Raw genomic sequence first — 72,089 nt, forward strand, 5'->3', positions numbered from 1 at the left:
CCTCGGCATATAATTTCCAAATCCAAAAAACGTGCCAGATTTTACAATAGGGAAGCACTATTAACACCCAACACTCTGTCTCCAGACCCTAACACCAGAACAACGTGTGTGATCACACATGGTACGCACTCACAGAAAATACGTAAATTGATTTCCAAATACTGGCCACTTACCCACCTCTGTCTGCAAGATGAGCCAATCCCAAGGTTTGCGTACAAACATGGCAAAAGTCTATGGGACCACCTTGTTCACTCAAGGTTTATAAAACCAGCACCTAGGGTAGGTCTCTGGAATTTGAGGAGTGCTACGGAACATTTCCCATGTGGCAACTGTACAGCCTGCAAATTCACTAGGAGAACCAAAGACTTCCTGGTCAATGGCAGACCATGGACCCTCCAGAATCTTACCAACTGTAAGAGTAAACAAGTGGTGTATGTGATTGAGTGCCCATGTGGCCTCAGATATGTGGGCCAGACAATGCGTCCAGCCCATATTAGGATTTGTGAACATCGTTCGAGAATCCGCTGCAAGAACATGGGTGCCCCCCTAGTAAGTCACTTCACAGAAGCTCGTCATTCCGTTGATGACATCTCTTGGTGGATCATTGACATAGTTATCCACTCTACCAATGCACTGGCAAGCCTTTTATCCAAAGAAGCGCGCTGGATTCATCGGTTGGACTCTTTTCATAACGGTCTCAACGAGGAATTCATACCTCTAAGATGACCATTTGTTGTCCTGGTTACCCATTTTTCTGCATCCACATACCACACCCCTTTCTTTGCAGTATCCAGATCCCCACAACGTTGAGCCATCCGCAGCAGTGCTCTCAGCTGCCTGCCGCACTTGTGGGGCACCTCCTTTGTGCCTTCGGGGGCTCCCGCCCCACCCCCCTGTCAACTTGGACCTCTACCCCCTCCCCCCCTTTTTCCCCTCCCCCTGTACCCACACTCCATTCACGTGTGGGTGCCTTCCCAGCGGTGATCACAGAGGTCTCCCGCTCTTTAGGGTGCCTTCGTTGCACCTGATGCAGTCCCCACTTACGCAAAATAATCCCCAACCCCCCCTTCCCCATGCACCTACACCTTACCCATGTGTGGTTGTCATCTGTTTTGTGCACTTCACAGATGCACATGTAGCTCTACCCACTCCCCCGTGCAAAGCCGCGAATTCATGGCCAACACGGCTTTGACTTTATCTCACTTTACTTTCGTTTTCATGTTGGAAGCAGCCGTGCCCCACCTCCTGCACCATTGGCTGCACGTTAAGTGACAGGCATCCACCAGGAGCCAATGACAGGGTTTGGCGCCTGCCACACCTTCGTCCAGGTTGTCTGACGGCTGGTTGCTATAACAACCACTGTCCCAACACACGAGTTAACGGCGTTCACTTGCAGCTGCTTCACGGACGCAGACGTCCTGCTGCGAGTCGCCCTCATGAAACGGCATTGCTCGCGCTCTGCCTTTCTTTTCCAATCTGCATCTCTGCTTTCTACGCCCCTGCAAAAACGCGTAAGGTGAGCCTTTTCGGCTAGGTTCAGCAGCGAGTTGGCTTAGCTAGGTTTTAGAAATTGATTTTGTTTTTCCAATGCTCCAGTTCCCTCGCCACGATTTTCCCATTTGATTTATACGTGTGGTCACGCATTATTGATTTATTCTCCTTTAGATATGCACACGATGTCTTGCGTTGCTCTTATCACCAGGTCAACCGTGACCACCATTATAACTGCCCTTTGGGACGGCCCCCTTTTTTCCTTCTCTTTGTCTCAGCTACAATTGTGCTGCCACATCATTTTGACGCCACATCAGTCCTTCTGAAACTGACCTGCGGCGTACCTGTTTCCTGTCTCCTACTGAGCACCGACTGTTACCGTGCTCCTAGGTAGGTCGCTTATCTGCCTTTCTGGGGTTCTTTACATACTTATGCCAGTTTCACACTTGGAACCCACTTCTGGTGGGTCACGCATCTGCCAGTTTGGTGTCTGTTTTTCACCTACACCAACCTCACACTTGGAACCTACCGTTGGTGTCTGTCATCCTGTAGTTTTCCCTGCTTTTCTCTTCTTTGCTTTATTCAGCACCCTCCTCGCTCTCTTTACAGACTATGGCCATCCGTGCACCCACAACTGCTTTTCCTCTGGATGGTCATGGACACATGATTTACACATAGCTGTCTAATTTAACACATCATTATCTTTTTCTTTCTCTTTTACCTTTGATACTCGCAACTGTGCACAACTAAACAGACTTCACGGTCCACTCCCACCTTTCTGTGACACAGCACTTTATTGTGTTTACTTCCGTAGTGTTTGACTGACAGAGCAAGCAGAAGCTCAGCAACCTACATCAGCAGTACCAGAGTCCCGGCACCCCGGGACAGCAGCCGCACAACATTCCCCTGTCCTTTATACATTCATAGGGTGAGTGCTCCGTGTTTTTCTGTCAACAGTATCCTTGAACCCGACACTCCTCTGAAACAAATGTCTCCTTTTGAGTACAACCCCTACCTACAATGTGTTCATTTTGTCTGCCCCCTCTAGGGATTCACTTCTAGACTACATCAACTCTGCCCTGAGGAAGGCTTCTACCACACCAACCTATTTAGGCCCGCCGAAACGTGTTTTTCCCGTTGCTGGGTTCCGCTCCCTCCTGGAAGCACCCCCGGGAACTACTCCATGATTTCTCATACACGTTGGCAGTCAATGATATGGCAAAATAACTACATGTCATTAGTTGATTATGAATAATTAAATTCTGTACTAACCAGGGTAATTTTTTACACACCCTAGTTAAAACCCAACAGGCATAACTGCCTTTTTGTGGTTTTCTCTGTTCTTTTTACTAATTGTCTCATTGCATTATTTTCTATTCCAATTATTTGTTGAAATCATAAGGTACATATGCTTTGTTGTATGTCTCCTTTTCATCTTTTGTTATGTTGGTTTTTTTTAAAACTTGTAAAAAACATTTTTGAAATACGTTAAAGAATATGTTTCTTTGTATAATAAATCTATTTTCATGTACTCCTTAGGTTTTTTTCTTTGGCTCTGTTGTTCCTGTAACTTTCCTTGAAAGCATATGCCTTATAAAGAAGATGGAGATTCAACCATAAAATCATTGACAGAATTTAGGACTGTCTTGTGCGTGGGTTCCTTTCTGAGGTTCCTTGTATTTAATGTTTATATTGCCCTACCCACGCCTGCACACTGGGGCACACCTATTGTTTGTATACATATGGATCTGGATGTGGCATTTCTATGTTTCACGACTTGCGGCCCTTGCTTGGTTGGAAGGTTTGAGGAAGTTCTGTTATTGAGTGTGACACTTGCAGGCAAGCATGAAGTAGAGCAACTGCTTCAGTTGTCTCAAAGGTAAACAGTAAAGCGTGAATGCTTCTCAAATGTTTCTCAGTCAGCAATGGGTATGTGGCCTTCACGCTATCAGATCTTCCTTAAATCTGTTATGATTACCAAGTTAATTAATGTGATGTCCTCCTTGCAGGGACATAGCTCGTCAACCGCGGCTTGATATTGGTACAGTACAATATTCTCAACTTGCTGCAAACTATAGTTAACAAACAGTACTTGCCCCCTCCCACCAATGGCATTGGAGTGGAAGAGACCTACTTTTTGCCCCAGTAGAAAATGGATTGTTAAGGGTTACATTGTTCTGTTGGCCATTGTTTATGGCCCTGAAAGATTTGGCCTTGAAGATGTGTTCTATCCTTTTTGATGATGCAAAAACATTGTATAGGTTTCCATAGCAAAACAAGGGGGGCTCTGGGAGTCCCTCTACCAGCACGAACGCAGCCCATTGACCTGTTCTTGGGTGGATGGCCCCTGGGAGAGACTCTACCAAGTCTTAAGCTCATTGTCCCTTTCACAGAGGAGAAATGTCCCCGCATATCAGTCTTTGTCCTGCCCAGGGGCAGTCCAGCAACAAAATGCTAGGCAATTCTCCTCTGAACAAGAGTACCAACAGCAACCCCAGACATCAGGGAGGTGGAGCTGTTCCTCTCTAAGAACAGTGAAGTTTCCATAGCAGACTGTGCGAGCTGCAGGCTGCATGCCTCAGCTGCCGATGTTAAATATTAGACGTATATAATGGGCGAGCGGAGGCTAATACCACACATAATAATACCCACGTAATGACTGGCCCCTAAGAAAGCATGCTCTTTGAGCTGGACTGGTTCGTTATGGGCCAATAAATCATTGCTTTGAATGTAGAATGCAATGAATAGCTATAAACATCGAAACTATTGGATTTGCCCATACTTGTTTAACGTAGTGGTGGGTCAAGGGCAGACATATGAGTACTTTTTGGCAGAGTTAGGTGTGCATGTCATGGGCAGCAGAGCACATACCTGAGCTGTGGGCACAAACACACACACACTCACACATGTGAGCTCACACAAACCCTGCCTAGGTTGGAAGCACATATAGATATACACAGACACCACTTAGTACACACATACCCTCACGAACACACCATCTGATACCTGTGCATTCACAGCGGCACAATCATTTGAGCATACACACACCACCTGAGACCCTCAAATCCAAACACACACACACACGTGTGCGTTCATCTGGCCTCTTTGGCCATTTCACCACATATGTTTTTTGTATGGGGGCAAGCTCCCTCATACCCATCTTCAATCACCCCCTCACCACCCAAGCCACAAACTCCCTTTTACACTACTCCCTGACACCTGCCCCCTAAAATACAGAAGTAAATTCAGTAAAATGGCCTTTCTCCAAATGCGGTGAAACGGATGGGGCCACATGGGTGGATACCTCACACTGACACTTACCACCGTAACCGGGTCACACACGCACCTGTAGGCCCGTTAAGCATGGCAAGCAAACACACACACACACACCCAAGTAGAGCCATGGTAAAAATCAAACCTAGATCAACCATGGCCAACCACGGATAACCATAGTTTGTCAATAATCACAAAAAGCAGAACAAAACCTTTGCTCGGTAAGCACACATATATCTCACAGAATGTCATTAGCCCAAACTAAAGCAACAAATCAGCACAGGATTCCAAAATGAGCACAGCTAGGGCACAGAAGGAGAATGATCTGCTGAGGAGGAACTGTGGGAGCTCTGCACTGGACGAGCGGATGAGAGCCAAACGTGAAACCGAGAATGGAGGAAAAGGAGAACCCGAACCTGATCCATGCTGGAAGGGCCACTCGTGCTGCTGCTGAAACGAACCTCGGCACCCCAGGCCTCGGTGAAGCGCCAGCGAGGAGCATCGTGCAGCCGGACAGAGTCAGACCTCTGCAGAGCCGCTGCATGCAGACCCTGCTGCTCACCTGAACGCTACCAGAGCCTTGAGAAGCAACGCAGCTGCTCGGTAAGCGCTGGTACCTAGAACAAAGGAGTTAACAGGTACATGGGTTACTCAAGAGTTGTTGGAGGTCCGGGAAAGCAAGGGGATGAAAAGAGAAGTTGGAGCAAGAGGGTCTGAGACCCTGAGAAGGGACTGCAAGTCTGGGACCCGCACCTGTATGGAAGTAAAAGTATGCGTGAGTTTGGGACCCTGAAGAATAACCAAGAGAGAGGAATCATATGTTTGGCAGGAGAGTGAACTGAACAGATACCACAGCAAAGTGTGAGTCTTGGACCGGCACCCAGATGAGAAACCAAGAATAAGAGGGTCTGGGACCCTAATTGAAGAAGGAGCAAACAAGGAGGAGTTGTATGCTTGGCAGGGGAATAAACCACGCAAGTACAACCCTACATTGTGAATCTGGGACCCGCACCCACGTGAAAGGCAAAGGCCTGAAGGAGCGTGGAACAAGAGGGTCTGGGACCCTGTAAGAGAAAGAGAGATAGTCAAAGGGGTCAAGGACCCTGGAAGTGAAAAGGACTTAATCGTCTACTTGGCAGGGAAGTGTGACAAGTTCATGGGATAAAAGAACTGTGAAGCTGAGAAGAATATCTTTAGAAATTACCCAGTGACATTTACCTAAAAGGATACAGGGGCAAGAAGCCCAAAAGCAATAAAAGTACAAGAAGTGTAGGGAAAGGGAACACAAGCATGGCCTTGGAACCTTATACTTATGAACATTATTTCATCACTTTTTGATTGCCCGAGAGACTGGGAACTTTTCTGTTCATTGGAACTACCATGAACACTTTACTTTGGGAAGGGAGCATCCTTACAGTTGGTTTAAGTTGTTAGTGTTAGGGACAGAGGTAGGCGTTGAGAGACGACAGTGACAGACTTTTACTTTTGGGCATCCTGACAATTTCACTAGTTTTCTTTGAGGCAGGGAAACCCCTCTTAGCTTTAGGGATAGGGAGGCCTTTTTACAACCCTTTCTTGATTAATAGAGGTCTGTACCCAAAAAGATGCCACCATTTTGTCCGAGCCTTACTTCTGCACCCTTACAACACACACACACACCTATGAGCCAGCGGTGCCAATTTGCATTCCACATACACTATGTACACATATACATGCACCCATATCAGTGAGAGTTATATATACACACGCACTGACACACACCAATTTGGGCGCACATGCACACTGCCTGAACCAGAAACTCACACACAGAAACTATCTCAGATGGTTAATTGCATGCATACATATGCACACAACCTTATCAGGTGCGCATACATACAAACACACACACACACACACACACACTCAAGCACACATATAAACACACACACGTGCATACCACCAGAGTCCAGCACAAACCGATACAAACACAAATTAGACCTTGCATTCATATACACAGCCCCGTTTCTTGGCACGGGCGGAGCTGGCGACGGCCCGGGGCGCAAAGCTAAATAGCTCAGGAGGGGGGCGGAGTAAGGGACCCACCCAGAAAGCTGACTAGATTAAGTAGCCTGTTGTCCCGGTGGGTGCTCCTCTGAGATGTTCGACTGACTGCTGTCTGCCGATACGTCCGGAATATGCAAACAAAGGAATGCATATTCCAAACACAGCGTGTGAGATGCTCTGGAGTCACAAACCCTGTGCCCCTCATTCTTTGTGTTGACAGCCTTGCAAGTGGGGCAATTTACAAGTGATGGCCCATTTAACAAGCCAATGCTTTTACACAGTATGTGCTTAAGCTTTAACACTTGTGTTAAGAACTAAACTTGGGGCATTTGTATTCACCAGGCCAGCAGAAGTATCAGTTAGCTGACCAAACATATGCATTCTTCAAAGAGAATTAAAAGGACACACAATAAAAGTTTTCAACAATTTTTTTCATTTTCTTGTCTCTTTATTTGACACACCCAAAAAAAATGTTGTATTACTTTTTAGTTACATATGGCGCATCCCTGGGAAGGTTAACTGTCATTTTCATGCTTAAGTATTCTAGTGGCTGCTTTTGGACATGGACGAAATGAATCCGCTTAGCATCAAAGGTCTTTTAATTTTCTAAACAAGCCAGCCACTGCCTCGCGCGCACACCAAATCGCTCCTCAATGTGACTTGTCACCTTGATTAGGAAAGTAGAGTTCATTGTGTGTCACCATGCAGACAGTAATCCATGGCAAATCAATGCAGTGATACGTGTGCAGCTTTGTTTTGTGCGCTGCACAAGCCACCACCCTTTTGGTTAATGGCGTCTATGTGGCACTCCCATATGTAACAGCATATATGCCTGTTTTTGTCTGATGTGTCCAATGTCCATACAATAGCATACTGGAACTTTTTGTGTATGTGGCTCTGACGAGCATGCCATACTGTGTCCACACTTAAACGCATAAAGCAAAGAAGTTGCCTCAAATTGTACATCCACTAGGCCAAACACCCTTTCTACACTGCCACACCAAGATTTTCACTAGCTGCAGGCCAGCATTAACAAGAGATGCTAATGCCAGATCTGGTAGATAAAGCATGGGCCTGCTTGTTTATGCAGAAATAACCCCTGGGGCCTGCGTAATAGTGAGGAGGTAGTGGTTGAGAAACTGTGGACTCTACCATGCATTGGAAGCTAGTTTTGTTTAAAATGCTTCATCAGCCTATTACTGGTCAGGCTCAAGTTTGTAAGAGGTGTAGCCTTTATGTGCATTGTTTATTGGGTCTCTCTTCTACGGTATCCTGTCCCGTCTATAGATATAATTCCCGAAATATGTTTCTGTATTGGGGGTTGGGCATTCTCACACTGACACCCAGCACTTCCTCATCTAAAATTCTTTAGAAACAATAAGCAAAAGAGCCCTTGTACCCCATTTGAGTGGCTGATGTTGCAGCCATTTTATACTCGCATCCAAAATCTTGAGCTGTCCAAATGAGTATGTATGTTTATGGTTACAAACATTTTTATGTTAGGGTGAGTGTTGTGAACAGTGATGTGAGCACCACGCCATGCATCTGTCATGCATTTAGAGATTCACACACACAATCCTTTTAACACAGGCTTGTTTATCCAATATAGAGATCTCTGATCACTGTTATAGTCCTGAAATGCTCTGTGATTTAACGCAAAGCATACAGGAACCCTTACTGGTGCTGTTTGTCCCCTTTCCCATTCTCATAGAGGTATTTTGAAAGAGTACAATAAGAGCGTACCAGACTGTCCATCTTGGAATGATAACCTTCCATCAGAAAATAATTCATATGGTTAGTCTAGTTTGTTTGTTTTTTTGTTTTATTATTTGTAATGCGCACCAGACCCGGGTGTATCAGAGCGCAATAGGCATCAAGAAGTTAGTTAAGCTTAAGCTACAGGACAGGAACAGGCAGTTATACAGAATTATACACAGGAGTTCAGCTTGGGTTACATTACTGTATGACAGGTACAAGCAGTGATAAATAAAAGCAAAATGTATTGCATATGTAGAAGGTGAGATGAGGTTATTGGTCATTATCCTTAAGCCAATGGATGAGGTTGGACCTGAAGCGAGGGTGGGGAAGGTCTTCCCTCAGAGGCGGGGGGAGGGAGTTCCAATATTGGGCAGCTTTAACCAGGAAGCTGTTTCCACCCGTCTTAGTTCGTTTGAATCTAGGCACTGATAGTAGGTTGGCATGCGCAGTTCTTGTGGGGCGGTTGGAGGAGTGTCTTGTGAACCTAGCAGTAAGGTATGGTGGGGTGGCTTTGTGGATGCATTTGTGGGTCAGAGAGGCTACTTTTAGAAGGATTTTATCTTTCGTGGTAAGCCAATTGTTGTTTCTTTGGATGTCAGAAATGTGTGCCTTCTTGGGGCTACACAGGGCTGCTCTAAGAGCGTTATTTTGTAGAATTTGGATTTTATTGGTAATATATTTATTGCTTCCTAAATATATGGCATTGCAATAGTCCAGTTTCGACATAAGGGCTCTTGCTAGGGTGATGCAGTTGTTGGTGGAAAGAAAAGGCTTAGCTGCTCTGATAAGCTTACAGGTATAAGCGGTGGAGGAGGCCATGGAGTTAACTTGTTTTTTAAAGGTGAGGCTTGTGGCGAAGTAGAATCTAAGGGTTTTGACTTCCTTGGCGACTTTAATGTTGTTACCATCAATTATAAAGTTGGGGTAATTGTGGCCTAGTTTGTTTAGGTTGGCAGTGGTGCCGAGGATTAGGAGTTCCGTTTTGTCATCATTCAGTCATAGACCGTGAGAGGCCATCCATGCCTGGATGATGAGGTACACCCTATTCACCAAGGCCAAATCCTTGTTGTAGTCTCCCGTTAACAGGATGAGGATCTGGGTATCATCGGCATAGTTTGTGTAGGTGATACTGAGACAAAAAGGGGCTTCGTAAATATGTTGCACAGGGTAGGGGTCACGCAGGATCCCTGAGGCACTCCGCAGGAGAGGGGTGTGAGGTCAGCGGATGCTGCTAGTGAGAATACACGCATTGTCCTATTGTCAAGGAATGATTGGATCCTGCCTATTGCTTCTTGTGAGAAGTGGGCAGCGGAATCCAAATGGTTGCACAGGATTTTGTGATCGACTAAATCGAACACCGCTGATAGGTCCAGCAGGAGCAGTAGAGTATTGCCCCTTGCGAAATGCAAGTGAGGTGGTACAAGCAGAACACCTGCAACACAGGGCCAGTGGCCAGTGGGCTCGCGGTGGCCCAGCATGGACAGTTTGAAACTGCATTCAGGTAAAATGCCTTCCCTAAGAGCAAGTGACAGAAAAAAACATTTACTTGGACAGCAACGGCTGTGTTTTCACAATAGAACAACTCTTCTGTAAAGTACTTGCATTGCAATGTAATGTAATGAAACCAGCTTCATTTATATAGCAATTATTCATTCATATTGAGGAGGGGTTTTGTCGCACGACACAGAGGTTTCGTTTGGGGGTGACGTGTGCCAGTTGGGGTAGGGGGGCAGGGCGCATTCTGGTGTGTCGCCCTGGGCATCAAGTTGGCCAGAAATTGACCTGCATACACACAAATGCAACCCATCTGATCTGGGTGCGCACACAGACACACACAACAACACACAGTACCTGAAATTAGAACACATACACGCATACCATAAGTGGGCGAAACACACATAGCTAGCACGTGTGAAGGGCACACCATGCTCAAACACCTGTAAGGAGAGCAACGGGACACATCTTAACTGCAGTCTGTACTGGTACTTTGGGCTATGTAGAATGGCCTCTGACCGTAAACTGGTTAATGTTTGCAAATGTTTGAATATTCACGCAGCTTACCTTTTTTCTGATTACTTCGCTGTTAAAATGTTCTCTGCAGAAATAGGTCAATGACGAAGATCAGCAGAACTTTTCTTTTCTCATTCCTAAATGATCTTGTAAGGAGTACTACCTTCGCAGCTGGTGTTCGTTTTAATAGTAATTGCTATGATGCTGCTGAGTTCCCAATGGTTTCCTAGAGCGGGCGCATTAACCCACTGGGCTATGATTAGGATTGCAACCTGTGATGAGCTAGGGGGTCACACACCTGGGATGGAACTCATGACTTACAGGTTAGTTCCATAGCGATCTCGGTTGTAGGTGCATTGTCGCCCAGGCTATCTTACTGGGATCGTTGATCTACTAGTTATACACTGATCTTTGCAGCTAACATTGCAACTCGCTTACACAATTTGTCAACTAAGACAGTACATTTCGAAGAACAGTTCTGGAAAGCACCTGAGTGCGGGGAAAGCCCGGAGGAAGCGGGTGTGAGGTGATGGAGCAGTACCTGGTCACGTGACAGCTCAGGGCACTCCCACTGCACGCGGTGCATATGAAGTGTTTTCCTGCGCGCCTGCTGTCATACCAGGGAGAACTAGAAGCACGAGCGCCTGCAGCGCCAGAAGACAGCATGGGGGAGTGCCTCAGCTCAGCGGTGCTAGGTAAGTGCCCGGATGAGTGCTTCGAAGCCCTTTCCGGCTGCGGTTGGAAGGTGTGTGCGTGCGTGTGTGCGTGTTACTGGCACCTGTAGTCACGGCTGACTGGGCATAACGCGCGATCACCCCCTTTTAGCGTATAATCTCCCCCATTTGCCCCACTGAGCAGGCACAGTACACTGTTGGGAAGTTGAGTAAGCTGCCTACCAGCACTTAGGCGCAGGCTGATTGCCTGGGAGTCTAGGCGCTTGTCAGCTGCTCTGCTGCACCATTCACGTGACGTTACTGGCACTTTCAAGCAGGGCTGTTGCATTCCAAAAGGGAAAGTGCTCAGCTGCTTTACTCCGACAGTAGTGACACATCTGAGCTCGGATGAGAAAAGTGACTATGACCAATGCTCCAGATAAGTCAGAGTATTTTACTCCCTATTTTTTAAAGTTGGGAGTAAAAATGATTTTTTAGAGAGTAAAAGCGTAGGTCGCATTCCCAGTGTGAGTATTTCAAAAGCAAGTAAAATATTTGTATAAGTAAGTAAAAGTATGTTTCATGTGGAACACGGAAATGTGTTTGTATTCAATATCAGGCAGTAATAATAGTTGCTTCTTGTGGCACTAAGTGTACTACTGGTGCTCACATATTTACAGAACTTTGTGGGTGAAAGCCGGGGCACAAGGTCCTATGTGCTGATTTCCTATTTTCTGTTGGTAGTATTTTTACTCCCTATTTTTATTTTTTGGGAGTATTTACATATTTTTAGGGAGTAAAAGTGTCTGATACACCCCTTATCTGTAGGACTGACTAGGGCCTCATTACAAACCTGGCGGTCTGGAAATAAGGGTGCCGGTAGCAACACACCCTTTCTGGATCGTCAGACTACGAGAATGCCAGCAGGGGTCGGTGCTCCCAGTAGGTCTGACCTGCTGGGAGCACCTGCCCCTGCAAGTATGGTTTACAAGGAACCCCGGCACCGTGCTTCCATGTCCCCATTCTTCCACAGTTTCCCCCGCCTGACGTCCGGGGCCGCCGGGACTTGTATGTCGCGGTGGCACCGGGATCTCAGGTGGCAGAACAGTGTTACAAGGTCGGCGGCAACCACCGACCTTGTAATGAAACCCACTGACAGTGTTTGTAATTACTTATTTCTTTTATTTTTAATATATATTTTATTGGAATTTGATAATGGGCCAGCTTACAACTTAGATTTTTTCACGGCACAAGGCATGTCCCTTGTGCACGGGTGCCCACCAAGTTGTGGGTAAGGGATAGGTGACGGGTGCAGGGTAGTACAATCAAACAATCAAAGTGCAAATCAAGTAGGTGCGACCCCATTGGAGCAGGATAGGTAACAGAAAAAGACAATTAACATAGGTTAAAAAGTGTACCAAAGTTAAGTGGACGGGATGCCTCCGAGGGGCAAGGAGCGTTAGGGGCACAATAGAACGCAGCTGTTAAATCAAGTAGCAGGTACGCAGGGTCGTCAAGGGACTGTGCCTCTGGTTTGAATCCTGGCCTCTTAAGGTCCTGCGAACGCCATGCAGAAAAGTTTTTTTTTAAGTTCCTTTTGAATGTGTGGTCATTTGTTTCAGCATTTATGGGCCATGGCGGCATTAGATTTGCTTCCTGCCCTCTGCGTTTTAAATGTAGGAAGCTTCAGGGTCAAGGATGGCTCTTTGCTTCCCTTATTATTTACACTACCCTTTGTCAAGCATAGGATTTTTAACCAATGCTGAGCCTGAAGGGGAGTCAGTGTAGAGTCTCGAGGGGAGGTAATGCAGGATCTCTTGTGCAGAGACCAAGGATCTGTCTGGAGCCAGTGTAGAGCCTTAAGGACAGGTGATGTGGGATCTCTTCTGCTGAGTCCAAGGATCTATCTGGAGTCAGTGTAGAGCCTTGAGGGCAGGTGATGCAGGATCTCTTGTGCTGAGTCCAAGGATCTTTCTGGAGTCAGTGTAGAGCCTTAAGGGCTGGTGATGTAGGATCTCTTGTTCAGAGACCAAGGATCCATCTGCAGTCAATGTAGAGCCTTGAGGGCAGGTGATGAGAGATCTCTTGTGCTGAGTCCAAGGATCTATCTGGAGTCAGTGTAGAGCCTTGAGGGCAGGTGATGCAGGATCTCTTGTGCTGAGTCCAAGGATCTATCTGGAGTCAGTGTAGAGCCTTAATGGCTGGTGATGTAGGATCTCTTGTTCAGAAACCAAGGATCCATCTGCAGTCAGTGTAGAGCCTTGAGGGCAGGTGATGAGAGATCTCTCGTGCTGAGCCCACGGATCTGTTTGAAGAACGTGAAGAGCCTTAAGGGCTGGCGATGTGGGATCTCTCATGCGGAGCCCAAGGATCCGTCTGGCGGCACGATTCTGTAAAAGTCTGAGTTGGTGGTTTTGCAATTTCGTCAGGCCAAGTAGACAGAATTGCAACGGTCAGGGTTGGATAAAACCAGTTTGCTAATCATCTCAACCTTTTGAGCAATCTCAGGATAGGGCATGATCTTGCGAAGAAGATGGAGTTTGAAGCAGGATTTCTGGGTGTCCTTCTGTAACTGGGGTGCAAGCAACGAATGCTTGTCCAGAATAATTCCCAGGTGTGTTAGCAAATCCACATGCATTGGTGGGTTCCCTAGAGAATCCGGCCCAGTAAATGGGAGAGTGTAAGGTTTGGGGATACCAAACCTTAAGACCTCTGTTTTTGAGGATCTCAGGCAGAGGTTGTTAACCATTCGGGGAATGCACTCAAGCATTAAGCAACAGTGGCTTGGTGATTGTCCTTATTGTCTAGGTTAAACACAATCTGAACATCATCAGCATACAGTTGGAATCTGGGAGAGTATTGGCTAAGGAGGGTAGCCAGTGGTTTATTGTATGCATTAAACAACCAGTGAGAGAGGATAGACCCCTGGGGGACCACTGCCAAGAGGGTGGCAATATCAGATTGGAAGTCTCCTACTCTAACCTGGGTTGTGCCGCCTGAGAGGAAGTTACTCAGCCATTTGGGAATGGGGAAGGGGGTGTTTATGGATGGCCATAGTGGAATTAAGTCTAGTTTTGATTGCACAGTGTTGTAATCTAGCAGGATGAGTATCAATGATGTGTTGGTGCCCAAGATATTGGGGGCCTCTCCCCTCTTGAAGACAAGGACCATGTCTAGTCTTCTGTAGGGTCTAAACCATGATTGATTATGGTGGACAAGCTCTGACGATCCGCCGTATTCAGTTAGTTGTGTGGTGAAGATTTCTGTCTGGATTCTGGTCAAGAATGGAGTGTTGCAGGTTGGGCGGTATTTGTTATGGTCGTGGAAGTGAAGTGGAGCCCCAGTGGCCCTATGAAAGGAGGTTTTTTTTTGGTGACGCGAAGCAGATGTTACGAACTAGTATGGTATGGTAATGTTTATTTGTAAGCGCCTATACACAAGGCAAGTATTTCAAAGAGCTCAAGGAGGGAGGGAGGGAACACAGAGAGATACAACAGTCGTTCAGAGCCCTTGAAATTCTGAAACGGTAATAGTCTGCACAGGCAGAGTACGTGCATATAATACAATTAGCAGTGGAGATAACAGCAAATAGGCCTGACGACGATTATGCGGTTTTCCCAAGTGTGTTAAGGCGCCACCATGCAGGGAGTGAAGACAAGGGGAACATACAGACGATCTTCAGGCATGGTCATTCGGATCGCGTAAGTGCACAGACGGTCACAGGGGAGGGAGAGGGTGGGGGGACAATTCCTGGGGGAGAAGAGGAGGGTTCCAAGTGCACCCAGTCGGTGGGGCCTGGGGTAAGTGCAGAGAGATGTCCCTCTCTTGGGTCATTGCTTAAGTGCAGTGAGGGTGAGGCGAGTGCAGGGCCCGGTGGTGAGTGCGAGAGGACTGGTGGGGGAGTCTCTGAGGTAGTGAAAGTCTCAGGGAGGCTGGACTACTTGGAGTGGGGCTGTGCCAGACTGGCCAGCAGGGTTTCTTTGCTTTTAGTGACACAGTACTGGCACTTCTTACTGGGTCTAACCTATGTTTGAGTAGACAGTGCTTGCATTTCTCATACATGGGAACATATGTTCATCTCAGCTGGGATGCTATATTTTCAATGCGAGTCTCAATAGTTCTCAGCAGGGGGGCAGCAATTCTCAGCAGGGCTTCTGCTTTTTCAGTGCGACAGTACCGGCACTTCCCATGCAGGAGTCCATATTTCCCGCAGGAATGCTGCCTGAACTTCTCAGCACGACTGCTATACTTGTAACCGAACAGTGCTGCCACTTCCCCGCAGCACGGCTGATGTACTTTTAATGGGACGGATCCCGTTCGAATTTGTTTTATCGATATTGTTTCCAAACAGGCCAATTTTGCTAAAAACCCCGCTTCCTGGGTCCGTCTCTGTTGCTGTGGTGAAACACTCTTTGTGGGCTTATTCTGGGCCGCACCCTTCTGTTATGGAGGGGCAGTCCACAACCCCGTAGGTGTCTCGACCGCTTTTCCTCAGCCAACTCCCTTGTCTCACGCAGAGTACATTCCTGGGACCCGTGGCCATGTTCCATAGCGTCCCGTGGCTCTGCAACCTGCGTCCCCTTACCTCTGACTCCCCTCAACCTCCCCCACCCCCACCCACCACCAACCATCCCATACTGCCGGCTCGCTCCTAACCTCGATTGTCCTGCTTCGGGCCTGCAGACCCATTTATGCGAATTCACGCATGCGCTACTTCGCGACAGACCGCCGTTTGGGAGTGGCGGCCTATCAGGAAAATAATTGTGCTGCAAGTGGGTGAAACCATAATGGAATATTGTAAGAGCTACACGGTAGTGCTGTTATTTTATTCTTTAAATAAGAAAATATCAGCACATCTCCGAATGCACTTCAGTACGCCAGGTCTTGCCATTTCTTACAAATTTCAGTAGCCCTACACGTCTAGTTAGTTACTTTACCTACTCCCCCACAAAAAATGCCCTCGGCCCTTCATAAAGGTAAAAACAAATGACAGTTTTTATTGTTAAGGGGTGCATTTCACCGGTACACCCCTTTTTGGCGCCGCCGATTTGGCGCTGGTCGGTTTGGCGCGACCTTTTGGCGCAGCGGCCAGTTCGGCGTGCCCATTTCGACGTAGAAGCCTTTCTGGCGCCGCCGATTTGGCGCGAGGGACGTTTGGGCGTGGCTGACATTGCAGCCACGTCCAAACTCCCTCACGCCAAATTTAAAAGTATAATTATTTTCAAATGCAGCACGTTGACAGGAACTGTGCCTGACAACTTGTTGTATTTGAAAATAATTTGGGGTCAAGGGTCTCCTGCTCCGTCAGAAGCTGCATCTAAAATTAAAATCGGGGCAGACAGGGGAAAGAGTGTATAGAATAACCCGCATTTGAGTTTTGAATTTTCGCTTGTCCTAAAAGCCCTGGCCTGGGTCATCCCCGATTGTCAACGGAATAATATTTGCTGCTTCCAAAAGAGATGCATATTTGTTTGTTTTATTTGTATGGCGCTCCAAACCCAGAGGTAGAAGGGCGCTTAAGAATTTGGTTACAGCGTTGAGAAGTATCTTTGTGTTGCATACTTCGTACAAGTTTATAATATATACATATATATACAGTGATCAATAAACAGAGCATATGCAGTACGTACAATATACAATTTTCAGTATAAATACAGTGTCTAAGCCAGTTACCGCACGGGTCTGGTGTTAATGGCGTTATTCTTTGTTTAGCAGCCAGCTGATGACCTGCTTCCTAAAGATCTGGAAGGATTCGACAGTTTTGATGTTAAGCGGTAGGGAGTTCCAGAGTTGGGGGGCAAGCACTGTGAAGCTTACCCCTCCAGCTCTTTTTAGATGGAACCTGGGCACTAATAAGCAAAGAGTGTTGGAGGATCTGGTGGCAGGTTTCAGGGTGAATTTATTGGCTAGATATGGTGGTGCTAGGTGATTGAGGGATTTGTACGTGAGGCAGATGGTTTTAGATACATTTTTTGGCATATGGATAGCCATTTGCAGGCTTTCCTAGTAGCGGAGATATGCTCTTGTTTGGGAATGTTGAGGGCTGCGCGCAAGGCATTATTTTGTATTACCTGCAGCTTGTTGAGTACGGATTGATTAGCACCTAGGTACAGGCTGTTACAGTAATCCAGTTTGGATTGTATTAGGGCCCTGGCAAGGGTGAGGCAGCTGTTGGGTGATAGGAAAGGTCTTCTGACCCTAATGAGCTTGCCGGTATAGGCAGCGGCAGAGGCGGTCATATTGGTGTGTTTGCTAAGGTTGGTGTTGGCATCTAGATAGAAACCAAGGGTTTTTACGCTTTTGGCTATGGGGATGGCATGGCCATCGATGGTGATGTTGTTATAGCTAGGGTCAAGTTTAGTTAGAGTGTTGGGGGAGCCGACGATTAGGAGCTCTGTCTTCTCATCATTCAGGCAAAGACCATGGGAGGCCATCCATGCCTGAATGATGGAAAATATTTTGTTGATCCGGGCAGAGTCTGCTTGGTAATTCACTGGCCAAAAGGCCTTCGAACCCGTGCCAGTATCTTCCAATTCCAAAGGGGTATCTGGCACGGGTTCGAAGGCCTTTTGCACTGACACAGAGGATTTGAGCTATGTGAGTGCCATGAGTGCTATGGGGTGGGGGGGCTGAGGGCTGTAACGGGCAGATGGGGTCGAAGTGTCAGATTGACTGGTACAAATGAGGAATACGGCCCAGTACCGGTGGAACTGGCCTGAGGGTCATCAAGGTCAGGCACCGACTGAAAGCCCGGAGGAGACGCGGGGGGGAGGGGGCAGAACTGATCTGACAGAGAGTAACTGAGGATCAAACCTGTCCGAGAAGTGCTTATGCCTGGCACTGGCATTGGGGCACCGAGACCCAGATACTGTCAGAGGGTATCCGGGGAATGGCTCTGTGCCCAGCCGAGCAATGCCCCCCTGCCAAGAGCACCACAATGTGTTAATGTCAAAGGCAGTAGGAGCGCCTGACAAGCATGGCGTTCCCAAGGGTCAAGGGTTTCTTTTGTGCATTCAGTGCAAACAAGTAGAATGATTTTTTCGGCACCTACTTGAGGTGATAAGAGAACTGTCACCGCGTCCCACTTTCCGGTACTTTAAGTTTACCTTTGAATATCGTGGTGAAGGAACCCAACACTACAACTCCCACAATGTAGCATTATGAGGAAATCTGTGCTTAGCAATGCGTGCATTTTGGGGCATGCAGTTCACTAGCGACATCGGTAGTGTGTGAGGCAGAGGGCATTCATCGAAATGTGGTCCTTTGGGTACTGCTTAACTGAATGGTGCAATGTCATCCCTTGACACACAGTGAAGATTTGGGAGGGTGGGACCGTGGGGGGATCTTAACTAAGGGAAGCGATCCTCTTGAGTCATCTGCATGGAGGGAGGCTATTTGATTGATTGGGGGGGTTATGGAATTATGGAGGCATATTTAATAAGTGAGATAGACTGCATTTCGGTCAAGTAGACCCATGAGCTTTTCTGCAATGCGCGAACCATTGTTCGCAGAGGACAGCTAAGCAGAGGGCACTCTGACTGCATTTCACTTTTATGCGGGCGCTGTTGTAGCCCAGTGGTTGTGACACCAGTAAGAAGTGGGGTATAATGCATTCTGTGACATTTAGTCCTGTCTTGGCATACCTACTGAGTGAAGCAGAGTGCCTTCTTCAACAGTATGTCATGTTTTTGGATAACTACGCCTAAACTGACATACCTTGGCATGTGAGAGGAGTATCTGGGCATGGAGGGCTGTATCTAACATATAAGGCTGTATTTGCACCTGACGGCTTCAAATGGTACACAAGCCTGAATAGGCTGAATGCAGATTAGTGAATTTGGCAGCACCTGGGAAAGCGATGCTGCACCTGTTGCACGATAGCAGTACCTCCCCATCCGAGTCTGCACCTAGCCCATGATGGTAACACTTGAATATATGCGGCTAGGGACTAGGCACACTGTTGCTCCATTTAGGCAAAGAAGACCGCACGTGATATCAAATAAAGCCAGTTGTGTCGGTTGTTGTTTACTTTGACTGCTACAGAAACAGCTGACACGGCCATATAAAGCAAGCAGCTGGATTTGAACAGGAGAACAACTGAACGCCATCAGGATTGCACAGACACCAACCAAGTGCCACCAGCCACGTGACGCGTACCCCAGAGTGGGAGACTGACTCTGTGGAAGTTTTTGGATGGAATCCTAGATTGTGTTTTTCATGGACAGTACACTTCATTCATGCACGGGCAGGAATGCAAGGTGAACCTGCCAAAGGCTGGGCCTCAGTCCGTACTAAATGCGGCATCTGTGGCGCCAAAAGATCCTTGCAGTGAAACGTCCCAGTGCCGAACTGGGCGCGCCAAAATGGGCGCGCCCAAATGTCCCCTGCGCCGAAGTTGTCACGGCGAATCGGCCCGCGCCGAACTGGCCGCGCCAAATCGTCCTGCTCCGCATTTCACCATTGATAAATGCCATATTTGGTGCAATGCTGCCACCCAGAGGTCAACTGTGCAACGTGAAACACGGATTTGCTACTAGCTGGTGTTGCCCGGGCTACAAAGTAATCAAACTTTTTAGTATGGTTTTCCACTGCTGTCCATTCTACCTCTTTATGCTGAGTATCAGACGACTATTGATATTGATATTTTATTTGTATCACGCTTATACACATGTGTTTCAGAGCGTGAATCCAAAAGCGGATTGTCTCTTGAGTGGCATGATGATTGGATTAGAGCTTTTTTGTCACTGGTGTTGTGTACTTCTTGAGTGTCCATAAGACTGACTTCCCAGAGCCTCTTGTTTCAATTTTCCCAGATTACTCGTACTCAGGTTTGGTGCATTTGTAGCTTTTATTCTGGATGTGTTAAGCACGTTTTTAGCTTTTGTTATGATATTTCGTTAAGCAAAATAGCTAGGGTCGTTTGTTCAGCAACGCAAGCATCAGTTCTAATTTCATCCAGCAGGGGCGCTACTTAAGCAACTTTCAACCACACCATTAGATTCCTTGTGAAAGGTTACCCCTGTTAGGCCCTTTTGGAGTCCTTTAGACCGTTCCCCCTCCATTTCTGTAGCAGACAAACAGACAGACACATGTTTAAAAATATATAAGATTTACTGCAAGGAACGTTTGTTTGCAGTGTATCGCAAATGAACGTTTTCTACATCCCAATACTGGCTATGAAGGGTGAGGACCATGCAAATGGTCCTCTTCTTTAATAAAATCTCCTCGCTTGTGTGAGTGGCGAGTAGCTTTTGACAGCTCTGGACAGCCTTCTGGTGATCATCCTAACACCCGTGACAGTAACACGAGCCCTACATGCTGCAGCACGGCTCATGAAAGAACTCCACAGATCCGACCACATTACCGCGACCTTCGTGGAACTGCACTGGCTACTGCTGCACGCCCTTATCACCTTCAAATCCTGCAGCCTCATCTACAAGGCCATCACGCTCAAGTCCACAAGCCACCTCGCTGACAAACTCAGCATCTACGGAAGCCTATGATCCACCACAAGTAAGGACAGGTGCAGACTTCAACTCTGCTGGTGCTAGAAGGAAAGAACACGAAGACAGGCCTTCACTGTGTTTGCCCACAGTCCCTAGAACCTTCTCCCTGTCAACGTGAGACTCGTCCTCTCGCTTCTACATTCCCGGAAGGAGCTCAAAACCCTCTTCTTCAAGGAAGGGCTCCTCCCCAACACCTAGGTCCACACACACTCCCCACCCAACCTGAGACCGGGTGATCCTCAGCCCCAGTTTCCTCCCTTAGTTGCTTGTAGAGCCCTTGTTACTGATATGCCAGGCCTCTGCCTGCCCCGTTTTTTAGGTCTCCACTTGGGGGTGGATAGCTCATGGGCAGCACGCTTGTCTTGGAAGCAAAACAACACAGAGCAACACAGGTTTGAATCCTGTTCCCACGCATAGGGACTGGTCTCCAGTATTAAGTTTGTTATAAAAGATTAAACATTAATTCATGTATCTCTGCTTCCCTCACTTTGTCCTTCCTCCTATCACTTGTAAAGCACTCCATTGATCATGAAGCTAAGTCCACGCTCAATAAATAACCAGACAATAATAATATATTTAGACCACCAGAACTTCAGGACTACAAAGATTCGAAAGCTGCCTTCTGGACAGGGAACCTTACTTATTTTATGGTGAAGGAGGTCACAAAGGTTGCTTGATGTTGTATCGTCTGAAGGTAAAGAAGTCCTGCTGCCGAGGAAAGAGGGTCAGGAGATGTAAAGCAGCTGCCAGGGGGCTAGCGAAGACCTTTCTTCAAGAAGGCTTGGGAGCACGCCATCGCTAGCCTTCTGCTCCACTCCATCACAGGAGAGGTCTCCCGGCACTGCTATAGGAATGCTGCTTGAGTATCCGTGTGATGAGATCTCTTGGCAATGGATGATAGGAGCAACACGTTTGTAGTCATGGTGTTTTTGCCCTGACCTGGCGGCCCTTATGCACCTGCTGCCAGGCCAGAAAGGGATCAATGTAACCCCTCCCCCACCCACCATACCAGATGGAGAGGAAGAGGGCATTTGAAGAACTGCGAGAAGCAAGATGTTAACATGACATACAGGGGATGGACTACCACCTGATTTCCTATACCACACTGATTACACCTCTCAATGACCACAGGACACCCGGTTATGCTTACAACTCTATTAACAGAACCAATAACGTACTGCCTGTTGTCCTTCATGCACATCCTAAACCTTACCGCTTTAAGGCCTCCTTGCCGAGAGGATTAGGTGAATGCTGGGCTTGAGCGATCCTCCTGGCTACCAAATGGAAGTTCTAGAATGAGCGCAGCCATCAAATGAGCCCAGACATCGTGACTTGTCGCATGTCATGTGATAGTCCATCCAGCCCTGCCTCGTTCCTTGCATTTTGGTTCCTTTAGCTCTGCATGTATAATGGGAAAACATGCCAACGCAAAGTGTCACAGGTTCGAATTCCAGTCCGGTGCTTAGAGTATAAAGCGCAGCCAGGCCCAGGGGCATACGGGCGCATAAGTTAGATCTGGTTACAGTTACAATTGAAAGCAGTCAATATGGGTTACGTTACGTTGCAGAAACAGGTGGGTACAAACATAGTCAAGCAAATGCATATATACATGGTCACGTATAAGTACATTAATTACAAAATGTGCCAGTGACAGTCACTCATGCTAGTATCAGGCGGTTAGGATGTCATAGCGTCCATGTTGAGAAGCCAACACTTCGTGTTGTGTTTAAATAGGTTAAATGAAGGTTCTGCTCGCAAAGACGCAGGGATTGTGTTCCATAATTTAGAGGCTTGTACGGGGAAGCTAGCACCACCCGAGTTATGGAGTTTAAATCTCGGTATGGACATAGTGTTAGCTTGTGCTGCTCTAAGGGGTCTTGAAGAAGTGTGAGGTGTAAGTTGGTTGGTGAGGTAGGCTGGTGCAAGGTTGGCCCTGGCTTTATGTGTAAGGGCCAGAGTTTTAAGGAATATTCTGTGCTTGACTGGGAGCCAACGTAGTTTGCGTCTGGTCTCCGAGATGTGCATCTTTTTGGGGATGTTGAGGGCAGCCCTGATGGCATTATTTTGAATTACTTGCAGTTTATTGATATTTTATAGCTAGTGCCTAAGTAAAGGGCATTACAATAGTCTATCTTGGATAGGACTAATGCTCTAGCAAGAGTAATGCAATTGGGTGAGGAGATGAACGGTCTACATGCAGTGATCAGCTTACAGGTGTAAGCGGCTGATGATGCTACTGCGTTAGTTTGTTTGGAAAGGGATAGTGTGGCATCGATGTAGACACCAAGGGTTTTGGTGTTATTAGACACGGGGATGAGATTGCCGTCTATGGTGAAGGATTTAAATGCGGGATTGAGATTTTTGAGTTTGGCGTGAGTGCCAAGGATGATCAACTCGTTTTTTTCGTCATTGAGACAAAGTCCATGATGTGCCATCCATGCTTGAATTACTGAGTAGATTTCATTCAGGGTTTTGCTGTCTGTTTCATAGTGCCCCGAGATAGGAATGAGTATCTGGGTGTCGTCCGCGTAATTGGTATACGTGACACCCAGATAGTCAAGGATATCAAAGAGGGGCTTTGTGAATACATTATAGAGTGTCGGGGACACGCAAGAGCCTTGCGGTACTCCACAGGGTACTGGTGAGGGTTCAGCTGAATCAGTGGGAGAGAAGACCCTCATGGTTCTATTCGCCAAGAAGGAGCTGATCCAAGCCGTGGCAGCGTCTGAGAAGTGTGCTGCGGTTTTCAAATGGTGACAGAGTGTTTGATGGTTGACCAAGTCAAAAGCTGCTGACAGGTCAAGCAATAAGAGGAGTGCACGTTTGCCATTGTCTTTCAGGATTTGGATATGGGTAGTGAGATCTATTAGTGCAGTTTCCGTACCATGTCTTGGTCGGAAACCTGACTGCCTAAGTCCAAGGAGATTGTTTGATTCTAAGTAGGCCTGTATTTGTAAATAGGCAGCTCTGTCTAGTATTTTTAATAGGAAAGGTACAGTTGTTATCGGTCTATAGTTGGATGGGTTGACTGGATCGAGAGTAGGTTTTTTAAGGAGTGGGATGACCCACGCGTCTTTTAGGTTATCAGGTACTACTCCAGTTTTGAAGGAAGCATTGATGAGGTTGGTTATGAATGGTGCCAGATCGTGATATAAAAGCTCAGTTCAAATACCAGAATACAAAGAAAACAAATCACTATTTTGTCGCTAAAGCATAGGACTCTACGATTAAGAGTTCTCCAATCCACTGACATTGACTTGGTATACCCGTTGCATAGATACATTGGGAGTACATTCAGTGCCTTTGGAAGAATTCACATCTGATCTTTCAGTGTCTATGATTCTTCAATAGAAAAATCCGTTGAGCAAACTGGTTATGACGTGTTCCTATCCCAGACAGAAAGCTGCGGGTTAGCGAGCATGGGGGATGAAGGTCTGGAGCTGTCCCTGGGATGCAAGGGCGAGTGAGGGAACAGACCTCATGTCTGGTTTAGCTGTGGGGTTTCTAAAACACATCCTCGGCCCGGTGGGCTGTTGTTGAGCTTGCAACGGCCAATAACAAGGTTCAGGAATTTAGATAGGGATTGACATGATCCTCAGGCTGATCGCATACAAAACTGCTGGCTGGTCCATGAGGGTGTGGATCCACCCAGGGCATGAAAGGGAACTCCTGCAATATTGGTGGACTCGCGATGAACCGAGACAATGAGGTGCTTAACATTTTTGGGTACATCAATGTTCTGGGACACCTGGGCCGAGAGGGATTGTCTGATTGACAGATTTCAAATATTTCATTCTGCTGCATCAAGAACCGGAGGGTGCCTTGAAAAGGCTCTAATCCTTGTAATAGTGGACAGGTTCGGAATCCATGATGCCAGGGCTGCTCTTGGTATGTCTGATATTTAGTCAGTAAGACTTAAATTGCCTCTGCTTCCTTATTATGGAAGCAGTTCGTGGAATATTAGTATCTGTTCCATTGCTACGTTTCAAAATGGCTGCTTTTTGGAATGAGCTGAGAGGCCAATTGGTGAATCTGGGGGAGAAAAATCCAACCAATGTTAGGAGGAGACCACGATGCCTACTGCCTGGATGTGTACCTGTTTGTTTTATTGTGGGGCAATACCCCTATAAATCCAGCCAAAGAAAAAAAGCAATACTTGTGGTTAGGAAGAGGTCACACGTACGAATGCATTTAACATGTCTCTGGTGCACAGCAGGTAATGGATGATCGATTTTCGGGGGATATTGGAGTTTCCGTAGTTTGGCTCGTCAGGACGCGGGGCTCCCTTTGTCACTGAGGTACTTATTCAGGTAGAGACACAGCAAATTGGACAACCGCGTCTCTAACAAAGCATTTTCCACTAATGATGCCGTAATTCATTTGGATGCGTCATTGGTGGTGAATATGGAAGGGGGTGGTGCGGGGGGAGCAATGGAACGCTGTGGCGGGAAGCAGGGCATGGTTGGCGTCCATAAACAAGGACAGTAAGTGGGCAACAGAGGGTCCAGATACACAGACCGCAAAGGGGAGCAAATGGGGAGGGACCTGGGGCACAGATGAGGGGGAGAGGGGACACCAAGCATGAGGTAGGTGTGGGGCAGAGGATTGCCTGTGCCCGACAGGTTGTAGGGTAGGGAGGATGAAGGATAGTGCAGTAAGGAAAAGGGTCACAAAGGTCTCACATGTGTTTCATTTTCACACAGCAGTCGGGGGCCAAGGTTCAAGGCTCCCAGTTTGGAAGCATTGGGTTGGGCCTCTCCGAAATGATCCCAAACCAATTATCATTCTCTTGTGTTCATCTGTATGCGTGTAGGGTATGGTATTCTATGTTTATTTTATGTTACTCACTTAAACATTTAACCCCTTAACTGCTGGGATATTATGCGTTCCTTTGTATATAGGATGAACATACGCACCCTTAGCACAGGTCTTTCGCTGTTATCACTTAATATAATTCGGTGCATTCACAGCTGATAAGATAGCTCAGCGGGTTGAATGCTCACTGCTGCGATCTGTGTGTGATCTGCAGGTTGCAGGTTTGAATCCCGGCAAGGCTGACTCAGCCTTTCATCCTTCCGAGGTTGATAAATAAGTACCAACTCCAGTTGGGTGATATTGTATGTATGTATGTTCTATATAAATAACAAATCATTGTCATTTCACTGAAGTACGGAAAGGGGCCGTGTTTAAGAAAGGTATCTCACGGCACAGAGTGTAATTTGTTCTCTCATCGCCCTTAGCTGGTGGTTTATGTAACACCAATAACTGTCCAGATCTTTCGTAAGCAGGGAGGGGCCAATTGACATTGGCGGGTGCTTTCCATTCATAGGTCTGCTAGCGGGGCCTTGGCTATTTTTCATGTTACGTCATCTTGCATTTGTATAGCAGCTCCAGTTTATGGCTTTGAAGCGCTTTGCCTGTCAGAGAGGCAAAGGAGGAGTATGATAGAACATTCAGTAGTGGTAAAGACAAGCAACGTCAGGCAGATAGTTGGGATGAGGGCGAGGGATAGATAAGATGCACAGGGAGGCATGAGAAGGACATGTTAAAGGAGCTATGTGTACAACTAGACCAAATGTATTGTGGGATTCGACCGTATTCTATGGGGTGCATCGCCAAGAGAAGAGATAGCTGGAGAGGAGGTGTTCTCAGCACAAAGGGAGGGGGGGCATGTCTGGAAATGACTTGCTGCATGGTGAACCTGGGCATGTTGAAGCCATGCCCAAGAAAATACATGCAGCAAAGCTCTAACACTTACTTCCTTAGGACCCCAACAACATTTGGCAGGGGCTGTATGTCAGAAATTGGAATTCACCAAGTTTGCAAAGGCTCAGTGAAAAGCGAGCCAAAAAAACATCACATTTTCCTCATTTATGTCATTGTTACCAAAACCCTAGGCATGTGCGCAAAGTGCTTATGGCTAGACTTTGAGCCTCCCACAGTGTCATGGTGAGCCAATGAATGTACAAAACTATGCCCAGGAAAACACAGCATGCAAAGCCCCTCTTCTTACGCCCCTAGGCATCAAACACCCCCGAATGACCATATTCTATATATGGGAAAGCTGGAAGGAAAATATGAGTACATTAAACTGAGGACTGGATTTCGACCATGGCTTCCTTCGGAGCAGAAGCCCATTCCTGCCTTCCTGGAGGTTCCTGAGTCCGGCTAGGGCCTTTAAGGTAATGGTCAGTGCCGATCCCAGGCCCCCACTGCCCTGTGTAAGATTTTTGGCTGCGCCCCCACACCCTTCTCTCCTGCATGCGCACAGTAGGCACAGAATAAAATGCCATGCCACATGGTGTGTGGAAAAACAGCCCTATTCCCACAACTGTGACCCTGGCCCCTGTCCCTCGGTCCTCCCCCTTCTACCTCTTTCTCATTCAAAAACCTTGGCTGCACAATGGACTCTAACCTAACCCTGATCCACCACATTAACAATGTATCCATAGCCTGCCACTTCCACCTCAAGCTACTGAGACGCATCTTCCCTTATCTCACCTACCCCCATAGACTGACAGCAATTATGTCCATTGTCATCGACTTGACTATGCAAACTCCCTATACCTGGGGTGCACCTGCCTACTGACTGAACAAACACCTACCCCCATAGACTGACAGCAATTATGTCCATTGTCATCGACTTGACTATGCAAACTCCCTATACCTGGGGTGCACCTGCCTACTGACTGAACAAACTCCTACCCCCATAGACTGACAGCAATTATGTCCATTGTCATCGACTTGACTATGCAAACTCCCTATACCTGGGGTGCACCTGCCTACTGACTGAACAAACTCCTACCCCCATAGACTGACAGCAATTATGTCCATTGTCATCGACTTGACTATGCAAACTCCCTATACCTGGGGTGCACCTGCCTACTAACTGAACAAACTCCTACCCCCATAGACTGACAGCAATTATGTCCATTGTCATCGACTTGACTATGCAAACTCCCTATACCTGGGGTGCACCTGCCTACTAACTGAACAAACTCCTATTCCCATAGACTGACATCAATTATGTCCATTGTCATCGACTTGACTATGCAAACTCTCTATACCTGGGGTGCACCTGCCTACTAACTGAACAAACTCCTACCCCCATAGACTGACAGCAATTATGTCCATTGTCATCGACTTGACTATGCAAACTCCCTATACCTGGGGTGCACCTGCCTACTAACTGAACAAACTCCAAAGAGTCCAGAACTCCGCAGCCAGGCTCCTCCTTGCTCTTGGGCAAAGGGACCACATTACACCTGCACTCTGCACACTACACTGGCTCCAGATTGGGCGACAAACCACCTTCAAAATCCTGTGCATTACTCACCAAGCCGTGCACAACACCGGCCCCAAATACCTGCCAGGACTCTGCCAGGATCAACGGGTCCACTTTCTCAACCCTGGCACCAACAATCTGGAACTCTCTGCCCCCCCCTCATTCGACACATGCAAAACTACACAGCATTACGAAAAGCACTCAAGATCTGGCCCTTCCCCTAAATCGTACTTAAGAACCCATCTGACTTTGACCCCCTGCGAAACCATGCCCCCAGCCAACTAGCCATGGTTAGGGAAAGGCCAAAAACCCTCTACTAACAACAAGTAAGAATGTCCAGGACAAGGACCCTGGGCCCTGTAGCACTTAACTGTGCATGGCTCTGTAACACACTTTTAGAAGATTGGCAATGTACTACGCTCTGTATATTGGTGATGCTATGTTCAGCTAAGCTCATGGTGTGGGTGGGGAGTGCAGCTATTGCTGCACTCTGGTGGAATCCCAACACTCTTGTTGCCTGAATGCCTTGGGCCTGCTCTCTTCTGGCCAAGCAATGTAAACTGGTATTCCACTACACTGCCAAGGTCTGAATCTGGGGGGTATCTTTACAATGTTGATGGTGTGTGGGGTTCAAATCTGGGTGCATTTTCAACTACTGTGTGTCTCAAATATGGATGCATTCTCCCACTGCTGTCTGTTTCAGATCTAAGTGCACTTTTTCCACTACTGTGTGTTTCAGATCCAGGTACAGATCCAGGTGCATTTTCCACTGCTGTGTGGTTAAAATCTAGGTGCACTCTTCTGATGCTGTGTTCTCAAATTTGGGTGCATTTTCTACAGCTGTGTGCTCAGTCTGGATGCATTCTTCACTGCTGCGTGTCTCAAATCTGGGTGCATCCCCCCACTGCTGGGTGTCTCAAATCTAGGTGCATTTCTACTACAGAGTGTCTCGAATGTTGGTGCATTCTCCCTCTGCTGTTTGTCACTGGCTGTTTGTACACTGGCTGAGCGTGCCACTTGGTCTAGAACTGGATATCGCCTGATTGAGTGGATTGACCTAGTTTCGCTCTCTTACCTGACCGTGCCAGTGAGCCCAGGACAACCTTTCACTTAATTGAGTTGAGTAGCCAATTCTCACATCCTGCTTGACAGTGCTAGTCAGAGGAAACGGCATCTCGCCTGAGTAGGGTAGCCTAATATTGCAGTTCATCTAACTGTGCAAGTTTGCCTAAAACTGCATTTCACCTAATGAGTGTATTGCAGAGAGAGCTGAGTTCATACTAGACCTAGAAGTTTCTGACGCACCTGATGCCTATAAAGGGGAGCATGGTAAATTTGGTTGGCACAGGAAGGCAATCAGGGAGAGGAAGGCCTTTTCCATCCTCAAAGATACTTGTACATAACTCCCACTGCCCTGACTCTCCACTCAGCACCTACAACTCTAGAATGCAGCTATCCTCCGTGATCAATTCGGTCCAGCTGCACACATAATTATATATCACCTGGCTCACCTCAACACCCTTCACAATGCAGCTATCCCCCACGATCAATTCGGCCCAGCTGCACACATAATTATATATCACCTTGCTCACCTCAACAACCTTCACAATGCAGCTATCCCCCATGATCAATTCGGCCTAGCTGCACACATAATTATATATCACTTGCCTCACCTCAACAACCTTCACAATGCAGCTATCCCACACGATCAATTCGGTCCAGCTGCACACATAATTATATATCACCTTGCTCACCTCAACAACCTTCACAATGCAGCTATCCCCCATGATCAATTCGGCCTAGCTGCACACATAATGTCACATACCAGAATAACCTCTGCTGGAATGTAGCTACCCCCATGACAATTCGGCCCATCTGCACACATGCTACCTGTATCACATACCATGGACACTACTTCTAGCACTAGAATGCAGCAATCCACCATGTAAATTTGGCCTAGCTGCACACATAGGGCCTCATTACGAGGAGGGCAGTAAGGGGTTAACAGCGTCGGTAAAGGTGCCAGAGCCGTTAACCCCGTACCGCTCCATTACGAGGTCCGCTCGCGGGACCTGCTCAGGACGCCTGGTTTCACCAGACGTCCTTAGCGGGTCTCCCGAGCGGCCCAGCATGCTAACAACTGGCCCTTCATTAACAGGCCCGTTGTTAGCATGCTCCCCATTCCCATTGAGCCCCATGGGGGCTCAAATGGGTATGGGGATGGACCGGGTCCAGGTTCCCTGAATAGGGAAATACCGGGCCCTCCAAGGTCGGAATGGCCCGGTATTCCCCCATTCAGGGAACCCGGACCCGGGTTTGGGGGTAGCCATGCCCTTATTAAGGGCATGGCTACCTCCAAACTCGCAATGAGGCCCATAATGTCACATACCAGCACAACCTCTGCTAGAATGAAGCTGTCCCCATGACAATTCGGTCCAGTTGCACACAGCTACCTGTATCACATACCATGCGCACTACTTTTAGCACTAGAATGCAGCTATCCACCATAACAATCCGCTCTAGCGGCACGCATACAGAGTGTCCACAGGCACTATTTACTGCTCTGACTGTCTCCACTGACCTGGACTCCGGTCCCCGAGGGCGTTCAACCTACAGCGCATTGAGACCATACCAATGGTGAAAGGCGCTATACAAATGCCCATTAACATAACAATAGCACAAACCATGCTTGATCTATCATGGATGCACAGAAAACAAGTCATGCCACAGTTAGAAATGGCTAGCTACCCCAAAATGCCAGTCGAGCCAAGTAATAACACATACAATACTTGTTTCTGGGCACCTATGATAAGTCAAGCATAGTTTATGTTATTGCTTGGCTAGATTGGCATTGGATAGTTTCACTTTTTTAATTTTTAAATGATCTAACTTCTTTCCCAGTCCCAGTGCATGCGATCCGACTTCAGCCAGGGCCGGTTTGAGGTATGGTGGCTGCGGTGTGGTGCACCTTTTATGGCTTGCGCCCCTGTGCGGGCGCGCTGCTCGATCACACCTGGTAATGGTTATGTAGGTGTGTGAGGCCGGAATCCTCTTATGCTGAGGCTGGGCGCTTATGGGTGGTAATTTATATAACCTAGCCTTTGACTAGCCTTCTCACCCTGGGCTGCAGTTATTTTGTACTGTTAAAAGAAGGCATCATGCGAATGTTAGATCAGGTGTTTAGGGGGTTGCTTCCTGGCGTCTTGTGACTTGTAAAGCAATACATTTACAGCTATAAACACAGAGAGCCCATTGTAACCTGGCAGAGCCTTATCAGCCACGGGGTTCCCAGACAAGACTCTGCACCTACAGATAACACCAGTTTCAGGAAGCGATAAGACGTTATACAGCGAATAATAACAGCAGTGAAAGCGATAAGGCAGTATCCAACGAACGGATGCCCTATAGCACCAGTTACCGGAAGCAATTAGCTGCTATCCACCAACAGGGCAATGTTGCCAGTGAAGGGAAACCAACACCAATGACAGAGAGCAATTCGGTGCACCTGTCTGAAAACAACACTAGTGGTCAAAAGAGGGCATGAAGGCAGCTACTGAGCAACAAGATCACTCGCTGGGCCATATTGACATAATAATAATAATAAATAATAATAATAATTTGGCATTTATATAGCGCTACGAACCCTTGGGTATCTGAGCGCTGCTTATTAATACCCACGGTGTGTGGTGCTCATTTATCGACCTCGGAAGGATGAAAGGCTGAGTTTGGCCCAGCTGGGATTCGAAGCTGCGTTAGCAAGCTCTGTACGGGTGTCAAAGTGAGCGCTCTACTCGCTGTGCCGCTTGACATGTTGTGCAATGATGCAAAGGACAAGAAGGAACTGCTCTACCATAAAGCTCCAGTGACAGGAACTAACATCTTATTCACCCGTGGGACAATAAGGGTGGTGGCAGACATTGACAAGTCCCTATTCACTAACCGGGCAGTAACACCATTTACAGGAAGTGAAAAGGGAGCATTAACATTGAAGTGGACTGAAAAGGTTCTATCTACTTGCCGGGCAATGCCCCCAAGGGGGGCAAGAAAGAAGTGACTTATCGGCTTAGCAGGCAGGTACATACACCTGGCAGCACTCGGGGTATGTATACACAAACATATATAAAGACTAGCTTTAGTCTTCTTAGGTAGTTGCGGGTAGGTCTGGGTGGGCGGATCATCCAGAGACTCTTCGTGTAAGATCTACCAGCTCTCCCACCTTCTCAGTCTGATGCCAAGTGTCACCTCTGGACTCGCTGCCTGCTCCACCAATGCCACCATTCTACATTCCCTCTGCAGGCAAGATACTGCACTGGGGTCATATCCACCTGCAGGGTAATAGCACCAGCTACAGGTGACACATATGTGCTTGCGCATAGGGGGGGCATGCTCCTGGGAGACCTGCACACCTCCCAGATAATAACATTGCTTTAAGGAAACAATACAACGACCTTCACCTGTTCTACCCTAACATCAATGCCAGTAACAATAAGTGCATATTTGCATACTGTGCGATATCGCTGCCACATATTGTGCAAATGCAGTAGATATCCAATTTCCTTGTGCTATATGAAGTCAGTCCTGCAGTGTCACTGTATTTGCCTGTTATAGTGTCATGTTAGGCTAGTAGTTCTGATGGCTCAGTATCTTTATGCATCTCGGCACTGACACCTCAGTAGCTTCTTTCACGGGCAATGGGCCTCATTACAAGTTTGGTGGTAATTTGGTGGCAATTTGGCCTAACTACTGCCAAAATCGTTTATCGTAACCGCCACTTGGTCCCATGGGGTTACCACAGGATTACAAGTGATGGGAGGGCTGTGTAATTCCCCATTTTTGGGGTCCATAGAATTCAGTGGATTTTGGCAGAATTACTGCGAGCGGTAATTCCACTGCAATAACTCCACTGATTTTGCTGGAAAAAAGTGGAGGATTTACCCCCAGCATGATGTTGGAGATTCCTCCTCTTTTCCCCCAAACTCAGAATTCGGCGGTGCAGTAAAAACAGCATGGAATTTTGTTACCAACCAAAAATGTGGCAGTAATGGAATTGCCATCAGTTTTTTACTGCACTGCCGATCTTATAATGAGGCCCTATGCATGTTCAGCTCGCGGTCCTTTAATCAGCCAATGAGAAAGCATTTAATGACCCATCTCCTTTGTTTTCTCTACTACTTCTGGGAGTTCAGCACAATAAGCAGGGGCCTGCAACCTTTGGATCACTAGATGGTTTGGACTACAACACCCATCAGCCCCACCGAGCATATTCAATGGTAAGGGATTATGGGTTAGTACTCCAAACCATCTGGAGACCTCCTCATCAACCTGAAATATCATGGCAAACTATGCTAGTTGGCAAGACCTCACTGATTCTCACGTGGAAGCATCTCACTCTCACATTAGCACGAAGAGGTATAAAGTATGACGTATTCACTGCATTGACCTTTGCAGGAAGGTTAGCAAGGTGCTGGTTGTTCCCTTCTCAGAACCGTACACCTGGGAAGGGGTTCCGCAGGACACATCCATCCTTTCTGCCTAACCTGGGGATGCGCCTGCCCTACCTTTTTTGTAACCCTTCCTTCTTCTGGGGTGGATGCTGCTCTGTATTGCCTGGCTGGTATATTCTGCCTTGACAGTCTTGGGGATTTGTGTTTGTGTAAAGGCAGGACGACATCCTACTGAAGATTATTAAACACGAAAGCCTCTACATCAATGACATGCATAGGAAGCAGTATCAATGTAGGAGGTCACTGCTGTCCTCACAGGCCAGTGTTATTGCACAGTTGGGTCTTCTTTCTGGGGTGGGCAATGTTAACTGTGGCCGTTGTTGTAGTGATATTGTTTTCACACTCAGCCATCTTTTTTCCAGATGATGACCTATACATTCAGGAGACTGCCTGCCCTCTCTCCTTTCACCCCTATGTCAAGGGCAAGTGGATCGAGCTGGATGAGTCCCTATGCCAGGCTCAGAGGTGCTCTACCTGGCATGACGGCTTAGTCTTCACCAACAGGCCACTGCGGGTGCACGAGATGCTGTCGTTGAGGGTCACCCAGACGGAGGAGCGTTGGGAAGGTTCATTGAGGGTGGGCCTCACCTCCTTGGACCCTGCTTGCATTGACCCAGAGGCTTTGCCACCCGTCCTGTGCCCGGATCTCAGCAGCCTCTGTGGGTTCTGGGCTGCATTACTGCCTGACAGATGCGGGGCGAAAGGGACGCTGGTCCGGATTTGGTTCGACCGAAGTGGAACGGTCAGATGCAGAATCAACTTGGAGCCTTCGATGGTGCTAATGAAAGGCATACCAGCCCGCTGCCGCCTGTGGGCGGTTGTGGATGTTTATGGCAGTGCCAAGGCTGTGCATTTGCTGGGTATGGACACCTTTGTGTGTGTGTGTGTGTTTGTGTGTGTGTCTTATATGTGACAGCTGCATCCTACCTTGTGGGCCTCCATACACTTCCTCGACATGTTACCTCATCCACTTTTTACCAAACCCCCCCCCCCCCCCGAGTTCACCCCATCCTGTTGCACTGCATGCAACGAGAACCTCTTCTGATACAATGCCCTTCCGTCCCTTCCTATGATCTGCCAGCCACTGCCCTGCAATCCTCTTCCTAACACTTTTAAGACTGTTCTCTATGCTTTAAAGATTCCCTTGCTCTTCCTTCCCATTGCGCCCCATCATCCCCTTCTTCGCAAGTGCCCCTACCCATCAGCCCATCATCCTCTTTCTGCTCAGTAACCCTCCATTCTCTGACCATAGTGCAAATTCAATCTATGGTATTTGCCCCTCCGCCCTCCTCTTACCCCCTATCCCATGTCCTGTCATACTTTCCCCTGTGTTCTGTTCGTCCATCACCTCTGTCATTTTATGACTTGCTCCCCTATGTCCTGACATACTCTTCCTTTCCTCCCTTTTGGTCTCTAATGTTGTATGTGTCTCTCCTAGGTCAATCCCATCGAGCCTGGCTCCCTCAGAAGGAGGTCTCTGGTTCCAGCTCTCTGGGCCCAACAGCTCCAACGTCCACAGGTTGGTTTCTCACTATTGTTGTCCTCACATTAATGGTTTCTGTTGGTAGGTGGCAGCCCAATCTGGCTGAAGGCCACAGTTCTGCCATGTCAACATTTCAGGAGCCCTGACTGAAGTGCCTAACCTTGGAAAGAGTTAGCCAGGTCTAGGAAGAGCCACTGCGAAACTGAACAGAAGCCTCAGGGAGGTTATTTCAGGCCCTTAACTCAGTGTAGCAGTCAACGTGTATTTTCCTGGGCCTAGGTTAGCTCTGTCACCCTCCTTCACCAAAGCAGGGGTAGTTAGAAGCAATCAAACATAGCCACAGGAAGTTCAAATACAGGGCCTGGAGATTCAACCACAGCCATGGTTGGACAATAACAGCCAGGGATGACCATACACAGGCACTGGGAACCAAACACAGCCACGGATGACCAACCATAGTCAACGGAGGACCAATCAGAGCCAACAGAGTGCAAACATATGCACTGGTACCAAAACAACCACACGAAGATCAAAGGCTGCCTCTGAAGGATGAGTTGTATACGAATTGTTCGAGTCACAATTGCTCGAATGACAATTGACCTTTTCACAACTGACTGAATTTTGAAAGTCAATTGTGACATTTATGCGGGGGGAAACCCCCTGCAACCCCCCATCCAACGCAAAACCCCGCACCAAAACCCTATATATATATATATATATATATATATATATATATATATATATATATATATATATATATATATGGTTAATTGTGAAAAGGTGGTTGAAATCTAGCTCATGGCATACTACGAAAAATTCATTTGGTGCGAGTGAGAACAGTGCTAGGGCATTTTTGGGTTAAGCGCTCTTATCTTAGAATGGAGTGAGAGGGTATCATCTAAGAATAGAATCAGTAGGCCTTCATCATGGGGATTCTTGAATTTAGCCACTCTGTATTCAGATAGAGGGGATATCAGGCTATGCAAATGCATGCTCCCGTCATTGAATAATGGTGTGTTTCTGTCTCCTCAGTGCCTGCTTATCGCCAGATATACCCAGAAGATCAGCCGGGGGACTGTGTGGTGTGCCTCTCTTCCAAGGTGCAAGCAGTAATATCACCCTGTGGCCATGCCTGCCTCTGTGACAGCTGTGTCCAGAGGTTACTCCAGGATTCTGCCAAATGCCCGATGTGCCGGCAGGAGATACAGGATGTTATGAGGCACTTGCCTTGCGACAGTGGGACTGCAGGAAGCCAGGGCCCCAGCTGACAATGGCCTGGCATTCAGGGCCCTAGATGACAACTGCTGGTATGCTGTGCCCTCACGGAGAATGAGGAAAGTCAAAACTCCAATTGAGAATGGCCTGGAAGTAAGCCCGCCATTTCAGAACGGCGTGGAAGCAAATAGATATGGCCTGAAGGTCAAGAACCAAGTTAAGAAGAATGCTGGAACTGTGGGAGGCTAGGGGGTTGTACAGCCACAGGGTTTGCTTCAGTAAGAAGAGAGGCATTTGGGAGGCCAGTCCGGTAGGCAATGACTTTTTCAGGAACATTGATTTGAAATGTGGCGCCCATTTATTAATCTGCCAGGAGACAATGGGTCAAAACACCACTTGAAGTTGGAAGGGAAATTGATCTCCAGTCTTGGAAGAATAGGCTTTCCTTTAAAGACTTGAATACTGGCAGATAGAAATTTCGAATCTAGCATCATTTCAAATGACTTCAATGAAATTCAGAAACAGGGAAAGTGAGTTTGAAATGTGGTGAAGATATGTAGAGTAATTTGACGGACACCAATGTGAGGACACACCGAGTTGCTATTTCTTTGCCTGCCTATTTGTGTTTTCCTCCTCTGTGGCTATATAGCACATCTGGGTGTGATGGGTGAGGCAGTGTGGGGGAGAGGCAGCAAAAAGGCATTCACAGAACGAGACTAATTTGTGCCTTTTTTAAACATGGGCCAGAAGTGCTGTATATAGTGCTGTATATAGTACACACGGGCCACAAAGGCATATCAATTTCCGGGGTCCTTAGCAGATTTGCAGGAAATATGTGCATAGCAATAGGGCGGGTGTTGGAGTGGGAGGCTGTGGAGACATGAAAAGGGGACAAATGACAACAAATGGTATCTTAAATATACTATTAGTAGTACTTATTTGCATCAGGTGTGGAGGGGGTGGAGAGTTATGGAGGGGTGTGTCAGAACAGGGGTGGAGGATGCACTGGATAGCAACCAAGTCTTGAATACCTCCACTGGCGAGGGCGCCTTGATGTCAAGCATATGAGTAATCCAGCGGGGAATCTGGGGGGGACATCACAGGGGGCCAACGGGCAGAGGTGTCGTTGAGGGCCCGAGAGCAGACAGCCCGAGTAGGAGGGTAAAGTGAGTATTTTCATTGAGGAATAGAGTTGGGCATGAAGAATTGGATGCTGATTAACTTTGTATGTAAACTTATTCGTTTTGTTACTTTTATTGAAAATCCTATTAAATGTTTTTAAAAAGAAAAGAATGGAATTATTTGTGTTGGACGGTGTGGATCATTAGTGAGTGCAAGGCCTGAATAGGTCAAGACTGAAGCATGACCCATGTGTGCCTGGCCTCACTGGTCGACCATCAATGTGATCAATCACAAGGTTACAGAGCCCCACAGGGCACATGAATAGCACTGAGAAGTGACCATGTGGCAATGAACACCTTAGAGTTTTCCCATACGCAGATTGGTATCGGACCCAGCCTCCATTTTGATTTTGATGAGGGCTTCCTCATGTGTTTAGTGTTGCATTGCGCAATTGGGCGATGAGTTGGAAATACATTTATGTTTTTCCATGAATGAGTAGTTGGAAGCTTCCATCTCTCTGGCCTATGGTTCAGGGGGTAGGTGAATGTTCAATGTTCAACTCCCGTGCATTAGGTTGAGAAGTGGGCTGAAGGTTATTATAGCTCGACTTAAATGAGAAGAGGAGGAGGTTCCAACTATTTAACTAATCAGTCAGGGAGTGAGATGAAGGTTCTGGCTCACCCTTGAAGGTGGAATAGGAACATTGCTTTACATCCTTTGGTGATGTAGGTAGGGGAAGTTCTATTCCCACTCTTGGGCGAGGGAGCAAAGGACAGACTGTATGCCACCCTTGCAAGGGCAAAGAGGTAAAGATTCAATTTTGTCGATCGATTAAGGAGGGAGGTGAATTTTCTATACCCCCGGGACAAGGAGGTAGGCAAATGCTTTGTTTTACCCGTGGGTGCTTGGTGGCATAGTTATAAGGAGGTTCAAGCTAAAGGGAAAGGGAGTAGAAGCTAATATGCCCTAATAGAGGAAGGAGTGGAGATACTGTGCACACCGTTGCAGGCAGAGGTGGAATGATCCATCTCACCCTCGCATGACAGAGTGATTGGAAAGCTCTGTCGCATCATGAATTGGTTAACAGCCCTAAGCGTTGAAGTCACATGGCTGACTGCTTCCAGGAAACCACGTCGCACATGATAATCTGGCAACTGGGTTGGACTGGTGGGCATTGCCAGTCACCTGATGCTCCACCTGCAGGGTATCTATCCTTGGAGTGTTGTGCCAAGCACTGCCAATATCAGGGCATCCATTGGAGTGTCCCTTTCCCTGTGCCTCCTTTGGCTAGCATGTCGTCCCTGGATGTAGGTTGGACAGTTCCTTGGGTTACTGGGGTTAACTGCATATAGGGATTCCTAAATTTCATTTTGGTACAGCAGCATCCAGAGCGCCTCCTATCACCTTCCCACCAATTATAGGCATCTAGGTTTATGGGCTGCCCACGGACCTGCCAAAATAATCATTCCTTGAAACCAACAGGCCGGTACCCCCTAATAGCTGCTCTACATGGAGGTCATTCAATGATTAGCATCGTAGGCTCTGGAAGACTATTTAGTACAATGGGCCTCATTACGAGGAAGGCGGGAAAGAGTTAACGGCGCCGGTAGAGCTCCCGGCCCCATTTACCCTCTACCGCCACATTACGAGGTCTGCTGGCGGGACCTGCTAAGGACGTCTGGTAAAACCAGGCGTCCTTAGCGGGACCCGGTAGCAGACCAGGATGCAAACAGCGGGCCTGTCATTAACAGGCCCGTTGTTTGCATCCTCCCCATTCCCATTGAGCTCTATGGGGGCTCAAATGGGAATGGGGATGTACCGGGTCCGGGTTCGGTTCCTTTAATGGGGAAATACCCGGCCCTCCAAGGTGGGCGCGGACCCGGTACCCGGTATGGGGGTAGCCATACCTCCATATTTGTAATGAGGCCCAATAATTCCGTGGGCGTAGTCCTTTTATGAGGAGGGTGTTACATTTTCCTTTTAGAAGCACAATGTCTTGGGCAGTTGGTCAGAATTTTTCCTCAGAATGGTACTACACCACAAAGCACTAAGGCACCCTAAGTGCAAAGTGAGTGGGGCACAAAAATGGCAAAGCCTCGCCTCTATTTAAGGTCAAATTAGGTTCCACCATGCAGGCTTGTTGATATCTATTCATATAGAAGGTTAAGGCCAAAATAAAAGTCAGGAGTGGAGTAAAAAAAGGCACTTCCCAACCGCACTCATTGGGACTGGAGGAGCAGCCAGGGCCGGCCTTAGGGCAGGGCCGCCCAGACGACCGGCCCGGGACATCATTAGCCCCCCCACCACGCCAACTCAAGGGAGTCTTTCAAGGGCTCCTCTCCCGAGCTGGTGTGGAGGGAGAAGGCACAGCAGGCACCCGATAAAAATTAAATGCGTCCACTCTTCTGCTGGCGCTGGCTTTCCAGTGTGGGAGTGGGGTACATTTAATAAAAATAGGGTACCGATACAAAAGTATTCCAGTGGTTAACTCCCTGCTCTGGTGCCGGGAGTTAAGAAAATTGTGGCATCCCCCCAAATTGACCTGGGGTGTGCGTGTGGGGGGTGGGGGGGCCGGTTCACATTTTTTATTTCACTGCCCGGGGCACTTGATTGTACTTGATTGGTCGGTTTGTCCATTAGTGATTAATACATGAATTGTCTATAATTATGTGAATACCGCATACACAGTCAAGAATCATAGGGGAATGATTATGGCTTTTTAGGCCACGAATTAATGGTAAATGACCGTAGCCGAGTAAGTATGTCCATTTGGTAAAAGGACCAAATCGCAATTACTTGGCCTTATCCAGGTAGGGGAACAGGCCAGCAGGACCATATATATATATATATACATATATATATATGTAGAATGGAAGTTAATGATAAAAACCTAACTGAGTAATGTATATTGCTAATAGGGGACTGTCATAAGAGGAGGTAATGAAAACACGCCACACATACATACAAATTTAGCCCTGGAAAAAACTAGAATGTCACTTAGTCATAGAAGGAGAGAGGGATCGTATATTAAGAAAAATAGAGAGTTAGAGTAATAGCAACAACAATTATAAACAGTCCAGAATGATTTTGCTGTTAACGGTAATACAGTCTGTCCAACTGGGACAGAATAAGAAACTGATCAAGAATAGTTATTGCAAGGCTCATTTAGTTGACTATGCTTCAGAATAAATAGAGTCCTTCATTTTTTTTTTTTTTTTTAAACTTTTATTTTTGCTGGCAGTGGCAGTTGACATACACACACATCAAATCGAGAGTATGGTCTTTAAACATGACAAGGTACATTACACTGGGATGTTCACACACAGTAGCATACATTTGCAGATAAAGATCAGCTAAGTGCCATATTGGGGAGCACAATGTACAGAAATGGGGTCTAGGGCGAGCCATCCGCCAAAGAGGTAGCATCGAGAGCGTTGAGATAGCTGTTGAAGGCAGTCCAAATGTTTTTGGGCCGGGACCGGGCTGGGAGGGTAATAATGTAGTCCTCCTCGCAGTCACGGGACCAGGTCACCAAGTTCAACCATTTCTGGAAAGTGGGGGGTGCCGAGCGGTTCCAGTTTTGAAGAATACATTTTTTAGCAATTGCACAGCATACATTTAACAGCCTGGCCTCTCCTCTGGCGCCCTCAGCATCCCACTGACCAAACAACGCCCCCATCGGGTCAGGCTCAAGCACCGCATCACAGAGTGCGGACATGGTCTTAAAAATCTCATCCCAGAATGGGGCCAGGTTGGGGCAATCCCAGAACATGTGGAGATGACCGGCATCTTCCGCCCCACAACGGGGGCAGAGTCGCGTGTCGGAGTGGGCGAATTTGGAAAGTCTGCGTGGCGTATAGTATAGCCTATTCAGCAGCTTGTACTGCATAGTGCGATGTCGAAAATTAAGAGAGACCCTACTGGTGTGGGAGCACATTTTACCCCACAGCTGCTCTGAAATAACAACCCCCAGTTCAGAGGCCCAGTCCTCTCTCGCCCTGGGGGGCGGTGTTGCTGAAGCAGTGAGCAGGAGTTTGTACAATGATGAGACCACTCCCCGCGCCCCCCCGGAGTTAGCTATGTAGGAGATGGCAGGGTGGTCTGGGGGTTCGCTGGGGAAGGTGGGCCAAGCTGCCCGGAACGCTGCGCGGAGTCGGTAAAACTGAAGTAGCTCGAGTGGCGAGCCCGAGTGGGCTGGTTTCCACGTCTGTGGCGTTATGAATACCCCATCCGGGTAAAAGTCTGTAAGGGCCAGATAACCCAGGTCCCGCCAGTGCCGTGCCAGGGCTGAGTCATTCGTGGGTTCCAAACTGGGGACCCGCCATGCAGGGAGCCATTTGTAGTAAGGGTGAGTCTCAGGGGCAGCAGCGAATATCCGCCTCCAGGCAAACAAGGTGGTCTGGACGGGGTCTATGGGAGAGTCAGGTTCATATTTCCGGTGTAGAAGTAGGGACATAATGTTAGCGCCGGAAGCAGCAATGATTTCAAGCCTGACATGCGGGCGGGAAGGAGGACCAGGATACCAGTATGTGGCAAATTGTGCCTGCGCCGCAGTCCAATAGCTCATCAAGTCAGGGGCCGTGAACCCGCCCCTATCATAGGGAAGGGTCATAGCACCCCACTTTTTCTGCACCGCGCCGGAATGCCACAAGAATTGGGCACACAGCTTGTGTAGATCAGTGAAGTAACTATTTCCAGGCCAGATGGGAACATTAGTAAACGTGTACAGGAACTTAGGGAGAAGTATCATCTTGACCAGCGACAGCCGCCCGGCCAATGATAAGGGAAGAGAGCGCCAGCGCTCTAGTTTGGCTTCGGCCAGTGCAGCCAATGTCACATAGTTGTCAGCCAGAAGGGTCTCCTTGGTCCGGGACACATGAACCCCCAAATATTTGATCCCATTGGGAGACCACCTGAGCGGGTATTCAGTGGCCGGGTGAAGTGTGGAATGTGTGAGGGGGAAAAGTTCGGACTTTGTGTAATTTATAGTGAAGCCTGAAAAAGTCCCGATGCGGGTGATGTCCCGGAGGAGAGGGTCGAGGTAGAGATCTGGGTCCCTGACGAACAGAAGGACATCGTCCGCGTATAGGGAGACCACCTCGGAGGCGCCCCGGAGAGGTATTCCCCCGCGCATGTGTCGTTCCCTGATAAAGTCCGCCATAGGCTCGATGGCGAGGGCGAACAGAATTGGGGAGAATGGGCATCCCTGGCGGGTACCCCGGAAGAGAGGAAACAGTGTAGAAGTTTGAGAGTTGACGCGGACTCTGGCAACCGGGGAGGTGTATAATAATCTGATGTAGGAGATCATCCCAGGACCGACGCCCATGGTTTCCAGAACCAGCCACATGTATCTCCAGGAAACCATGTCAAAAGCCTTCTGGGCATCCAATGTCACCGCCACCGCACTCACGCTCTGGTCTATGCGGGCCATTACGTTGAGCAGCCGTCTAATATTGTGTGATGTGGATCTGCCAGGGACAAAACCGGACTGGTCCTCATGAACCATATAAGGCATGACCGGGAGAAAGCGATTAGCAATCACCTTGGCGAAGATCTTCGTATCTAGGTTCATGAGTGAGAGGGGGCGATACGAGCCACATTCATCGGGCGGCTTGCCAGGCTTAAGGAGAACCGTGATAACAGCTTCACGTAGGGATGGGGGAAGAGAGCCCAGGCGCAGGGATTCATTCCAGACCTCAAGCAATTCGGGGCCCAATATGGCCACGTGCTCCTGAAAGAATTCGGCCGTAAGCCCGTCGGGGCCCGGTGCTTTACCCTTCGGAAGGCTGGAAATGGCCTCCACTATTTCGTCCAGGGTGAAGGGGGAGTCTAGCTGTTCCCTTGTAGCATGGGAGACGACAGTGGTGGGGATCTGGGCAAGGAGCTCGCGCATCTGCGATTCGCTATGTTCGGGAGGCTGCGAGTACAGTTCGGAGTAAAAGTCCATGAAGGTCTCTAAAATATGTTGGTCCGACCACTGGGTCGACCCATTGCTACCTTTGACGCAGGTGATTTGGGCTGGCCCCCACTCCCCCCTGGCCAAGGCGGCCAGAGTTTTGCCAGGTCTGTCCCCCTCACCGTATTTCCACGCCGCCTGAGGTCGGCTAAAGTACTGCACCTCCCTGCCGGCCTGCTCGTTGAACAGCTTCAGTTCCTCACTTATCTGGGAAAGGATGATAGGGTCAACAGAGGTGGGGTGGGCCCGCTCAAGATCCCGCAGTTTGGCTTCAGATCGCGACAGGGAGGCCCTAATGGACTTGAGAACCCCGGACTCCCTAGAGATGGCTGCCCCCCGAATGAACACCTTGAAGGCGTCCCAGCGGACCCCCCGGGTGGTGTCCTGTGGCGAGTTGAATTCAAAGTAGGACCGAATATCCGACAGAATGTCTGCCTTGAAAACGATGTCTTGCAGGGCGGCCGATTTAAAGCGCCAAGTATTCATGGTGGGGGCTTGGATGCCCATGTTAATGATCAGTACAACCGGTGAATGATCAGACAGAGTACGTGCAAGTATACGAATATCTGAAACCCCACCAATGAGTTGGGCCGACAGTAGGATCAGATCAATTCTAGAAGAGCTATCATGTACCGATGAATAATATGTGTATTCCCGCATTAACGGATGGAGAGCTCTCCAACTGTCCAGGATATCCAGTGACTTGCAGTGTGTCAAGAGCCTGCGCGCTGCACTCGCTAAGGGTCTGGGGGCAGAGCCAGTCCTGTCCACGGCAGGGTCTAAAATAAAATTCATGTCACCCCCCCAGATGATCTGTACACCCACGTATCCCAGGAGTATGGACACCACCTGATCAATAAACTCAGGGGAGTCTACATTGGGGCCATAAGTGTTAACGAGTAGGTAATCTCTGTTGGCGATGGCGCAATGGAGGATGACGTACCTCCCCCCCGGGTCAATATAGCTTCTGTGAAGAGAGAATTTAAGAGACTTATGAATTAGTGTCAGCACTCCACGGGCCCTCGTAGAGTAGGTCGTGAAGTACCTGAGGGGACCCCATGTGGGCGCAATGCTTCTGGCCAACGGGCCAGTGGAGTGTGTTTCCTGCAGGAGTAACACCTTGCAGTGGTGCCTATTAGCGTAAGCCATGATCCTGCGACCCTTGGTGTAATTGCTGAGGCCCCGGACATTCCATGTCATTATCGTCACAGCCATACTAGTACCCCAATCAATAAAATCCCATTGCGGAGAAACCAGAGATAGTGATCCAACGTCAGAGGACGCCAGATCCCACCTTCCCCAGTACCGGACCCCAGTGCAATGGTCACCGGATCTCCCAGTGACAGAGTGCCCATGACTGAAGCGGACAGATATATCTCAATAAGCTTAGTGAACATCCCACCACAGATGCTGAAATGCAGAAACAGAATGATGTACAATTAGAGCATTGCGATCCGGTGCGCGACCAGCTGTCAGTCCGCCACTGCCATTTTCGAAAACATGTCCCCAATCCCCACCCCAACCGCGTCCCACCCTCACTGCCCACCCCCAACTTGCAGTGTGAAACCCCCACCCCTCCCCACAGGTATCTCCAGCTAACCCGACACTCCCCAAAGCATGGAGGTCGGGGGGCGACATCCAACAGGGATGACACCCTTCCCGTGCCCAACAGTGGCACCAAAGCAGCGGGAACCAAAAAACCAAGAACATTGCAAATGCAGCGAGGTGTGCTGTGGCCGTGTGGGCGGCTTTAGGGACAAATATGCATGACAGCAACGCCGTCAGTGACAGGTTCTGCAGTAGCCGGATCAGAAGACAGGCCTCCATAGCCAGCCGAGCACCTCGCCCGGCTGGGCACACAGGGGGCCTGAGACCATAGGACTGTTGTGAGTTGTTACAATGACCACGTTCCGATTGACGAGCACCATGGATAAGATAGAGAAGGCCAGTTAGTGTGTGGCATCGACTCAGACATCCTCAGCCTGAGCTCCCGCCGGGATGGGAAGCGGTAGATGCGCCTCGATGAATTTCACCGCCTCCTCTGGTACAGTGAAAAAGTACAATTTCCCATTGTGTGTGATTTTGAGAAGGGCTGGAAACAGGATAGCATAGGGGACATTCCGTTCTCTGAGTAGTTTCTTGACTCCAATAAAGTGACGCCTCTCTTGCTGGACCGCTACAGAGAAGTCCGGGAAGATTCTCACTGTGTGAGACTCGAATCGCAGGTCTCCCTTCTCTCGGGCCAGGCGGAGGATAAGATCTCTGTCTCTGTAATTGAGAATCCTGGCTATGATGGGTCTGGGAATGTCCCCTGGCTTGGGTCTGGGTGACAGAGCCCGATGAGCGCGCTCGACGGTGAAGTATGGGGACATGGCGGGGTCACCCAGGAGGGACCTCAACAATGATTCGACCGCGTCTTCCATGCGACCCTTTAAGGCGTTTTCTGGCACTCCGATAATACGCAGATTGTTCCTGCGGGAGCGCGACTCGAGATCCTCACACTTTGCTTTCACATTCCGCATATCTTGGGACAGTGATGCCACAGTATCTTGTAGCGCATGTATAGCATCCTCATTAGTTGATATACGGTTTTCGGCGTCTGTGATCCTGGTCCCCGCCTGATCCACCCGTGTCTTTAAAGAGGCAACATTGGCATTGATGTCGTCAAGCTTCTCGTGAAAGGAAGCAAAGTTTTTGGCCATAGCTTCCATGATCGTGGTCAGGTCAGGGGCCGCAGGAGGGGGGCAAACGTTGTTCTCCAGCTCCTCAGTAATAGGTAAGTCCCGGTCAGCCTCCTCCCTCTGGACAGCCCTGGCGAATCTATCCATGGCACCCCCCTTGGAGGATCCCTTGGTCTTGCTAGGCATCGTGGGTTGGTGCGCGGAGGTGGAGTAAGCGGTGGTCCCAATATCAGAGAGAAGAGTGCGGGGGAAATACCAGGGGGGAGAACCCCAGCTGTGGGGGCCTCTCGGGTGAAGGAGGACAGGGCCCAGCGGGGCTGATTGGGGTGTGCCGGTGTTGGGCAGCACCCAGGGCCCACAGTGTGGAGAGGACCGGGCCGCCAAGGCAGGCGACCCGGGAAGCGAATCTGGGGGGGGGGGGCGCCACTAAGCCAGTCTCGAGCGAGGACGTGGTGGAGAACGTCTCTGCCGATCCGCAGGCCGCGGTGTGCTAACGGGTCCCCCAGCGGGCCGCAGTCCGCCCGGGGGGGCCGGGCGATGATGTAGGGGCCTCTGGCAGCCGCTCCTTACCTTCCGGGGGCGCACCCCCCCGATCTCCCAGCAAGGGACCCCAGCCAAGGCCCTCTCACGGCCGGCGGAGGGCCGGGATGCGTCCGCGTCGTCACCGGCCACGGCCCCCAGTCAGGCCGCTCCCGGGGGTGTCAGGCCCAGGACGCCTGGAGGCCGCCGCGACTCCGATCGGGCCGCAGTCCGCCCGATCGAGCGCCCAGGAGAGGTGCAAGGCCCTGAGAAGGGGGAAGGCCTCGGGCTGGCGCCGCGCACACCGCGGGGGAGAGAGCCAGACTCAAGCGGGGACTTGGTGGGGGACGTCGCCGCCGATCTGCTGGCCTCGGTGTGCTGACAAGTCCCCCAGCGGGCCGCAGTCCGCCCGGGGGGGGCCGGGCGGGGATGTAGGGCCTACCGGCAGCCGCCCCTCACCTTCCGGGGGCTCGCACCCCCGATCCCCCAGCAAGGGACCACAGCCGGAGTCCTCTCACGGCCGGCGGAGGGCCGGGACGCGACCGCGTCACTGCCGGCCACGGGCCCCCAGTCAGGCCGCTCCCGGGGGGTGTCAGACCCAGGACGCCTGGAGGCCGCCGGGATTCCGATCGGGCCGCAGTCCGCCCGATCGAGCGCACAGAAGAGGTGCCAGGCCCTGAGACACCGCGGAGGAGAGAGCCGGAGTCAGGCCGCCCAGTCCAGGACCCCGAATTGGGTCGCCCGGGGTCGTAGAGGAGCCGGAATTTCGCTCGGCAGAGGCGCTGAGGTGTGGGGCAAAGGTGATGCAGAGATAGGCGTGTAACGCACAGTGTGGCCGCAGATATAAACGGATATCGCCCAGTCCCACACGGAGCTCAGGAGCTAGGCAGCCATCTTGGGCTGCTCCACAGCGCCACCTCCAAATAGAGTCCTTCATTAACATACCATTGTAATGGGACATGGGCAACCAGATAGAAGCCTATTTTACTGCATTATGATATGATATGATATGGAATATATAAACGCACCTACACACAAGTGTTTCAAGGCGCGATGCGGCAAGGGAGCGAAGACAGAGTGAAGACAGAGTGAAGACAGAGTGAAGACAGAGACAACGATCTTACTAGGCCAGGTGACATTGAGATTGCGCAAGTGCAGGGTAAAGGGGAAGGGGAAAAGTGCGGGGGAGGTGGGCAGGGGGGACGTGCAGTATAAGAGAACAACAGTAAAATAAATAGAATAAATAAAGCAAATAATAAAACTGCAGCCAGCTGGTGGCAAGTGCAAGGGTAAGTGCAGACATCAGGTGTCAGGTGCAGGAAGGGGACTGTAGGGATACACAAAACAGTCCCCAAGTGCGGGGATGCCAGGGAGACAGTGCAGGGGTGCAAATGGTGGGGGAGGGGACCTGGGCCTGAGATCAGAGGGCAGCCAGGTGACCACTGCAGTTTCAGTTTCAGCCAAGAGTTCAGCAGGCTGAGAGGAGGAGAGAAGGCAGAAGCAAAGAGGAAGGTTTTCAGGTGCTTCCGGAACTGGAGATGGCTCTCCTCAAGTTTCAGGGAGGCAGTGAGACTGTTCCAAAGGGAGACCCCAGCCGAAGAAAGAGATCTACCACCAACTCGTTGACTGGATGCTGGATTAATACCATTTGAGTATGCCCAACCAAGGGCATTTTGTAAACAATGTAAAATAACTTATTGTTAGGAACATATAGGATAGTTAGAGGACAAAAACAATTGACAGATTTATGATATTTATTTATTTCAATTTTCATAAAGCGCAACACGACCATGGGCCTCAGGGCACACGCGATACGAATAACAAAAACCAAGGGACAAAAGAGGGGCGAATAGTAGATGAGTGTCAGCAGAAAGGAAGCAGGCTAGGTTCAGCTCGGGTTAAGGTTAACCAGGAATGTTTTTATGTCTTTTTTTTAAAAGTGCCACATTTTCTGCCATGTGTATATGTCCTGGAAGAAGATTCCACTGCAGCGGTGCTCGAGTATTGAAGGAAGTACCTCCAAAGCGCACCAGTTTGTATCTAGTTTGGATGAGTGTATGGCAAGCAGAGGAGCATAGCTTCCTTCCGCCTAATTCAGATTTTACTCTGTAAATAAGATAGACCGGGCAGGCATTTGTTTGACATTTGAAAGACCATGTCAAGATCTTATAGGGGCAAGGCTTGAATGTTAGACTGCGAGGTCCCTGCTAGAAGATTATTACAATAGTCAAGTCTGGAGTTGATTAGTGCGGTTGCAAGCAAGGCGTAGTTATTGGTGGAAGGCAAGGGAAAGGGGCAAATATAATTAATTCGCTGAGTGATAAGTCCGCAAGATGAGCGAATAAAGGAGACGTGTGGCTGCATTGATAGCTCGTCATCAAGAATGAGCCCCAGCGTCTTGACCTTCTTTAATACTGGGATGGTGTTGTCAGCAATATTAAAGTTGGCATAGGCAGGATCTAGTTTTCCCAGATGAACTTTAGATGCCACAATCAAGAGCTCTGTCTTTTTACAGTTAAGGGCAAGTGAGTTGTCTGCCATCCAGGTCTGGATGGATTTATAGATGGTATTTATGGCAGCGGAGTCCTGCTCATACTTCCCACTAAGCTGGAAGATGACTTGGGTATTATCAGCATAGTTTGCATACCGACCCCCAATGCATCCATCATATCAAGGAGTGGTCGAATTTAGATATTGAACAATGTCGGAGACAGGCATGAACACTGTGGGACACCACATGTTTGGAAAATGGGGATGGAACTTTCGTCACCAACGGACACTCGGACAGTGCGATGATCAAGGAATAAGGAGGTCCACTGGGAGGCAAGATTGGAACAATGGGCAATCTCCCCCAATCGTGTTACCAAAAGAGAGTGCTCCAGTGGATAATATTTATTAGATGATAAGAAGGTCGCCAAATCGTAGAACACATATATGATTGTGTGAGTGATACATGATTATTATTAATATAATGCGTTGACGGCATTTGATCTGTTAGATAATATGTGCCACAATGTTATTACAAGCATACATGGGCAAATTAGTCCAAGCAAATCAGTGGAATTGCTCCGTTATTGTTAAACAGTGGCCTAATGGCCGCAAGGAACGTATGACATAATGTAAACAAAAATATAAGCAGATAATCAAAATGGAAGTGCTTTTCTATCTGTGCCTAACCCATTGGGGGAGTACCACAGTGAGCACAAGAAGAATACAATCTATATTCATGACTGGGCCCCAACTTCTGGTAAGGTTATGCATAATTATCAGGCAACATACAAATACCAATGGATACTGCAGTAGTGCCTATTCTGTAATTCTTCAATTGAAGAACAAAAAATAATACCACCCACATACTACAAAAGAGACTGGCAGCTGATACTAGACGAATATTTGAATGATGATAGCTAAAATAATGGGGAAAGCAATACATATAGGGTCATAAGAGAAATGTAATGACTGCTACCAGCGATTGAATTTGAAAGACAAACGGCTCTAATATTGGAATTACAGGAGAGAAAGGGATCGTCATCCCAGAAATACGAATTCTGGAGAGGACTTTGATTCTTATTAACTTGAATCAATACTAAGGAGAGCAAACCTGCAGGAAAGCCCCCCAGACGCTCACACCAGAAAAAATACAACCCACTAGGGAAAAAGGCCCAATACATCACTTGCAAGGATAACAAGTTTTATTTCCATACAAACTGAAAAAGCGCCAACAAAGAACTCTGCTGCGGCAGAACGTTCTGGCGAAATCAGTACAGACAATAGTTTATGAAGGCATACAGCGTCATCAGTGACGTAAATTACATAATGTGCAAACCCGCGCTGCTGGTTGGTGAGACCCTAAACATAGGTCACCTGCTCCATGGGGGATGCCAGGCCATTGGTTCCAGCCCCATTTGTCCATCTTCCTCCACATGGGCGATTTTGTAGCCGTCATCAGTCAGCAGACAGCCAAATAACAATTATATTACTCACTAAGGAAAAACACATTTATCTCTATGTAACAGCGCACCTGGTACGAACGGACAGGTGCCTAGGGGGAAAGCCGAGGTCACACTAACTCACACGCTTCACTCGCTCCCAGACAGGTCGGCATTCCTTCAAGTTCTCCCACCCTCATTCTGGGCTATAATTTCTTCCCTCCCTGCAACTCGCAGCACAAATCATGTGACCTAGGAGTGAAGGCAGGAATACCCTGTTTTCTGATCTTTCGCATAGATCGGGGGTCCAACAGGTTTATGGTCAGTGGTCTTGGGTTATGTAGTGCATTGGAATTCAGGGGTCCTAAAGCCAGGGCATTGGGTTGCTATAACTTAGAATTGGGACTGCTGGGGGTTGGCGGCCCTCCTTCTCATGGCATCGCACCGTTCACAGACATTCAGCCCTCCTTCCATGGCCTTGCAGGGCACATTCTTCCCAGGGTGCGAAGGTTGGCAACATTTTAGGACAATGAAGGATTTTATGGGGCTGTGCAGACATGACCTTTATCATTGGTGTGTGGGATACAACCTATTCCCTTGCTCCTGTTTGTGGCCGAGGCCTGGAGTGCATACTGTCGCACTACGTTTCAGCTTTGTGCCACAATACGGCTGCTAATATCTCAGAATGCTGCTATTACCGCATGTGCAGTACACCTACAAAACAGGCAATAATATGATTTTGTAGCTGCCTGTAAGGGCACCTCCCTCCCCCTGGTCTTTCACATTACTGATGACGGCCTTTATGCTAAAGCATTTGGGGTGCAAGAAGATTGTGTCCCCTTCCGAACAAATCCTTGGCTGATGCATTGTCACAGAATAATATATCAGAATCTAAACAAATGGTGCATGATATCACCAAGTATAGAAATTAACTAACCACAACTATACAGGTGGAGGGGCAACATGAGATGGGTACAAATTTAGGCTAACATCTTGTTAATGGGGTGATAATGACTAGTGCAAGGAGTACTAAAGGGAACTAACAACTAAGGGCCTCATCACGAGTTGAGTGGTAGCCCTTAAATGCAGCGGTAATTCTGTTACTGCTGCATTTAAGTACTGGCCTTATTATGGGTTCGGCGGTAAGTTGGAGCGTTACCTCCAGCCACAAACTGGAGGTAAACATTTCCACTTACCACCCTTTTTGACCATTTTTGGTGCTATTACCACCAGCACAATTACCGCTGGTGGTAATAGCGCCCATCAATCCCATTGGGTCCTATGGATCCAATGGGGAATGGGCAATAACCGGCCAACCGGTACTCATGATCCAGAGCTAATAGCGCCAGACCGAGACGTGATAACACCATTTTGCGCTGGTGGACCTCCAGGACACCGCCAGACTCATGATGAGGCCCTAAGACTGGATTAACCAGACAATAGGAGTTGGAAACCAAGATTCTGATTGTGGTGATATACAATATTAAAAGGTGAAGGGTCTAACTGAGCACTAACAAGGAGAAACTTTACATATGGTATGAATCAATATGAATAGGCTTTTTACTATTAATGTAACTGTTTTGGAATATGTGTGCACCATTACCCAATATTCATGAGAACGAATGATAATGATATGGGTATGATAATGAATAAATCCTATACTTTTAACTCCCAATTGTATATATGTAACAATAGCCCTGTCTTGATGAGGACCAAATGGTCGAAACACATGTTGACATAGGGGCAATTAAATCATCAATAAATCTTTAATGTAATACACAATCACCAGAATCAAGTGAAGTAATTGCATCTCAGGTGGACAGGCGCTATACAGGGGTGACACTGTACAATAAACCAAAAATATTTAGCTTCATGAGGTGGTGCTGGGTATGACACCTTCATCTCTCCAAAAATTTCTGGACAATGCTGCTCATGATCCCACACCATTGACTATGCTGGCTGAGGCTGATGGGAGTTGCCGACCAAAGCATCTGGAGAGCAAAAGGTTGCAGAACCCTCTGCTAATGTGATACCTATGAATCTAAATTCACGGTGGTGCTAGGGCACCATCTATGACCCAAAAAGAGCGGTTCTAGAGTGATCCAAAACTAATAGTGCCACTTTTGATTTAAAACAAAGCACCCTAAGAACTTTTCTTGGCTCGACAATACCACTCCTCAATACACTTTGTACCAATACTATTGCCTCGTTAACCTGCAGAAGGCCCAAAACGAATAAGTGCCAAGTTCACAGAGGAGAAAGCTGAAGGCAAGATCACAGCCAAGGAGACGAGATTATAGGTCAACTTTGTCAACTTGTCTTCCATTACAGCTAAATACACCATTCCAAACTCAGGCCTCATAGGATCCACCTATCTGCCAAAGATGTACATTTTCTTGTTATTAAAGATGCAAAGGGGCAGTAGTGGGTAAAGCAGGGAAACGGAAGATATAGGAGGGGCCTAGTGGGCAGCGTGTATCCCCCTGCAATATTTGTTGGAGTTAAAAGATGATCCTAACGCAAAAAGTAGAGGTTACATTTACAACAAGAGTGAATGAGGATTGGTGTAAATATACACCTCGTGGCTACGGCAGGGATCGAAATTAAGATTGGATAAGCAGGAGCTAAAAGCAGCTCCTGGGTATCCAACATTAGCCAGGGACCAGGCGCTACCACTTGGGAATGAGGAGCTAGTACATAGCATGCCACAAATCTAACTTCCACATAAGATGCAAATCTATAAGCGTGTCCATTATTTATGATCCCTTATGCTTTAAATGTCTTATAGATGTATCCTAATGTGCCCCAATGATTATTTTTAAATGAGCCCTAATGCACCCAGTTACATTTGTATAGGTGTGTTTTTTTCGGCATTAGTTTGCCTGGGGAGACAAAATGAGCTCCTGGTAGCTGTTGGTGTTCAGCTGCCCAGGCTCATCTAGGTTAAATAGCTCCCAGCTCCCCACAATTTTAAACCCTGCACTGGTCACAACACAGGGGCCACAGCCAATGGTGCCAGTACACATACACAAGGAGGACAGTGTAGTTACATTTTAAAAAATGCGGATCATAGCACAAACCATGTCCATGTAAGTAAACTTTGATCAGGCAGCACACAGATATGGACTTTAACCCATAAGGAATTCAATACAGGAAGTGATTAGTTTCATCCATTAACAGTCATGTTTTGGAAGAAATACTTCACTCTGATGCTTTTAATTTTCAGAATCGAATGCTCCGCATGGGGAAGGTCACGTGATTCCAGTACCTGCTCTGGCAGTGTTTACTGATTATAGCTGGTGGTTTGTTTATCAAGACATATAGGACTTAGCGTGGTGGCTGACAGAACAGGGCACTGTGGGAGGCGGAGCAGGAGCTCCACACCAGATGACGTGCTGTTAGTGTCCAAAGAGAGGACGAAGAAGGAGGAAACAGAGAACGGATCAAAGGAAAAAAAGTCAGAGGGGGAGGGAATATGTCCTATCTGTTGTAGAGAGCTCTAAGGGCCCGGTGGACCTCACTTGGTAACGGAGGATAGACTGCAGGTATAATGAGCAGCTTGCAGCTCTGCTGCAACAAGCCACAGTGATATATCTGATCCTGCTTAACAGAGGCAGTTGGGTACTGTTCGCCCCCCACAGGGCACAGTAGATACAATCCCACTGTAGGCCACTTTGGCTAAATAACAGAGGCTAGATCAGCTCTTCTTATTGTGGCACAAAAAGCCCTCAGTTTATTCTTACACATTTCACACCATAAATTCAAACCAAAACATTAAAATCTTTAATAACTTTGCCAGATGACGGGCAGCACCTTTTTGTTTATTCTTCTTCCTCAACCACACTCCCCTTTTTCTGCTATTCCTTTATTTATTTACAGTCAGATGTCTTTTTTTCCTTATCCATTCTTTTTCCAGCATACTTAGGTCTCACAACCCGAACCTCCCTGAGCCTCCCGCTCCAGGCAAAACACATTGGCAGCTGATGCTGATGGGTTGCAGGGAGCGCCGTTATTCCTTCCGTTCCACCAGTCCAAGCTGGAAGCTGACGACCATATAGGTTGCCCCTCCTTTTGACCTTGCCGCCCCCCTTCGTGCTAGGCTAATGGGGAAATGTACTCTTGGTCATCTTTACCCTCCATCAGGAGGATTAGTTTTGGCACTGCTCACCTGAGTTACTGCCATAGCAAAAAGGGTTTTCTTGCTCCGATCAGTGCAAAAATGATTTACTATTCACAGCCTTGCCCTCTTAGGGCGTCGTCTAGGTTCATCAAAAAGAGATCCCAACCAATGTCGGACAGGTGAACCCCATCCTTCTCATAATACCTGGGCAATCCTAGGTTTATCAGCCCGTGCCTGATCGTTGAAAAACCAGCCCCCCTGAAAAATGTTACCATTGCCATGTTCAACTTCTTCCTCGACTTCTACACTGCTGAGTTGAATTAGCCCCTTCCAAAGCAAACCTAGGAATCATCTACAGGCCAAATCAACCCGCAAGCCCCAAGGTCCCTGCTCAATGCCCACAATGTGCAGTGCATTTTGTTCAGCAGTTGCCCTCTACCCAGTTGGGCCAAGTCGTTGCCGCCTAGTTGAATTATGTCAGGGGGAGATTCATCCTTGGTCAATCTCCCCTTCATGCTTTCCAGTTCATCCCATCTGATGCCTACCTTACCAAACCAATGAATCTTGGTCTTTCTCAAGGCCCCCTTTCTTCCAATCCTCTTGACATTCCCCCATTCCGCTGCTCTTACTATGAATGAGTGGGCAATCACCCATGCTTCCTTTCTGCTATATGTGGCGTCCTCTCGAATAGGGGGTGAAAAATATATACATCCCTCATTGGCATGTTCTACATCCTTTCAGCCCTAATGTACTTTCTATAGGCCCCCAATCTCTATTGCCGATCTCCATAATCCCCTGGATGCTTTCCCCTGCTGCCATGCTGGCTGCTCCTATTCTGAATGAGTGGGTGCTGTACTGCCTTGGGGCCCTACCCACTCTTCTTACACCATGCCCATCACTGCCTGGAACTAAAACACTGTTAGAGGCAGACGTTAATGTGGACCTGTAGGTTCCTTGCGTCCCTGGGTGTAACGGCCCGGCCAGAAAATTGTTTAGTAGACATAACGGGCAGCAGCTGCTATCTCGAATTCAGCGCAGCCAAACCAATTGCCTTTACCTGCCTGATCCGTCTTTGACTTTCTCAGTAATATGATCACCTCCTGCAATTCTACATCAGCCTCCCCGAGGCCCCCCTGGCCATCACCTGCCTTGTTCACTGCAGAAAGCTCGCTAACCCTAATGGCCCCAAAAAAAGCAACCCTGAATGTTGCTCTGAAGAGTTTCGTCTTGTATTCACCTTTGTATGCGAGTGTGTTCTTGCCTAATCATTCCTGACAGATCCTGGCAAGTAACAGGGCACATCTGATCTCGCTCCCTGCCTTCCTGCCTCCCCCAGCCTATCATGGCTGCCCCTACAACCTTGCTTTTTGTGGGGTATTTGACTCTTCTGGTTCTGCTGAGGAACGCCACTGCTGCTAGGTAGTTGCTACCCATGCCCTGCTCTTCTTTGCCTTCCAGACCTCCTTTATGAATCTATTCATGTCCTGCTCTTCAATTATTCCACTGGGCTTTGTTATTGATAGGAAGTTGTCAAAGTGACCCTTTTAATGCTGCAACGTACCTGGGCCAACACATTTTCCACGAGTGTCATTAGAACATCCTCGCTATCCCCCGGAGCCACTCTGGCATTACTGACACCTCCTATTCTGCCCATGGCGTGAGCTACCTGAATCTCTGCCACTGCAAACGAGACAAAGCGTCAGCTATGCTGTTCTGTACACCTGGGATATGTTCGCTCTAACCTCTGTGCTCAGTGGCGAGGGCAAGCACCATCGGGCAATTTGTTTCACCGCTGTTCACTGCCTGCACTACCTTTTGGTTATCGCACTGTAGTGCAATCTTCTTATTGGCCAACCTCTCCTGCCAGATGTAGAAGCTAACTGCAATTGGAAATAACTCCAGGAACGTTATGTTCCCTGTTAGCTACTCCTCCTTCCATACTCCTGGCCATGCGCTCGTGCACCAGTGTCCTGCCAGAAACGCTCTCAACCCCACACCTCCTAACGTGTCTGTGAAGAGCTCTAACTCTTCGCTAGACTGCCATGGATTCCTCCATACTGACACCCCATAAAAACATTCTCGGAAACTTTCCCAGACCGGAAGGTCTCTCTTCACTCCATCCCCAGGCGCAGGTGGTGATGCACCTGCGCCAACCCCACAGTTTTTCGGGCAAGCCATCTCGCAAATACCTGCCAACCAGGATGACCCTACCTGCAAAGTTAAGTTGTCCCATCAGTATCTGCAGTTCTGCTAAGGTTGCTTTTTCTTTCTTCCTCATGTCCTGCATGGCCTTCTTAAACTGCTCTACCTTTTCCAAGGGGAGCCTGCAGAGACCCTCCATGGTTTCGATTTCGATACTGAGGAATGCCAGGTTTGTTGTTGGCCTAACTGTTTTATTTCTTGCCAGTGGAACGCCTAGCTGGTCGGCAAACTGCTCGAATGCGCTTAGTGCTGCCTCGCATCCGTCTTCACCTTCCTTCTCCACAAACAGAAAATCGTCCAGGGAGTGTGCCACTTTTGACCCTGAATATCTCTTCCTTACTGCCAACTCAATGAAGGGGCTGAAAAGCTCAAAGTAGTGGCTCGAGAGACAAGCATTTGTCAAAGTAGAGCTTATCTTGATACTGGAGCCCCAGCAACCTGAAGCTCTCTGGATGGACTGGCAATAGTCACAATGTCCGCTTTCACCAGCAGAGCACCTATGCCCGTTTCCTTTACCAGGTCGAGTGCCTTGTCAAAAGATGTGTATCCCACTAAACACTGGTCTGGATTTAGCCCACTTATGCTCCCTTAGGGCATGAGTGATGGTGAATTAATCTGAATTGCCCTTCTTCCTTCTTTGGAACCACCCCTAGGGGAGAAACCCTAAATTCCTCAAACAGGGGCACTTTGGATGGCCCCTCAGTCCTAGCTAGCTTTATCTTCCTTTACATTTTCAGATTTACTATCTCTTGTTTGATGGCTGCTGATTTCAGGTTTTTGAGGACCAACCTGCTGAAAACATTGTGGCTTGGTATCTTGAACCCATCCGAGAAAGCTTTTGAAAGTGTCTCAGCTGCTATTCTGTCGTGATATGTGTTCAGATGCAGTCGTAATGTCTCGAGCTCAATCGGGGCTGGGGCTGTTTCCATCAACCTAGGTGCCTCCTCCCTTCTGCTTTGTTTGCTCCCTCTGTTGGGAGACCTGTTGCTCCTTAGTTCAACACCAGACGGCTGTGTTGTCTCATTTGCTGCACACGCACCTGAACTTGCAGTTGTCTCCCCATGTGCATTTCCCCTTTTCAAATTTCCAGTAGGTGGTGTCTTTCCCTGATCCGAAACCCCTGGACCAGGCACCACCCCTGCCCCGAAAGGGCCACCTTCATCATTCGCTTTTCTGATAGCTCCTGCCCCTCCAACTCGGGTACTGCTTCCTAAATGGCTGCTGCTCCCCACCTGAGATGTTCTTGTGTCCATACTGGCTTTCATTTTGTGTAAGTACCCTGACACCTCCTCATCATCCCAATTCATGCTGGGGTGCATTTGCATTTTTAGCTTGAACCTTCATCGTACTTAAGCCATGTATCGCCCCCATACTCACATGTTCGTTTAATGGATGCGCTGCTCGTACATTATCAATGCAGCGGCATTACCCGGGCATTTTTCAACCATTATGGAGGTTTACCTCCTGAAGGCATACAGCCAATTCATAATGTTCCTCCCCTTCCTCTCTCTCTTCCTGCCTTCCCTCCTGTCATCCTCCTTCTTGGCCTTTTTTACTATGCCCAACCTGACCTGCTCCAGCTGGAGCAATGTAAACATATCAATAAACACCTTACTCCATATCTTTTCTTTTACTTCCAGGGGTACATGCCATTCCAGGACCGCTGCCCACGGGTGTGCACCCTGGGTCCCTTCTGACCCCTACTTCTGAAGCAAGCATGTCTCCTTGCCTGTCTACACTTTGGTTGCCCCCGTCTCAAGCCCCCTGGCTTCCCCTGGATAACCCGCTGGTAGAGGCCTGCCTACATACTTTTTCCCTTAGTCTACACCACTCAGCACAGGAGCTCCTTTCTTGCAGCAACCAAATCAGTGCCTATCAGTCCTCCACATGTGTGCCCTTCCCCAATGTTGCTGGATCATTTCCTACTTTAGAGACCCACCTTTCTTCCCCCGCTACGTTAGTGTTGCCTTCTACACTTGTCCCTGCTTGCAATCCATAGTTGCCCCTGCAGGAATTAACATTATCGACGTGCAACATTTCACTCAATCCTTTCAACGCTCTTTCAACATACATTATCAGCATTTTGGCAATTTTCTCACCTAATGCGTTATTCTCTGCGCTGCTGTTGAGGCTACCAGCGGCTTCTTAGCTCTAGTGTTCGTCTGCTGCCCCTGCTTCTGTGTTTCCCTCTCACCTTTCTCTTGTGCCGACTTCACAGATGACTAACTCACTCTTAGAGGCCTCTTGGCTGTTTGCTCTTGGCTGCTGGAAGGTCATTTTCTTTTCCTGTGCTTTTTCTTTTCAGGGAAGTCTCCAGTCTGTCTGGTGCTTCGGAATATTCCCCCATCATCTCGCTTTTCCTTGGGCTGCAACCACCCACTCTGTGGAGGCGTATCTAGGATGAGCTCTTCCCCTCTGTGTCTTCCAGCACCAATACACCTTCCTGCTCCTCCTCTTCCTTGTGCGGCAGGGGAACTGAACTGTGTTTCCCTTGGACAGTTCAGCCAGCCCAGGAGCACTCCCTCAGCTGGAAAAAGCAGCTGAGGGAGTGCTCAGTGTTTCACTGGGCTGGCTCCTTGGCTCCTCCATAATGGGTGACTGGGCCACTGGCAGGATGCCCTGTTGCCCATTATGGATGAGCTGGAAGGCTCAGACTGGCCTATACCAAAAATGTAAAATGCTATTGTAGGCCAGTCAAAATAGGTCACTAGTAGTTTTGACCATTGTTGCTGAATAAATATTCTTTAAATATCACAATTTGCGCACATTTTAACAAAAAGACCCCTGTGGGTACTATTCAAACAGTCCGTAACTAAAGGAATGAATATCCATTTGCAACTGCGGGCCACTTTTTCATTGGTGCCTGGGGCAGTTTTATGGTTCAGTCTGACCATGTGAGCTTGAGCTGCCCCTGCCCTCCAATCTAATATATATAAATATGTATATATATATATATATATATATATATTGTAAACAAAAAAGCAGGTCCCCAGATCCACAACCGGGAAAAGAAGGTCGGCGGGCTGAATGCACTCCCGGGAACAGCAAAGATAGCCTGGATGACTCTCTGCAAAAAGGCTCATACACCAAATTAAATCCAAACTGACAATCCTTTATTGTTTCAAGTCAGCATGGCAAGGAAATTTGCAGGAAAACAACGCGTTTCGCGGTCAACAGGCCGCTTGATCACGTTAAAAGTGCGAAACATAAACAAGGTGACTTAAAATAGGATACGACGTCTCTGTGATCTCCATTCCAGATAGAATGTCTCCGTTTTTAACCCATAGCTTAGACTCCAGAATCGTGGCATACATCTTTGCATGTGCAAAAACTTAACAATTGCTGAAACATTTATGCATGTTAAGAACGTCCATTAATATAAAAGCCACTTCTTTAATCAATGTTACTGCCGTTATTGACGGATGCTTGAGAGTGAAAATAAAAATAATTCCCAAATGCCCCTGTCACCTGTAACATTACTTCAAGAATAATATGCGCTTAGTGCATGGCATTCATTCTGCAGGGACAACTATGTTTAGGGCATATTACACTCTGAACGCATGCCGTCTTTTTAGTAACATTGAGGTAGGTCTAGTAACAATAATAATGATGTTTAAACACTATCACCGTAAAACACTTTCCAAAGCCTACCACATTGCATAATTAGTTAGACTGGCGTTGCCTCAAATGTTAAACACTGTTCATAACAAAAATAATATATAGGCTGTAGATACCGTTCATGAGTTAAACAGCATGCTGTAATCTGTCACTGGACTTAAGATCTCAAAAAGCTACCATGTGCAAAAGAGCAAAGCAGCAACATCCCGGATATGTAACTCCGAGTAGACCACATATAGCCTATAAAGTGCTTAGTGCATTTTAGCTATAAAATGATAGTACATTACTAACTTTAAAGTGCTTAGTGCATGTAAACATTTGACTAGTGCAAAATAGCTCAAAATTGGTGCTAATTTCCATGTTACGCATAAAGTCCAGTATATATAATATTATCGCAGAAAAAACAGCATAGCATATAACAGAATTAATTTACAAGACCTAATATTAATACATGTAAAACACTGTTCATAACAAAAATAATATATAGGCTGTAGATACCGTTCATGAGTTAAACAGCATGCTGTAATCTGTCACTGGACTTAAGATCTCAAAAAGCTACCATGTGCAAAAGAGCAAAGCAGCAACATCCCGGATATGTAACTCCGAGTAGACCACATATAGCCTATAAAGTGCTTAGTGCATTTTAGCTATAAAATGATAGTACATTACTAACTTTAAAGTGCTTAGTGCATGTAATCATTTGACTAGTGCAAAATAGCTCAAAATTGGTGCTAGTTACCATGCTACGCCTAAAGTCCAGTATATATAATATTATCCCAGAAAAAACAGCATAGCATAGAACAGCATTAATTTACAACACCTAATATTAATACATGTACAATTAAACAATCAATGTAATGGATTTGGAAGGAGTGTTGTAGCAGGGAAGAGGAGGAGAAAAAGAGAGACGATACAAAAAGCATCCCATTGTTAATGTGACCTTGACGCACTTACGTGGGACACAATTAGAATACAATTTGGCAAAAATAGTAAACCTAAATTCTAAAAGCAAAAACTTAAATATTACCTCTGCTAAGCTAGGGGTGGGACCTTAGAGTCACACTTAAATTAACCCAGTGGACTAATCTATCTCCAAGACCATAAGGGTACCCCCTGTGCAGAAACAGTGCGAACTCAAACTTATCCACTGACCCTAAGGAAACCCTATGGACCACCTGCATCCACAGTAGACACCACTAGATAGCAAGCAGAGAAAGAAGGAAGTGCAAACATAAGAAAATCTGAAGTAAAGTGATAGAAATAAATAAAAATACGAAAGTAGAATGGACCGAAGATAATCAATCAGAGAGTATCAGAAGAAATAATGTACAAATATATCCAACCCCTAACTTAATGAATGGGATTATACGTCCACAATCAACTACATGGACTCAAGCTGATTCTGTATTTAATATTAAAGCAGAGTATTCATGTAATAACAGATATTTAGAGAAAGGCAACAGGAGACAGAGAAATAGGCACAGAAAAAGACCTGTGACACATATGCATTTACAAGAGGGAGGAACAACAATAGGACTTAAAATAGCATAATATATAAAAACAGTAATGATTGTGCTTGGGTCCCTAAAAAGGTATAGAGTTCCTCATCTAAGTTGTGACCTCTTGGTTTCTTCATATCGAGATCAAGAATGCATTTGGTTTCAAGTTGTCTCGGTGTCAATTCTCTATTCCCACCCCTAGGGTGTTTTGCTATAGAATGAATGCCAAAATATGTAAAGCCATCCAACTTGCCCTTGTGTACTTCTTTAAAATGCAAAGCCATGGGGTATGTAAGATCAACATTTTTGATGGCTCGAATATGCTGCAACATCCGCAGCTTAAGCCTTCCTATAGTACTGCCAACGTACCATTTGTCACAGGGACACACAAGCACATAAACCACGTACTCTGTGTCACAAGTGATACGCGATGCAATGGGAATACTCTTTTTCAAAATAGGATGATTGTAATGGGAGACATCTTTTGCATACTGACAGGCCTTGCATTTTCTGCATTTGTGGAAACCTGTGTTGGGTGTTTGAAGCCAAGTAGAGCCTCTAGATAGCGGGGAGGCACTCATAAAGCTGGAGACAAGATTATCTTTAAGTGAGGTGGATCGACGAAATGTAATATTCATCCTGTCTCCCAAGATCACCCCCAAATGTTCATCCAGTTTCAAAACATGCCAGTGTCTTTGCATGATTTGTTGTATATTATGGGAATTCGTGCCATAGGTGAGGATGAGACGAGTCTCACTCTGACTTTCTTGTGATGATGGCACCACTTTAGATGTTAAAAGTGTGGAGCGATCTTTATCTCTTGCTTTATGGTAGCTCGTTCAAGAATCTTCTTGGGGTAACCTCACTGTTTAAATTTCTGGGCCATATATCCACACTCTACATCAAAAGTCTCCAACTTCGAACAGCTCCTTCTTATACGAATAAATTTGCCATATGGTATTGACCATTTCAGGGGAGTGGGGTGGTTGCTTTTGGCATGTAGTGGTACATTAGAACTCGTTGGTTTCCTATAAAGTTCTGCCACAAGTTCTTCCTAGGCCACTATAACAAGGATATCAAGATACATGATAGCAGTCTTGTTGTGGCTTTCTGTGAACTGAAGATTTAATTCATTGGTGTTAAGTTTCTTAACGAAATCCAACCATTCTGAGCTGGTTCCATCTCAGATAATGAATAAATCATCAATGTACCTGAGCCAGAGTACTATTTTAGATGTGTAACTGTTGTACTCTGGACCCCAAGCAACAAATTTCTCCCACCACCCCATGAACAGATTGGCGTAAGAAGGAGCGCATTTTGTCCCCATGGCTGTGCCCTGAAGTTGTACATAAAACTCCCTATCAAATATAAAACACTTGTTAGTCAGCCAAAGGGGAATCATGTCTAGTATCATGCGACTATGTGATAAAAAATTAATTGACCTGGTATGAAGAAAATATTCACAGGCCCGCAGTCCATCATTATGTCTTATGGAGGTATATAGGGAAACCACATCTAGGGTGGTGAGCAAGTATGTGGATTCCCATGTGATGCCATCAATTGTATTCAGAAAGTCTTTGGTGTCTCTCAAATAAGAGGGAAGTGCTGTTACAAAAGACACCAAAGTCTCATCTACAAACTTGGAGGTATGTTCGTACAGTGCCCCATAGAGTGTCACTATAGGGCGTCCTGGGGGTTTCCTCATGTTCTTATGCACTTTTGGCAAAAAGTAGATGGTGGGCATCACTGGGAACTTTGGATGTAGATACTTGCACATATCATCCTCTAGTAGTCTCTTGTCTTTGCATGTATTTAGCAAGTCAAAAAGTTTCATATGCATACCTGCAGTGGGATCCTCCCCCAATTTGGCGTAGCAGGATTGATCATTGAGTTGTCTTGCCGCCTCCTTGATGTAGTCCACGCGGTTCATCACCACAATATTCCTACCCTTGTCCGATGGTTTAATAATACAATCTGATAACATGCTTAGATCTTTCAGAACCTTGAGTTCATGACGAGTGAGGTTGTCTTTATAACTCCATTTGATCTTTCTGATTTTTCTCAGATCATTGAACACTAAGTCCTGGAATGCTTCGATGTGACCTCCCGGATTAAACATGGGATTAAACCTTGATTTGCACCTGAGTTGACTGGTTCCTGGCCAATCCGTGTGTATATTCATGGAGTTCCAGTCATGATTGGTGTTATCGTCAGATGCTGCACAATCTGATCCCAGGCTTATAAGGTTACCACATATTGTCATGTCTTCAATGGTAACTGGTGTGTAACCTTCTGGCATCTCTAAAGCTGGTTGTTTGGATGGATTAATAGCAAAAAACTGTTTTAGCCTGGCCTTGCACATATATTGATCGAAGTCTATGCATGTTTCTGCATAGTAATAATGGCTGGTCGGGCGGAAGTTAAGGCCAAGTTTTAATACTTTTTGTTGGTCGTCAGAGAGAGGATATGAGGAAAGGTTAATGATGGACATATCTTGTTCTTCCATATTGGTTTTTACAAGTTCTTGGTGCCAGAGCGGGTCTTCCGTGCTGGCTGGTCCTTGTCCCCGATGTCTGAACCTGTTGCTCCTTCTTGTTTTCTTCCTCCTCTCTGTCCCATTGATTTGCCTCGGCCTTTGCCTCTTGGTTTTTTGTTGCCGCTTCGTGTGTCCATCCCCAACAACTGCATTTCTTCTAAAAAATTCAACTTCCGTATAGGTTGCTCACTTTCACTTTCAGTAGTGTCCACTTCCGAAGAAGAGCATGCGGCTGGGAGTTCCATTACTGAAGATTGGGTGCTAGCAGGGAGTTTTAATCTAAGGGTATCAAAGCGTTTGGCGAAGGTAAACACCCTCCCTTTTTCATAGTCATCCTTGTCGCGTTTAAATTTGCGTTGTTTCCGCAACTTGATGTCATCCTCAAATGCTTTGTATCCCTTCTCCACGTTGTTTCTCATGGCTTTTCCCTCTTCACTTGGATCAATAGTTTTGAGCTGGTCCTCCACTTCTTGTATTTTTGACAGTATCTTCTTTCTGTCAATTCCTGCATACTTGATGAGGATTTTCAAAAAAGTAACGGAACACAAACCGCTTGCTTCTCCCCATTCTTGCAGCATTTCAGGATCTTGTTCATCGAATGTAGGTGTGGTAAGGATACGCAGGCCTCTCGGCACTCGCCCTACGTCTATATAATTCTGTAATGAAAATTCTTCCCACCATTTCGAAATCTCCCTGCGCTGCAGTTTTTCCAGTTCTCTCGGTAGTTTGGTCTCTGTGTTGGGCAGTGTCTCTGCCTGCGGTCCCTTGTGCTTCCCCACATCAGTGGTTGTTTGCTTCTCGCAAAACAGGGAAACTGCTTGTTCCCTCCTGGCAATTTCCTTGTCCTTTTGTGACGTCATATTGTATATTACAAAAGGTAGTCTGGCTTTGGTGTGTTCCTCTCCTGGACAACAGTGTCCGTTCCTGTTGCTGTGAAGCTTGAATCTCACAGGTTCAAACAGCTCCCTTTAACGGAATCCCCCAGTGTGATGTAGCTCCCAAGTATAGGTCAGGCGGCAACAAGAGTGGACATGCGCGGCAGTCGGAAGTGTTCCTCACCCTCCGGTGCGAAAAGACATTCCAACCAAACCCGCTACAAAGTCTCACCTTGTGCCTGTCTGTGGCTGCACCATTCCATGTGGTCGGGGAAATTCCAGAGCGCTGTGCAGGGCGACTTCAAAGGAAAAAGAAAACTCGTTGTGTCACGCTTCCAAATGTCGGGTGGGTGCAGAGTTCCAATAGCATTTTTCCGTGGCGTGTCAATATTGTAAACAAAAAACTAGGTCCCCAAATCCACAATGGAACCGGGAAAATAAGGTCAGCAGAATGCACTCCCGGGAAGAGCAAAGATAGCCTGGATGACTCTCTGAAAAAAGGCTCATACACCAAATTAAATCCAAACTGGCAATCCTTTATTGTTTCAAGTCAGCATGGCAAGGAAATTTGCAGGAAAACGACGCATTTCGCGGTCAACAGGCCGCTTGATCACGTTAAAAGTGCAAAACATAAACAAGGTGACTTAAAATAGGATACGACGTCTCTGTGATCTCCATTCCAGATAGAATGTCTGCGTTTTTAACACATAGCTTAGACTCCAGAATCGTGGCAGACATCTTTGCATGTGCAAAAACTTAACAATTGCTGGAACATTTATGCATCTTAAGAACGTCCATTAGTATAAAAGCCACTTCTTTAATCAATGCTACTGCTGTTATTGACGGATGCTTGAGAGTGAAAATAAAAATAATTCCAAAATCCCTCTGTCACCTGTAACATTACTTCAAGAATAATATGCGCTTAGTGCATGGCATTCATTCTATATATATATATATTTTTTTTTTTACATTTCATGCTGGGCTCTTGTGCCCCCCATGCGATGCGGCCATGCCCTCTGGGGGTCGCACCCCACAGTTTGAAGACCTCTGCTGTAAGGTGTTCCATGACATTGGGCCTCATTACGACCCAGGCGGTAAGGGGTTTACGGCAGCGTTAACAGCGCCGACCCTTACCGCCTGAGTACGAGGTCCCTTAGCGCCATGGCGCTTTTAACACCTGCTTTCAGCAGGTGTTAAAATCCATGGCGCTAAGGGACCATGGAGTTAATTACGCCACCGTAATTTACGGTGGCGTAATTAACGCCTTCCCCACTCCCATTATGCCCTATGGGGCAAAAATGGGAATGGGGAAGGGTAAATGGGGATTGGGGACTTACCGCCCCGCCAAGGTCGGAATGGGGCGGTAAGTCCGCCAACCACCATGGCGTAAACATAGTTTACGCCATGGTGGTAAAGTCACGGCCCAGGCGGTAACTTACCGCCTGGGTCGTAATGAGGCCCATTGTCACTAAACCCATGGAGGCTCTTGAAATCCTCCCAAAGCATAAGCCTGAAACGGCTGGTGTTTTTGGGAAACTGCCATCACAGCAGTCTAAGGTTCCACTGCCCCTGGAATTGTCCGTCATGGAGCAAGCTCTAGCTCGTTGGGGAAAACCTCATTCTGAGCCCCACATCTCTAAGGCCCTAGATAATAAATACAATGTGCCCAAGGACAAACCCTTCAAACTCATGGGAAATCTTCCAGCTCAATCAGCAGAAGTCTCTGCTGCCCTTGGCACAAAGGATAAAGGCCCGTCTCCATCTCCAGCTTCAGTGCTTGACAAAAATGCAAAAGCATGGGAGACCCAAGGTAAGAAGTCTTACACCACCTCTACCATACAACTTAGGCAGATTAACACTGCTACAGTTCTGGCGGGATTTAATATCCTTAACTGGGAGAATCTGGAGCGCTTCACCAACATGCTACCTCAGGATGCCGCAGAGTTCACTTTCTGAATCTCTGAAGGCGGAGAAGCTGCTTTGCAACAGCTTCAAGTCGTTAAAGACCTAACTGACACAACTGATAGGGCAGTTACTAGTGCAGTCTGCATGCAGAGACACGCCTATCTGTCTTCCTCTTCCCTTCACCAGGATATCCAGGAGAAGGTGCTTGACCTTCCATTTGATGGCAAAACATTGTTTGACCCATCTACAGATGCAGTCCTACAGAAATGGAAGGCCAGTGTCACAGCAGCTAAAACTCTCAGCTCCATCTCAGTGAAGCAACCATATCACCAAAACTTCAAGGCATTTAAACCGTGTACACAAAGAAACAGTGGTTCCTCCATGTCTGCTAAATCGTACTACTCTTCCAAAAAGAGACGGTATAGACCCAAGAATAAATCGGCCCCTGCCCCTGCATCTAATTCTGCTCAGGAGCATGTACTTACCTTCCGCTCCACCCATCATCCAGGAGCATACATCCCTGGTAGCAGGAGGATTTTCCAACTTGCACCCTTTTTGGAAAACCGTTACTCAACAGGAGTAGGTTCTAAATATTATTCAACATGGTTACCGCCTTGCCCTTACGGCTACCTCACCTTGCTCTCCTCCAAAGCTCCAAAAATCATCCCGGAGCTCCTGGAAGAGATTCAAAAACTCCTTCTTCTAGGAGCAATAGAATTGGTTCCCCAAGAGGAAATAGGTCAGGGATTTTACTCACGTTACTTCCTGATTCCAAAGAAATCAGGCAGGATCCGTCCATTTCTGGGCCTTTCAGACCTCAACCAATTTCTGTCTCTGGATACTTTTCGTATGATAACCATTCCTCAGATTCTGGCTTCCCTACATCCAAACGATTGGATGGCATCTGTAGACCTACAGGATGCTTATTTTCACATCCCCATCTACAAACTCCACAGTCAGTTCCTGAGATTCACAATAGGAAGGTCTCATTACCAGTTCACATGTCTGCCCTTCGAGCTAAATTCTGCCCCCAGGGTTTTCACAAAAGGTCTGGGGTCACTGGCAGCCACCTTCAGTTGCAGACAGTCCATCTATATCCCTACCTAGACGACTGGCTTCTCAAAGCCCAGTCTCCAGAGGTATTGCTTCAGAAGTTGCAAATTACTTGCCATACTCTGTTGAACCTGGGGTTCTCCATAAATGTGACAAAATCCCAACTCAATCCCTCGCAGAGGATCCAAATCTTAGGAGCTGTTATGGACACTACTCTGCACAAAGCCTTTCCACCCTTGAAAAGAGGGAAGTCATTCAACAAACCATTGTTCGGTTCTCCACTCACCAGTCACTAACAGCTTGGGGGTTTCAAAGGCTCGTAGGCCTCATGGCCTCTTGTATAAGCCTAGTTGCCTTTGCAAGGCTCCATATGAGAATGACCCATTGGAATCTTGCTCTCAACTGGAATCAGCTCTTGGATCCCCAGGAAACAAAGATCCAAATTCCAAGCCAAGTTCAAGACTCCCTGCGCTGGTGGAACTCCCCAGATAATCTGCTAACAGGATCTCCCTTTCAACCTCCCCCTCACCAAATAGTCATAACAACAGACTCTTCAGAGTACGGCTCGGGAGCCCATTGTCAAAGCCTAACAGCTCACGGTGTTTGGCCCTCTCAAGAAAGGAAGGCCCACATAAATGTCCTGGAACTAAGAGCCATATTTTTCACTCTAAAATCTTTTCTTCCCTCACTTCATGGAAAGGTGGTGAAAATTCAAACAGACAATACCACTGCAATGTTTTATATCAATAAACAGGGGGGACTCGCTCCCGCCCCCTGTGTATCCTAACAGAACAAATTTGGTACTGGGCCATTCAAAATCAAATTTTCTTGTTGACGTCCCATCTTAAGGGGAACAAAAACATCCTGACTGACAAACTAAGCAGGTTACAGTCTGCTCCGCACGAATGGGAGCTGAAACCATCAGTAGCACAAATGATATTTCAGAAGTGAGGCCATCCATCAGTAGACCTCTTTGCCAACCAACAAAACATACTTTGTTCGTAGTTTGCATTAAGGCAAGGTCAGGGTCCTTGGTCCCTGGGAGATGCTCTATGTTAGGCAGAATCCTCTGCAGTTCCCTTAGGGAGCACTACAGAAGATCAAGACTACATATATATGCAATAAATCCCCTTTGGTATAAGTCTGTACCACAAAGATTTAGTTGGTAGCTATGGCTAAGCAGTCAGCCTTATCTCAAGAGGGAGATGAGAAGTATTCAGGGTTTACACAATAGGACTAAAATACTATGGAACAAGGAAACACTGACCAAAGCTTTGTATCAAAAAGAATATATATATTTATTTTACACACTCTGATGTTCACACACAAATCACTATTATTTAAAGTAAGTAAAAACAGTCAGGAAAAGTATACACAACTCCCTATTTAAATTGTAGACAAGTTTGAGCAAGAGTGAAAACTGAGCAAAACGGCACAGTGTTAGCAGAAATGGCACTCTAACAATTTCTTCAGAGGGAGGAAAAGAACAAGTTACACAGGTTTAGACTCCTAAAACACACCAGCAAAACTTCCCAATTGAAAACCGAGCAAAATGGCACTTCAGCAATATATAAAGGGGAAGGAAAGGTGGTTATAAGAGTTTTAGGTGCACCAACACATTTCTTGAAGAGAAACAATCTAGAGAAGGCAGTTGTAACAGATTTAGCCAGAGTCAAGAGGCTTGTGCCAGAGTCAGTGGTACAAGGCAAAGTGTCTAGGATCAAAATGTTCTAGTAGCTGCAGTCAAGTCTTTGTTAAACGATTGAAAAGGCGGTTGCAGGACATAGAAAGATAATGTTAGACGAAAAGGCTGCCAGCCCAGAAGGTAAGTAAAGGATTTAAAACACCTTTAGCAATACCCAACGAAACGGGAATGCACCTTGAAAGTGGAGAAGGCTCCTGCGGTGGCGGTAGTTCCTGGCAGTTCCTGCAGTTCAGGAGATCCAGCAGAGGAAGAGAGGTTCTCATCGTGGAGGAAGGTTCCAGTTGCTGCACTGCCCAGGGATGAAACCAGCCGCGGTGCTGCCAAAATGAAATAAAAGGTACGCTCCTTTAAATCGCGGTCGTGGTGGATGGATGCCTGGCTATCCAGTCGCCCAGGCTTGGCACTGGCGATTCGACCAAGGCAGATCCTGGAAGGTGATTGGCGAACTGGTTGACCCCACCAGCTCAAGGGAAGAAGACTCTTGTAGGCGAAGATCTTCTCGAGTCGTTGGAGAAAAGTGGTGAGGATCTGCAGCAGGGCTTCACCGGTGGTTCAGTCGTTGCAGATGTCTTTGGCTTCTCTCCTCTTCGGCTTCTTAGTTCCAGTGGTGACGTCTTGTCCTCCAGTCCTCAGGACCCTGCTTTTATGCTTTTATGCAGCAAGACCCCCATTCATACAGCCTAGCTGTCACTCACACAGTGGGGTGGCTATCCTGGCGGGATAACCCCCTAACCTATCAGGGCAGAGTGCAACTTGGGTTGCCTAGGTAACCCTGTCCAGGGTGCCTATTCCCCCTCCCACACATCCTGTCTACCCCAGACTCAGTGGTGCCGAAAGGAGGGCTTCTGTGCAGAAGCCCACCAAAAGGACGAACAAAGGATCCCCGACCTGGGTTAGGATTTCAGAGAAAGACAGGAGAAAGAAATATTACTAAAGTTCTGGTAATAAAAACCTACCGGAGTAAAGTTAATATTAAAATAAACCAGCAGTATGTTAGAGCCTGTCAGTAAAAGTGGTAGCCTCAAACAATGGGAAAATCCCATAGGGAAATATTTGCGGTCGAATATTTACGGTAGTAACCACTGCCACCAGCCAGAAACTTTGGAGAGAGCGACTGTACGGTAACCCCTCGAAAATTAACACTAGGGAAAAACTATTAACCCTTTCCAGTACTTCCATAGTAAGATGGGTTGCACAGGTTTAGTTCATAATTATTGACTTGTAAAGTCAATGGGGACTTTACATGTCCTGGGAGACAGTAGTCAGTCCCAGGGTATGGAGTTTATGTTTGGGGGTCGCTACGACACCTTTGTGGTACTGCACTGAGGGTGCTGTGTAACACACATGTTAAAAAGATGATTCCTTATGAGGGTGAGAAAAACCCCATAGACCCTAAGCACACAAGATAGCCTAAAATACACACTAGCAATCTGTCTAAGAGTGGGAGAAAAAGGGTCTCACTCTTAGCAGGAGAAAAAAATAAACCCTTCAAATCCAGCAAAGCTGCTGGGGGACTCTATAGGTAAGGGAAATTAGCTTTAGAAGTGAATTCTCCCTAACACTCTACATCTGGCTTGGTCGAAGCTAACACTTTATGCCTTCCCACCTCTTCCATTGATTCACAAAATATTGCTAAAATTCAAAACGTCACACAACCTGACGATGATTCTAATCCCGTTCTGGCCTCGCCAGATTTGGTTTCCAGATCTTCTGGAGTTAGCGGGGAAGCACCCCTTGGATTTTAAACTTTTGAGAGATCTTTTGGCTCAACAGAAGGAGCAGGTGCATCACCCCTTCCCTCAATTGCTCAACTTGAAGGCTTGGTTCCTAAAAAGCTAGCCTTCTCTCACTTGCATTTGTCTGAACAAAACATTGCTATTATGTCGGCCTCAAGGAAACCTTCCACTAAGAAGCAATAGTGTAGCAAATGGTTACCTTTCTGTCACTGGGCCTTAGAACAAAACCTTAACCTTTTAAAGGCCTCCATTGATAATGCCATGCCCTTCATGTTTTATCTTGTTTCCACCGGTGTCAAGGTAGACACGTACAAACATTACTTATCAGATATCGGTGCTTACCTAAATAGAGAACACAAGTCTTTTTGTCTTTCCAACGAGGACATTAAAAGGCACTTTGAGGGCCTTTTAT

General features: G+C 47.4%; 1 protein-coding gene across 1 annotated transcript; it reads left to right on the plus strand.

The window, feature by feature from the left end:
• Window positions 1–11,157: 11,157 nt before the first annotated feature.
• NEURL3 (neuralized E3 ubiquitin protein ligase 3) lies at window positions 11,158–37,514 on the plus strand. The gene is made up of 4 exons (XM_069619085.1): window positions 11,158–11,270; window positions 33,886–34,383; window positions 34,962–35,042; window positions 36,039–37,514. The coding sequence occupies exons 1-4, from the start codon at window positions 11,162–11,164 to the stop codon at window positions 36,272–36,274; spliced, it is 924 nt and encodes a 307-aa protein (XP_069475186.1). The 5' UTR covers window positions 11,158–11,161; the 3' UTR covers window positions 36,275–37,514.
• Window positions 37,515–72,089: the final 34,575 nt, after the last annotated feature.

Source organism: Ambystoma mexicanum, chromosome 10 (assembly GCF_040938575.1).
Source record: "Ambystoma mexicanum isolate Mex_15411 chromosome 10, UKY_AmexF1_1, whole genome shotgun sequence".
NCBI classification, from domain to species: domain Eukaryota; kingdom Metazoa; phylum Chordata; class Amphibia; order Caudata; family Ambystomatidae; genus Ambystoma; species Ambystoma mexicanum.

Bases quoted from the DNA above. Each gene is read 5' to 3' on its own strand.
- NEURL3 (XM_069619085.1), top strand. From the start codon at position 11,162: ATGAAGTGTTTTCCTGCGCGCCTGCTGTCATACCAGGGAGAACTAGAA. The intron at 34,384-34,961 runs GTATGGACACCT...TGTCTCTCCTAG, and splicing joins CAAGGCTGTGCATTTGCTGG to GTCAATCCCATCGAGCCTGG. The intron at 35,043-36,038 runs GTTGGTTTCTCA...CTGTCTCCTCAG, and splicing joins AACAGCTCCAACGTCCACAG to TGCCTGCTTATCGCCAGATA.